Below are 72089 nucleotides of genomic sequence, written 5' to 3' on the forward strand. Positions count from 1 at the left end.
CTCGCGGATGAAGTTATTTAACAGTTTATTTATACCGACACATTCTTTTATCAAGATCATGGATTGAGAAAACTGAAACATAATAAGTGTATTAAAAAACCGAAAGTATTTCATAATAATATCAACGTTATTTTTGTTAGATATAGTCAATTTTAATTTACATTATTTTCCAACAACATTTTTGGTTGTTCATGTGAAATATATAAAATAATGGATATCCTATTATATGAACAAAATCTTAATAACAAGCTTATTTTTTAAGTAGAATCTTGGATAGGAGAGTAAAAAGCTTTAAATCAATGAATGTGCATTTTATATGACAGTCTCCTAGTTTATGTCAAAAAAAATAGATTTATGAAATCAGTTATGTTCTAAAAAATTATTAATAGTTATTATTAATAATTATTAATAATAATTAATTAAATAATAATAATATTAATAAGTAATTATTAATAATAATATTTATTAATAATAATTTTGACATCAAAAAAATTCAATTGATTATCGGTACTTTACTTTCGTATTTTTTTTCATTTTAAACAAACATATCATGAAGTCCGTTAATAAGTTTTTTATCTTCCTTTATTAATATATAAATATTACTAAACGTTAATTTTATTTTAATAACATTTTTATCAGTAGTAATATTTGTAATCTCTTCACAAAAATAGCTGTTTATAGTAGTTAATTAAGCACTTATCAAGAGGTCACGTATGGAGAAAAAAATTGAAAAATTTTTATTGATAATGTAAGATGACCTGCTTTTAATAGCTATTTGAATATTGATAAGAAGTTTATTGATGCTGTACTCATACATGATTTTAATAATTTCGTTGATATGGAACAGTTACTGAAAAGAAATTGAAAACATACTATTTCTTTTCTAATAAAATTAACTTTTCTAACAATTCTGCGTTTGGTTCTTATTAGTTTTTTATTATATTCGTTTTGTATTACGAAAAAATTATCACTCTCCCCCCCCCCTCCCTTCCAAGCTGCATGCAAGTTATTTTAAACTATCTACTGATAACAAATATAAAAATTAATAAAAAGTAACAGTGAAATAAGTGTAAAAAGAAAGTAAAAATAATTATACAAAAAACTAATTAATTTACAAAATGCATTGCTTTTTAGAAAAGATAACATTATATTTAGAAAAAATGTGCAAATTACATATATCATTGCAATTATTCATGATCAGTAAATGATGAAATATTGTGTTCTGCAGATTGTGTTTTGAAAAAAGCATACATCTGTTACATGATTGACATTCCAAAATGCATTATGAAAATGCTTGTGGAAATTTTAAAATTTAAAAGATGCTAAAAATGACTCCTTATTACAATTGATAAATATTTCTGCTATATAAAGGAAGAAAATATACACAAATAAAATAGTTAATAATCTAAAAAAAATGCAAGACAAATACTCCGAGTTATCCAAAGGCATTTTCAAAATACGAATGTAACATGCATTCATATATATGGAAGTCAAATATGATGATCTACACCACCTTTGTCGTTCTTCTTCTAACAGAGCAATTAGGGAATCCCTCTTTGCTACTATCTCCAACATTTCCGTCAAGATTTCTCCTTCCTTTTTAACATCATCACTAGTCTTCTTATCATCTATAAAATAATGTAACTTTTATCATACAATTATTTTATGATTTAATATTCTTTATATTTATTAGAGCAAAATTTGAAAGAAAGAAATTGAATTTTTCTTTACAGAAAGTACTTCTATGGAAAATAACAATTGGCTGTACTATTTAAAATTTTCAATGTATTAAATATTTTATATAACAAAAAATCTAAAATTAAAATTATTATTAATTAATATTTCATTTATTATTTTCTAATACATCGAACATTTATATTAATGAATGAAAAGCTGAGTTATTTGACAAAGATATAACCAATATTTTAGAAAAGAAATTATGCAAATAAAGAAGCAAATTTGCATATTACAACGCTATTTATGAAAATGACTACAAATGAATTTATGAAAGTGATTACATGTACTGTAAGTTACATTCTCTTGCTGCAAACGCTGAATTAACTTATTGTTAGTTGTGTATCTTGAACTATTATAAATATTGTTCAGATCTATATTATTAACAGAATATTTTCTCTTTCGTATATATTTAATTAATGTATATATAATTATCTTATATAAATTAACGAATTGCAAAGAAAAATATATTTACCGTCATTGGCCAAACGTTCACGCAATTCTTGTTGCAATCGTTCATGTCGATCTTCCAATTGAACTTCTTGTGCACGTACTAAAAGCTCTTTTTCATATCTACGCAACTCAGTGCTTTCCTTCATAAGGTCAAACCATTCCTTCAGTAAATCGTCTTCTTCATGATTGGGACAATCTAAATAAAATTATAAAGTATAATTTCTCAAACTGTATTTTTCTCTTCTATGTAATAATGCATAATATATTTATTTTATCATATGTTTATTTGAAAACAAATATATAATATTCCAACTAAAAAATTTTTATTAAATATCAGATTACATTGATAAATGAAAACATGTAAAAAAAACAATTCAAAAAAGATTAAATATTAACATATATCGAACAAAATAAAAATTTAGAAATTTTAGAATTATTACCTCCTTCACCACGCAGCGCTTTCTCGACACTTACACCACGACTTTCCAATTCCTTCTGTTTTACCTCGGTTTCCTACTAATTTTCTCTGTATTTCTTGAGCCATACGCAATCTTTAAAATATATCTAAATTAATCATGTTTTCGAATTCAAGCTGCTTACTTAAATATTTGTATATTAAACGCAAGAACAATGAAATAAAATTTATTAGGGAGAATATCTTCTACAAGCTTTCAAAAATTATAAAATTATGAAAACACACAATGGCCTATTTTAATATTTTTATTAACAATAAGAAAAAATTGTCTGTATATTCGTCAAGAAAAATATTTTGAAGCATTTCAGGTAAGTGACTATTATAGTGACTATTATTGTAAAGTGACTATTGTATTATAATTTGATTTATATATATATATATATAAACATATATATTATTTTTTTAATTCTTATATTTAAATTTTTCTAGTATTTTTCTAAAAAAAATTTAGTGTATTTAACTGACAAGAGCATATATTAATTTTCAAATTATTTCGGATATATTACTTGAGTACATTTCTTACCTCTTTAATTGAGCTTGTCTAGCTACTTTTTTAGCAGACTTTGATTTACGTGGAACGCTACCGCATGATTCTTCAGTTGCAGTAACTTTTTGGGCACACGATGTCGACAAAGCAGCTGTTTTCGTATCGTCATCCGATAAACTGTTATCTGCAATTTCTAAAATGTTTGTTTTGCTAAATTATATAATATTTTATTTTATTTTTGACGAACTGATAAAATGAAATAATTCATACATTTTTATTTACATTAAAAACAGAACAAGTATATGTGTTTATTATATACTTTGTTAAGTTAAACAATTTACATATACAATACAAATAAATATTTATGAATATTGAAACCAATATTTATTTATACAGGGTGGGCTATTTTTATCGATCCAGTCGAATATCTCGAAAACCAAGCCCGGAAGAGAAAAATGTTTCAGGCAAAAGTTGTTTGGTTTCGAGGGGGCCCTAAGATGGTACCATTAGTCTGACCTCAAAGAGTCATTTGAAGGTCACATAAACGTCATGTATAATTTTTTAAATGGAACACCCTATATATTATTACATATTCATGTAGCTTATCTCAAGAGCTTTCCAAAACACTATAATCAAATGTTTTTTCATGAAGTACTTTTCGAGATATAAGGCTTCAAGTTGCAATATTTTGCGAAAAATATTCATTTTTCGATTATCTTAACCTAACTTTTATGCACAGAATAATGAGACAAATCAATTAGCATAATTAAAACACATAATTATGTTAAAGTAAAAATGTGTAACTGTTGCAAATTCAGATTTTTTATGTCAAAATATTGCAACTTTGAAGCCTTATAACTCGAAAAGTATTTAATGAAAAAATATTTTATTATAGTGTATATTTTATTATAGTTTGGAAAGCTCTCGAGATAAGCTTCAAAAATATGCAATAATATATAGGGTGTCTCACTTAAAAAATTAAACATGACGTTCATGTGAGTTTCAAATAACTCTTCAAGGTCAAACCGATGGTACCCTCTTATGGCCTCTTCGAAACCATACAACTTTTGTCTAAAACATTTTTCTCTCCCGGGCTTGGTTTTCGAGATATTCGACTGGATCGATTAAAATGGCCCACTCTGTATAACATGTGTTAATTTCAACATTCATAATTTAGTTAAAAGAAAATATTTATATAATTCGTACCTGATACTTGAGTGGTAGATATTGAGTAATTAAGTGGTGGTGGTGGCACCGGTGGTGAATTTTCAGTGAGAAAATTTCGTACAAGTATATCTTCACACATACTTTTAGGTCTTGCATCGGATTTTGACGAGATTTTGTCAAGCTGTAAAAAATTTTAAGATATCAATTAGAAAATAATTATTTTGAATGTTACAATCATAAGATTTTAATAAACTAATGAAATTGTTACGAAAAAAAATTTAGCAAAAATCCAATAATATTATATGTACATAAATTTAATATTAAAATGTTATAAAATATAATATTATAAAAATTGACAATTATATTTTATAAATTTGTTTCGTTAAACAAAATAATATATGTGCAATATATATTATCAAAAATTTAAACAATTCTCGAGAATCTTAATAAAATAGAGTTTACAAAATACCCAGTGAAAAATGACCATCAAATCAACATCAAATTGATATCGAATCGATGCAATTTACATCAATTCGATGTCAATTCGATGCCAACTCGATAGGTCCTTTCTCACTGGGTAATACTAAAGCCTAAAAATAAACTTGTTGCAAATCACATAAAAAATAATAATGTAAAATACAATAATGACGTTTCTGTCCTAGGTTGAAATGTCTTCGGTAATATTAAAACATATAGTGGTCAAGATGTAAAAATTGTCCAAAAGAATTACTGTTATTTATAAATAAAGTTGACTATTTATAAATAACTCCAAAGATACATCAGCAAAAATCGGACTCACTTTTCCTTTTGATTTCGAAGTCAATCGAAAGACCGACAGCTTGTCTTTCTGGTTAGGCGATGTAGGACTGGTTTCTTTCTTGAAAAAAAAATCCGATACTGCTTGTATAATACTCTTCCTTCTCTCTGAATCTTTCGGTTTCTTTTTATCTCTCTTAATCGTTACACTATTGCTATCCGAACACGATAAACCTGCAGTATTCAACAATTCGTCCATTGATTTCGCGCTAGTCGCCGATAATTTCTGAAGATTTAACTTCTTTGCGATATTCTTCACATTGTCGGTACTCTTACTAGTTTGTAATTTCAACTCGGAATTGTCTTTTTTCTTGAAGTGGTACAATCTAGCTCTTTCAGTTTCTGATGTATCATCCTTTTTCGCATCATCCATCGAAAGTTGTCGGCGAGCTGTCACCTTTATTCTTAATTCCTTGATCCTATCCTCAGGGCTTAAACCTAAATCCTCGTCACTCTTCAGTCTGGCTCGTTCTCTGGCATCTTGCCTGGCCTTTTCGGCTGTTCTTCTTGCTTCTTCACTCTTATATCTTGGTGGCGCGATTGGTGTCTTGAAGATATCTTGTAGACTAGTCGGTTTTTTGTCTGTTACCTGGCTCAGCTGATCGGCTTTCTTTGGAATTTTCTCTTTGGCTTCCATTTGATCACTTTGAGAGCGTGAAAACAATGAAGAGTCCAGTAATTTGTTTGCCTCGCTGAAAGTTGTATCAACTGGACTGTTTGTTAGAGATGTTATGGAGGTAGGCACAAACTTGTTACCAATGGAAGAACCATTAGAACCATTAGATTCCTGTTTCATCGGTGATAGAATTGTGGTAAAGGACGAAGCTCTAGCGGCCCTTCGAGCCTTTTTCTCGGCTGACTTCTGCTTGTGAGCCTCAACCTTATCCATCAAAAGATCTTGAATAACATTCTTCTGCTTCGAGCGCTCTCTAGTGATCTCCTCAAGTTTTCTCGAGGTCGCCAGGTGAATTGATACTACTATTATTCGCAGTTGTCATTTCTTGACACTTGGTCTCTTCGGTAATTATTTCCGCTGTACACGTCTGCGATACGTTCTTCGAGTTCTTTCGCTTCTTTCTCACGTCGATAGAATCTTTTGCGTTGCTAAATTCCGCGATTCTAAACTGCAGCCTTTTTACGTATTCTAGATAATCCGGATTGTTGGAATCAGCTTTGACTGACTCGTCGGGCTTCTCTATCACTTCTAAAGGAACTATAGACACTTGAGGGGTAACCGGACTAGCAAGTACCGTGACAACTTCACTGGTTGTTGTATCTTCTGCCGGCTCCATTGTCAATAAACTATCTTCCTCCATCGATTGGAACAATTCCTTATTAATAGCTTCTACCAATGGCGCTGCCGGTGCGTTCTCCTTAATTTCTCCCCTAAACTTCTCTTCGCTCTGTTCTTCTCCAAAGGCTGTTTGAATTTCTGATTTATTTATGGCGGGTTCGTTTAGCTTGCTAATCACATCCTCCATAGTGATAGGATCAATCTCGATCACATTGGCATCCTTGAAGCCTTCTTCTTCTTCGCTGTAGGAATCGTTTTCAAAGTCTAGTCTCGCTATTGGCGCATCAGCGATTGATAAATTGCGCGACGAGTTATCAGGAACGATTGTCTTGACATTCACAAACTCAATGTAGCCTCGGTTTCTCAACATTGCAATATTGGAAGCGTCTTGAAGGCTATCATCTAGCAGTGACTCATTGTCGGTATCCATGTAATTAATGTCCTCGCCATTAACTAATAAATTCGATGTGCTATTGTTCGGATATTTCTGATCGATCAGTCGGTCAAAGCCTGGAATAGTCGAGTTCCGTGTCCTCTTCTTTGGCGATTCTGACAGGCGTGGAAGTTAATTTTGCGTTATTTCTTCGTACAGTAATAAAATTAGGATCAATGTCGAGCTCTACATCACGGAGATCGTCAGAGACCAAAGCTTCCCCGTCGCGGGCCCATTCGGAAAATTCTGTCTCGGTAAATGCCGCGGTGGTGATGTCATTCTCTTCGGAATCATCTTGCTTGTTGGACATCGCCGAGGCTTCGGAAGGACTGCTGCAGTCTCTCTTATTGTCGTCCCGCAAGTCCAATTGTTCCATATTATTATTCAGCGTTTCAATAATATGTACATTATCCACTGATGAATCAATATTCGATGAATCGATCAGTCGGCGATCCTGCAGATAGGAGACCTCGATAGAGTCCGGCTCGAAAGTCTGACCATCGTCAGGATCGTAATGTTGTTGATTGTAACGATCAACCCCCTCGTCCAACAGTAGATCGCCATCAGTACTGTGGATCTGTAATCTGGGCGGCGAAAGATTTATAGCGACAAATTGGTCGTTCTCAACTTCTCCCACTTCGTTGGAAGAGGAAGAAGATAACGAATCGCTCTCCATCTCGGAGTCACCTGAACTGGCATCTTTAGCCTCGTTCTTTTTGTTCCAATCTACTCGCGGAACGACAATGGACGTCTCGTGAAGCGGACTACGCGGGGTCGAAACCGTTAGTTTCTTCCGTGTTGCTTGAAAGAAATTTTTCCGTATTTTGTGAACTTTTCATATCCTCTATGGAATCTTTCGTTGATTTATTAGTTTGATGTAGAAACACTGGTTTGTCGATTAACTCTTTGTCCTTTATCGAAGATTCACCACAGATGTTAGGAGCTGTCTTTGACTTTAAAATGCTGGTTTCTTTTACCAAGTCAGGTAATTGTGGCGCTTTGGACGGATTTTCTATCGGAGTTGTCGGCTTATACGCAATATCGTTTGATAAATTTCGGCAGCGATCGGTTGAAAATTGTCGCGAAAATAAAATCGTAGGCGACAATGGAGAAAGTGGCGCATTGTTGGTTCGCAGCTTACTAGTACCTTGAAAAAAAATCACATATAATTACATTGAATTTTAACTGAAGTCATTTTGAAAGGTCATGAAAAGGTCAACTTAGAAATCAATTTATGTAAAGAAAACATAATTGTTTAAAAAAATAATTTGCAACAGCTACATTTTTTTAAGAAACAACTATGGGTTTTCTTTACATCTATTGACTGATGTTGAAATTTATAATTAACAAAAAATGATCTTAATTAAAATTCAAGATTATCAACTTTTTTCCTCTCCAAATCCTATGGATTGACTCCAGAAAACAATAATGAGTTTAGTAGACTAGGTCTATCAACCAACAGTCTCAGGTGTCTCTCTGATCCTCACAACTGTCAAGCGCATCCTACTAGACTATGGATGCTTGGCAGTTGTGGGAACTTTCAGAGAAGACCTGGACTTTTGATTGATTATATTCTTCTTGTTTGTACTAAACTTTTCACCATTATTTCTATCATATCAACGCAATACTCCTCAAATTTGGCCTCCATAATATTATATACGTATAAAAATAATGATGCAAAATCATAAACACAAAATATAAAGATACCTTGAAGAAATGCTTGCATAGTACAAGGAGTCTGGGTTCCGGTGCTGGGTTTAACAGCTTTTGGTGCTGAGAGATCGCGTCAGTGAAGTTCCTGAGTTTCGTGTCCACGTTCGACGTCGACCCTGATTTCACGACGGAGCCACTCAGAACTCATCCGCCCAGCAAGTAACGTTTTTTCAACTCTAATGAAGGACAGTCTCGAGGCCATACCTCCGTGTGGAGTGGGTGCGATTCAAAAGATAATCTCCCTTTCGCGGGGTTCAGCAATGGTGTTCGAGTATTGGTGTCGACAGTGGTAGTTGAGATATTGCAATTCACCTCCTTGCTCGGTTCGTATTTAATGTAATTGTCCTTCAAAAGCTGTTCGTTGTTGCTGTTACCTTGTTGCTTCGTGTCTTGCTCTCAGTTGCTGTTAATCGAAGAAATCACCTTGGCTCTTTTTACTGCACTTTCTTCGGCTCAACGTAGGTACCTCTTGTTTCTTCCGTATGTACCAATCATTGATGGTGATCTCAGGGATCTCGTGCCGCGTCGGAGTTGCCTCATCGTGCTCGAATTCTGAATCGGTCCAGATCTCTTGTCGCAGAATTTTCTGCACTTTCTTCAGTCGAGGCTTCCTCCGATGATGCAACCTGCAAAACAAAGTCATTATGCTGAATGAATATTATAGGCAATATATAGCTAGATATTAGCAGTTATGTTTTAGTAAATTAGTTGAAGAATGTGAAGCAAGAGCCACAAATATGGTAATATTCTGCCTATAATATGTATAATATATACATTGAATGTAGTTTTATTATTCTATGTAAATTTTATATATATATATATATATATATATATATATATATATATATATATATATATATATATTTTAAAATGTATGTGAATGAAATGTTACTTCTATAAGTGTTGCTAAAACAATGCTAAAATAATATCAGAATTCTTTTTTTCACAAAAATATGTTAGTTTAAACTTACTTTGTAGGTCAAAATAATTGAATATTGCAATAAATAATTTTAAAGATTTAAACATAAAAACACAAAAAAACAAATATTTAAAATAATTAATTAAAGAAAAAGTTAAAACTAAAGTTTATCACATTATATTATCATATGAGTTTATAAATGTTCAAAAAATATTTGTTTAAATATCAAGATAATATCAAAATTATTCTTTTTAATTCTTATACACATACAACAAGCACACACGCACGCAAAATACCAGAACAATTTTGGAATTACAGAGCAATATTGATTAGTGACTACAGAATGTTCTATGGGAGCTAAGTTGCTAAAATTAATTTGCTGTTATTTTTAAACGCATATGTTATAAAGAGCAAGAAAAGTAAAATATATTCTATTATTAAAGAATTTTGACAGTTTTATTTACATATAAATTGAATAATCGAAGATATTTTACTTTTTCTGCTCTTTATGTACGTTTAAAAATAATAGCTGATTTATTTCAGCAACTTTCCGTGGAACACCCTGTATGTAAGTTGATATTTCTTGCAAATTTAAATTTTTACATTTTTATTTAATATTTTTTTGCATGTAATTTATATAAATTTTTATAAAATTGTAAAATATCATACAGTATGTCAATCATATACTATCATGATAGTTATTAAAATCTTTAAAAGAAAAATCCAAAAACTTGTCAAAAAAACTTGTTATTCATTTTCTATGTAGAAAAAATGCATTCTACACTTATTTTGTATGTATGACGTATTATATAAAATCTCTAAGTTTTGTAATTGAAAATGAGAATGTGGTGAGATATTTAATAAAGTATCGGCTGGTGGAAATCTTTACACAAATTAGTCAAAATTGGTGAGTAAACTGTTTTTAACACGAGCACTAAATCAAACACAAACGATTATTAATGCTTTGAGTCACTGTTAATGATAAATTAGTTCAATAACACTCCACTCATACACAATAAAATGATTACCTTTTCTTTAGTGCTCCTTACTCAGTTGCGATTAAAAATTATCCTTTCGAGAATTAAAAAATCATTCACCAGCCAAGATTCATACATATTCTTTTTTTTTGTCTACTTTATTAACACATCTCACAGTTTTCTCAAGTTTAAAATCACAATTTAAAAGCAAAATTACAATATATATATTAGTGACATATAAATATCCATAGAATTATGAATCGTAAATACAATTATAGATTTTCAATTTTATAAGTGTGAAAAAAATCAAATCTATAGATTCATAAATCTGCAGAATTTTAGATCTGACAAGAAGAGTCAGACTATAACTTCATTGATAACTTCACTCATACAAGCAAAATATATAGAATCACCAATATTCAATAATCAATTATGTAATACATACACACATAGTATTATAGTATCGAGTTAGTGTACAAATAAATTCTTCGATCAATTTGAAGCCAACTTTTTATTAAAAATTTATTTATACGCTATATTTTTCATTGTTAATATTAAACTTTTTGGTAAATATACATAAAAAGTTACACTTATGATCACTCACTTTAAAAAGTTGAATATTTATGTTGAACCGTATAATTATAGATCTTATTTTTTTTCAATTTGTTTCTTGATAAGAACAACCATATTCAAGATAAGAGATAGTGTACAAATAAAATAAAAAATACCAACAAAGAACAGCGTGAATAACAAAAAAAAAAATCAAATACAATTAAGAATAAAAGTGAAGTATTGCAAAGTAATATATCATAAAAATCAGAAATATATCTGTTATGTAATTCAAAGTATAGGTGTGATTCAGGATTTTATTTTATTCTGTATACGTTTTTATGTATATTTATCAACTTTTTAATTGTTAATATTAAAGACTATTTTAGAATATTTTTATACAAAATTAAGCTTCCAATTAAATTTCTCATTTTACTTAAATTATGTAAAAATAAAATGTTTGTTATCTAATTATATTTTCTGAAACTTAATTGAAGCAAAAAATTTTCTATTTTCAGTCGTTTATAATTGAACAATTACCTAAGCATTTATATACTTTTTAAAAACCTACATACTTGTAAACTTTTATACTTTTTTCATAAGCTTTTTATATCAAAAAACAATAGAAAATTATACTATCAACTTCGATAATTATCGAATATTAATATCAAATATTTAAAATGTAATTCAAGTTAAGCTTTCTTTTGTAAAATATATCATTGTCATAAAATTTTTTAATGTGACATTATATCAATATATCACGAAATTACACATTTGTCTTTCTTCGACTGACTGTTATAAGAAACAGATTTTGTAAATTCCTCAGGATTATTTGGCAAACGCCGATTTGTAGAATGAGTTTTTTGAATCGACGATATACTCTTGCTTTGATTTTGTAATTTTACATCTGCAATGTTTCGATTTTCTGCTGCCGTTACATTTATGTTATCCTTTTTGCTAATTTCGTTATTGACGTTCGTTGAAAAATTCATTACGTCAGTTTGTAATTTTTCGACATTTGACCTTTGAATGATATCGTGACTTTGGATATTTGAAACATTCTGAATTTTCGGAATACTATTAATATTTTGACTTTGTAATGCGATATTTTTTATATCCTTAGCTTTAATTTCCAAAAGTTTTTCAGCATTCTGACTTTGAGTATTGGAAACATCATTGCCATTTTGACTAGATAATTTTAAAGTATTATCCACAGCTAGATTTTGTAGCTTCAATATATCTTCCACATCTTGATTTTGACTTAAAGATTTTAAATTTCTTTTTACCGACTTTTTTCTTACCGGGATTTCAGGCGTAGTTTGACTTTGTAGTTTCGATATATCTTCGACATCCTGCTGCGAAGGTTTTAAATTTCTTTTTGCAGACTTTTTTCTTATCGGGATTTCAGGCGGAGAAAGTTCCGCGGAAGAAATTGCGAATAAATTATTATTAGTTGCTGTTGCATCATTTTGAGAAAAATTAATATCATTGGGTAAATTTTCTTGCTCCAAGCTTTTAGGAACTTCTGGAATACAATTTTGTGTTGAATCATCACTCGCAATCTTTGTATCTATGACAGAGTCCACTATTTTGTCAACAACTGTAACTTTTGCCGCAGATAGATCTTCACATATTGTATTTCTTAATTCAGGCAATGATTTTGAATTAGCTCTAATGTTTTTACACAAAATCTGTGGTGTATATTCATTTAAATTCATATCACTTTTATATATCATGTTATGTTTGATGGCTTTATCTGTATCATTTTGAAATAATATATTTTTATTTAACTTCAAAATATTTATTTTATTGGCTATATTTTTATTACTATTATCCAGAACAGTTTCATCTAAAGACATTGAATTTACTTTCTTTTCTTCATTTTCTTCACTATTTAAAATACTATTCTCTGGATCAGTATTAATTACGTCTTCTTTTTGAATTATATCATTATCTATTATGTTGCTATTTAAATTTACGTTCTTAACTTCTTTTTCTTTATGTATGTCACTTATGTCATTCTTCAGATTCTCATCTATTGAATTAATTTTTTCTATTTCCTTTGTATTACTTGTAATATCAACCTGATCACTTTCTAAAATAGTTTCTAGACCTATATCTGAATATGAGACAGTTTCATTGTGATTTAATTTAGAAATATTATGATTCGATGTCAGAGAATCTACATAATCAATATCAATATCATTTAAATCAGGATGCAATTCGACTAGATCATCATACATTAAGTCCAAATTGTCATATGCTGTGTCTCTTTTGTCATTACATATTTCAAATACGTCCGACAAATGGGATTGAGAGCCCATCCCATTATCTTCCGCAACCTCATTCTGCGCTTCAATTTGATTAAATTCTCGATCAATCATGACTATTTCGTCGTTTATATTTTTGATATCAATTTCCAATTTCGGGGGTTCATCTTGTTTAATAGCGTTGGAAACTTTATATTTGTCACAACTATTCGAGGAACTGGTCTTATCAAAGTACTTAAACATTTCCTCTGTGTTTATCTTGCCGGATAATCTAGGTTTAATATCTAACTTTATCACTTTTATCTCAGATGTGTCTTCAGTCCCTTCATTTTGTGCCGGTTGACATTTCGAAATCATCTTTTTATTCTCGATGAAATATTTGCTCATTTTCAACCGAGCATTTTCGGTCGACAGTGGTCGAAGTCCATTCCCTACAGCTTTGTTCTTCGCCTTTCGTTGTTGTAAATCGCGTTTCAGCTTATCAAATGCGCTGTCGCAATGCGGAATATTATTATGCGATTCCAGGGGAACCAATAATTTCGAAGGTTCTAAGGGTAGTTCTTCGAGCTGTATCTCTTGTGTTGGAGATGGCGACGTTACTGTCACTGTTGGATATATTGACCTTTGTAATAAGTTTGCAGCAATCATTGGTGTTGCTGCGTCGATCTTTTTGTCAGCAACATCGCTCACGTGACTATTATTACTATCATCGATATTGACGACATTCTTACTTTTGTCAATAAAATTGTTATCTTCACATTGTTTAATTGCACAGACATTTTCGTGCTTATAAATTTCTATTTCTTCAGGTAAGTTAGATTTCGAGCATTCCACCAAGTCGTCTAAATGATTGCTGCTGACTGAATCGTTACACGATATCTCATTTGATCGATACGTCTCTGATGATGAAGAAGATGAACAGTCTCTACTTCTGTTCAAAGACGAAGCAATCACACCCGGTAAATTATTAACATTCAGAATAGTTTCGTTATCAGAAACCTTGGGATCCTTGCTTACTTCAGTGCAAGGTACATCCGAAAGTGTAATTTTAGCAACCTGTTCCAAACTACCTTCGTCATTTTGTGCAACAAAATTATTTATAGGAAAGTTTAACGAATTCTGAATTGAATCATTTAAATAAGATTCATTAATATTTAGATTTAAATCAATAGGGTTTAAATTAAAATTTTTCATATCAATATTAACTTGATTATTTTGCAAATTATTGTTATCGATTCTGTTATCTGAACTGTTTAAATCTAATTGAACATTTTCGTCCACAAAACTTTCGTATTCGGAGCTGCAGTTTTCTTTATCCAAATAATTGTTATCAGAAATATTAGTAAGAACAATTAAAGATTTGTTTGGATTCGAGATATCATCGTCAGCATCGGCTGATACTGGAAAAAGCGGTGGATGGGTCACGCAAATTACACCTTTCGGAAGTTTGTGGAGTAACATCGAGAGATGTACCATGTTTATCGGCGGAAGTCATAGTGTCCTGACTATATGTCCTTAAAGCTAATTCACTAGAAGTTAATGCAACCTCGTAGGAAGATTCTTCGAGATTGTTGTTTTCGGATAATGATTCACTACCATTCGTATTCATGTTGGATACTGTTGAGGGTACTGTTACTTTAGATTCGAAAGAAATGAGTGATTCCTGAGCTATTATAGTGGAATCTACAGAGTCTTGAAAATGTTTCACCTCTGTTTCCGAGCCGGTGTCAGTATCGGAGTTGCGTGGTGGTACCTTCAACCATACTTCTTGCTTGCGGAGTTCTCGAGCGCGTATGTCCTCCTCGTCTTCGGTCGCAGTCCCGCTTTCATCATCTAATAAAGAAAACAAGTTATATATGTAAGATATTATGTTATTAAAAAAAATTATATTAATTAAATAATTAATTTAATTATATAATTAAATATAATTTAATATAATTTACAAACACATAACTATAAACTTGACAATGAGAGCCATGCGCGGATGTTAATGCGTAAAATTTCTTTAGAAATTAATTCTTTCGCGAAATTTGAATCGTGCACAGGGCACATATTTTACTTGGTGTATTTTACCAAGAAATAGATTTTCATTTTACGATTCAAATTTCGGGAAAGAATTAATTTCTAAAGAAATTTTACACATTAACATCCGCGCATGGCTCTCATTGCCAAGTTTATAGTTACGTGTTTGTAAATATTGGAGCCTTATATCTTTCAAATTATTAATATAATTTAATTATAAGTTAAGAAATTAATAATTTAATTAAATAAGATATTTTTTAATTAATTATTAATTTCTTAACTTATAATTAAATTATATTTCTTAAATAAAATTTAAAATTAGATTTTTTCTTGTAATATGTATGAACATAAAACTGTACGAAATCATGAAATATGTATGATACCAAGAAACAATGAAAAACCTCAAGAAATTCAAAGATTATCTATCACTTCTAAATGAGTGAATACCTTCACTAGTATATTCATCACTAGAATCTTCATATTCGTTGCTGCCAGTGTCCGATTGACCGATTGTAGCGTGCGGATAAGAATAGCGCAGTGTCCAATTTTTAGCCAATTCGAGAGTTCCCTCGGTTGCTGAGCGGCTGGTCAATAGCTTCTTCAAATATCTCATCATCTTCATCGGAATCACTGTGTATCAAAATTAAACATTAACATTAATATTCATCTAGTTTGATTAATAGATGAAAAAGTTATTAAAATTTTCAAATTTAATAAGTTAATTATTTATTTTAAAAGTTGATAAAAAATATAAAATAAAATTGAACGGTTCACTAATGGAAATTATATAAAAAGAAATAATTTTTTGGATAGTAAAAAAATAAAAAGTGTCTTTTAATTCAAAAAATAGAAATTATTGTATTCATAAATGAAATAGAGGGGTCTTAAAGAAATATAAAAGTTTAAAATAAAAAAGTTATTAATTATTAATTATGTAGAACTGTATAAACACAAATAATTGTTTACAAAAATATATAAAACTTGCCTCATATCAGAAATATCATCACTGGACCCCATTTCTGCAGTAGAAACTACCAAAATTTCTATCTGTCCACTCGTCCTCGTCCATTTGGCTATGAGCTTCCTCAGGATCTGACATTTCTGCTAGATTTTCAAATTCAATTCTCTCCGGAGTTTGACCACGATCGAGGAGATCGAGTCCAACAATGCCTTCCAATGGTGTTTTAGCCTAATGTAAACATACATATATACATATTTGCTCATTAGAATATATCATTTTAGATTAAACATTTGTTTCAAATTCTTTAATCGTTTATTTATGATAGTTTTATTTAGGATTTTTTTTTGTGTTTAGTATTTGATGCATTTTTATTACATTATTATAAAAGATTATACCTTTTCTGGTGTTTTCAATGTAATCCCAGCATTGGGTACATTTTCTTTATTCACTAAATTAATTCTCTTCTTTTTCTGCTCTAGTCTTCATCGTTCCCGATAATCCAAAGTGTTGAGTACAGTAAAAACGCCCTCCATTTTTTTCTCGATCAAACGTGTGATTTCCTATAAAAAATAAAAAAAAACCATAGTATTAGCAATAATATTAAATTACTGAAACATAATAAAAGATATGTATTAATATGTAACATTATATCAAAATATGTAAATACATATTTTTATATACAAGGGATATACAAGTATTCAAAACTGATAAAAATTGAAATTTATTGTTAAAAGAAAAATTTAATTGTAAGAAGCTTCTATTTTTTTACATATGTCCATTTCTAGATTTAAAGGGTAAAACAAGTTTCCAAAAAGCTGATACTTATATTTGAATATAATTCTAAACAATTATCATCGAAACGATAAAATATATAAAAAATGTTTTATGAGTTCTTGAATACTTAAAAAAAAACTGTGTTTGGATTTTTCAAAAATTTAATTTTTTAAATACTCTGACTTATAATTATTTTTGCAAACTATAAACTCTTTTAAAAATAAAAATAAAAAAATTTTTCTGCCAAATAATAAAAGTTAAATTTCACAAAAAATAATATCTAACAGTTTATATTGACCTCGATATCGATATGTCAATAAAATAATTGCACAAGCTCTTTTTTTACATTTTTGTAATCAAGACATTATATGAAGAAAGAGAGATATTACCTATCCTTAACGAGGTGGAGCAATACTCGCATCGAAAACAACCGCAATGAAAGAATTTGCCTTCCGCACTAAGTCTTCCATTAAATAAACTCTTTTGTTGCAAAAATGGCACATCTCCGAACTTCCTTGCACCGGTAGCACGATGGTGGATTTAGTATTCTACACAAATAAAATTTGTATAATCTAGCATAATAATTATTAATACCATATTTTTCAATATAAAAAATTATTAAATTAGCAAGATTTTTTAACAAAGAGTTTTCATAGAAGTTTTTATATTATTAATATCATAATAATAAATTACGTATACATGCACATACAAACAGACTACATGCAATATATACATTTAAAACTAGTAAAATACATACAATTTAAGTTTTAACTAAAACAAATTTTTCTAGATAAAAGTTAAAAGATATTAAATGTTATATACAAAATCTTTTGCTATTATTATTATTATTATTTTTAATATAGGTACCTTTTTAAAGTTATTTCGATAAATTTTTATAAAATAAAAGTCTATATTTTTTATTATACAAACTTATTCTAAGCATTAATATTTATGATTTTTGTAAATGAAATTTTTTATCTAATATTTCAGAAATATTTTATAAATAATAGTTATTTATATATATGTATGTGTGTGTGTGTGTGTGTGTGTGTGTGTGTGTGTATCTGTAATCAACTACATATGCATACATATATAATTGTTTATAAAATATTTCTGAAATACTAAAGCAACTACTTTCGCTTTTACCTAAAATCAACAATGTTATCTCTTAAAATATCTTGGATAGAAAAATTTTTTCAAAAATCTTTTAAATATTGAACTATAATAAAATTGAAATAAAATTCCGCAAGAAAAAAAATATAAATTTCTATTTAAAAACAAAAAATTAACTATATAAATTAATAATAACTACATTAATACTAATTAATATAATTATATAATTATATTAATATAATAATAACTATAAAAAATAACTATATTAAGTAATCATCAAAATTAATCATCATTTATGAAAAAAATAATGTCAAAAATTATCTCTTTTAACATCCTCTAACTTTTTATCTAAAAGAATTTTTTATAAACTTCTATGTTTTAAATGTTTGATATATTTTAGTTTGTAGTTTATTTTGTATATAAGATTTATTAATCTGAGCAATTCTAATTATAATTTATAATCGGTTCAAATCTTAAATGTTATTTTGCAAGTAATTCATATTTATAAAAGAATATTTTTATACAATTGGAAAAAAAAATACATTCTAAAATTTCTTCAACAATATAAGTCCATCATTGATCTGTGTCTTTCTTAAAAAATTTCGTAGTTAAGTAAAATATTGTTTAGAAATTGATCAACATATACATACATATAAGATAAAATAGATATCTGTACATCAATAAACACAAATTAATTAATATTGCGTTGACCATCCTACGGAGATCGTAAAGATCGTATTTACCGATTTCTGCAGCTTGGGTTCCGTATCCTGACTTTTATTCGAAAATTGTTCAGCCATAGCTGAAACTTTATTGTGTCCGAGCGCGCTACCCTCTCGGATCTTCTTGCCTATATTCTTCAGGGTATTGTCTATGTCAGCGTACTTACTGTAGGTGTCCCTTTGATCGTTGCCCCGCTTTTCCATCTTGATCTGCCGAGCTAAAAACTGAATGAAACATATACACATCTAAAAAAGGTGCGAGAACGTCAGTGCTATTGCGCGTTTCTTTGCCAACCTGCTCGCGGCTCCACTTTGGCACTCTCTCGACGCGATCATGACGAATCCCACGGCCCATCTTGTTCTCTTCAATTTTTTTCTCGATCTCTTTCACGTTCCAGTCCGTCTTCTCGATCTTACCTACGTCCATACAAAGGTATTTTATTATATTTTTTATTATATTTATTTATATTCGACTTATTGTTAGTATGGCATTATTTGAATTGATACATAAATAAGTAAATTTTAGTAAAATATGTAAAAGTCAATCAAAATTATTTCAAAACTATATAAGTTTCTTTTTCTCTCTTTTTTTCTTATTAATTTTGTCACATATAATATCTTTCAAAAATCTGGTAACACTAAAACAATCAACTACAATGAAAAAATATGTAAGAAGCAAAGTTGTAGCTTTAAAAAAATCGTAAAATAAAATTAAAATTTAAAACTTAAAAATTAAAATTTTTTGACCAAAACGATTTTATATCACTTCGGAAACATTTCCATGTCAGCTATAGAGTATACAATAAAAATAAGTTCCCATTTTAAAAATTTGAATTGTTTTTTATGTATAAAAATCTATAAAATTGTAACTTTATACAACTTTGAAGACTTTATCTAAAATCAAACTGTTATCAGATTTTTTAAGCTCTGCAATTTTTCCTTACATATTTTTTTATTAATTATAAACTTTTGAAGGATTCTGTATAATTGTAGATGCTTGAAACTTTATTGGAATTCGATAAATAAGAGATTAAAAATGTGTACAAACCGATAGCACGTAAAAGATCTCTGGGTTTCTTTTCGGACGATGTTGTTCCTTTTAATTTATCTTCAAAATCTTTTATTCTTCCCGAAAATTCTTCGTCCACACTACCTCTTTCGAAACCGATGTGTATCTTAGGTTGTCTGTCCTAGGAATAATTGATAAATTAGTAATCTATCACAAGCAAATGAAAATCATAGGGAGTACCAAAAATAATGCAAGCAAGTATTTCACAAAGAGTAATTTTAATAGATTTTATAGATATATCAGAGTTTCTCGAAAAGTCCATATAATTATGAAGCCGTTTTCCAACGAGTTCAAAAATTAGATCTTTCTTATTCATTCATTTTTTTTTATTATCGAAATTTGTTTGGAAATTAAGGAACATCTAAAAAATTAAATAAAATAAATTTTGACAAGATTAAATAAATAATATTTAATTCAAATAAATGAAGTTAAATAATAATTAATATATTAATTTTAAGTTTAAGCAAGATATTTAATAAAATTTTTAAAAAATTATAAGCAAAATAGAAATTAATAATTTTCGTGAAAATATAAAATTTTTCTGATTAATTTATGTGCTCTTCATTTAGAGATATAAAATATGTTACTTAAAAAATAAATCTTTATTTGTGTGTGTGTATTTAAAATATCTGTCTAAAGAAAGACATTAACGATGTAAAAAAGAGCGTCAGTAATATCATTCTAATCAAAATAACTTTTTACAAAATCTCTCCGGCCAAAATAATTGTTTACCAAAATAAAGTTTAAAAAATATAATAAAATTAAATTAAAATATATATATTTATAAATTAATAGCATTAAAAATTACTGAAATCATAAAGAAAACTAAATATGTTTAAAAATTATTCCTTTTGCCAGCGGATAGCGTGTTTCGAAAAAAATTCGCATATGAAAAAATGTCTAACACAGACATACGTATGTTATTATTTATAATTTATATCATTATAAGTATATAGTATTTACATTTGTATCTACACTTAGTATGCTCGTTTCCTGGATAATGTAATTCATAGACAATCAAGTATATATTAATTTTCATACATTAATATTAAACCAAGAAAAAAATATGTTGGAATTGCACAATGATTATAATAATAACAATTTTTTTAATAGAAATTTTTAAAACAAGGAAAATTTGCATTATATTATCCCTGTTCACAAGACGCATAAAACAATAAAAATGACACTATTTGCAATTCCAAACTATTGATTAAAATCGATTATCAAGTATCGATCAATCTAGCTATTTTTGAGATTCGATAATTTTACGATAAAATACTTGCGTCACTGAACAATCCGTCTCGCTATTGTTGCAAGACACTACCATGTTTTTTGATTATCTTGTTAGTAATAAGATGAATTTAATAACAAATGTCACAATATTAGAGATCATCAGTTATTCAAACTTAAAAAAATGTAATAATGTTATTGACTTTTAAAGTTAATTTTCTCAGAAACAAAACCTTATATATAAAACTTTATTTTACATTTTCGACTTATTTTTCCATGTTTTATTATTATATTATCTTCTCGATTGTACCATCAGTTACAGAATATTTTGTACATAGAGTTTCTAGGACCATTTATTTATTTTAACAAAAAATCTAATAACTTAAAAAACTTAATAGCTTTATTCATATAAGTGTTATTAATGAAGTTGTAAGTTAAATATGTCTATTATTTTAAATTTTAAAATTAAATGCTTCTTGATCTCAAACTCTAATTTTTTAAACTCAAAAATAAAACTAACACAATTTAAATTAATTTCTATAAAATTAAAATTTTAAAAATTTTCTAAATATTAAATTATATATATATATATATATATATATATATATATATATATATATAAAATGCTATATTAGAGAATTTTTTTAAATTCTCGCTTTACATAAATTAATTTAAATTACGTTAGGTTAAAAAAATTACAAAATAAAATATATATACATATATATATATATATATACATATATATGTTTATATATTTTTAAATATATATATATATTTTTTTTTTATTTCATAGTATTTTTTATTTTGATATAGACATTGATCTTACAAGTGTGACAAAAAATACGACTGTAAATAGAATAATTTTTCGTAGAAAAATAAGTCGAAAAAAATCTATTAAAATTTCTATTATCACAAAAATCTTATTAAGCATCATATTAATCAAAAGTATTTAATAACATATATAATTTATATCTTGCAAACAAGTTTAATTAGTTAATAATAGCGTCACTATCATGCCGAGCAACTTTTAGAGACAATATATTCTGTTATCTTCAGCATTGATTTGTCATCAGAGTAGAAAAAAAAAACATTCATCTGCACTCATAATCAGTCTCTAGCTTACTGGGTAGAGTATTTTCTGTTCTAAATCTTTTACTCTGTCCTTGAAATAATCTGGCGCAGTTTGACGGTATAAAAAAATCGAATAATCCTCAAACGGCCCGTCTTTCTCGTGTTTCGCATTGGCTTGCAGCATTTGCATGCTTTTGTAGAATTGTTGCGTCGCCATCTTGCGCAAATATTGCCGCCTCTTCATGCGCTCAGTTCGATGCTTTTCAATCTCATCGAGTCTTTTCTGTCTTTCATCCTTTATTACACGAGTTTAGAATCGTCATTAGCCAATGTAAGTTGACCAATTGTAAATCGTAAATGCTAATATTTTTTTTTACAGCAAAAGCACACTATATTACATTTCGAATTATGCTACTGCATGAAACAGCGTCAAAATGATTCATTGACTTCTGAATTATTTAAGAGTCCAATCTATTTTAGAGGGTAAAAAATCGATTTTTTTTTACATCTTCTGAAAGTATGATGTCTTTCAAATTTTATGGAAAATTCGTAAAATTATAATAGTTATACTGACTTTGAATAGGATTTCAATAAAATTAAAATATCTAATTTTAAGATGGCAATATATATTTTCTTATTTCTTAATTTTCTCTAATAAAACTAAGTTCACTATCTCATAAATATTCTACAGCATAAAACTAGAGAAAGTATATTCATTTCAGATAATTGAGCAAAATAAGTTAAAATATCTAAAATTCAAAAACACTGGCGTACTGTATAAATATCAATAAAAACATGCATAAAATAGCAAAAAGATCAATTTTTAATATTCTTAAAAAAAAATTCCTAAAAATTATCGACTTTTTATACTACTAGAGTAGATTAGGCCCTTAAAGAATACAATTTTATGGAATGCAAGATTAAAGAAAAACAGAAAATTATTAAAAAATAAACATTAAAACAATTAAATCGAAATTGCTAGCTTAATTCTAAATTTGACATCTACAATAATCAATTATATTATTGCTGTATTTAACCGGTATTCAGTGAATATTTACATATTAATATCTACAGCAATAATTAATACATTGTAATCAATCTTTTGTGTGGTCTCTCTCCTCAGAGTTTAAAGGAATTGTGATAGCAATTGTATAACAACATATGCATAAGATTGTATAAAAAATATAACCAACAGTCTGTTCCTTCCTATGCTGGATTACGCGTATTCAGTACATGTCTAGTTTCTTCCAAAGTATGGTAAGGATAAGTCCAACAAATGCGATTAACAATGATATGAATATCCTGTGGCATGTAACAGCTTCGACTTTCTGCCATTGTGACTATATAAGATTCAAGCATTTCAGTTATTCTAGAAGTAAATTACTACACATGTGATTTTTACAGAATTTTCTTTTGTTCTATTATATTCTTGCCAATAAAATTAAAATTTTATTAAAAATTAAAATAAATTAGTTTTTTTTTTAGTAAATCAGATTTTTCAAAATAATTTTTTTTTATATTATTCTACATTCTTGTAAAAAAGTGTACAGGTGTCATTAAAGAAACAAATTGTGTTTTTGCAGAATAACATCCTTTACGAAATATTGAATTTTGTTTAAAAATTAAAATTTTATTTTAATATAAAGTATATATATATATTGCGTGTAATTACTTTAAATATTCATAACTTTCGATTTATTGCAATTTAAATTTAAAAAAAAAAAAATTCTGTAATCTGATTACGCGTACAAACACTACCACACATTTGTATATTTTATTCTTGTATTTGCAATATTTTTTTGTACATTTATCCAATTAAGTTAAAACAAGTGCATTAATGATATTATGCATTAAAAAAAATTTATTTCACTTACCATTGTTGCACTCATTTTCTCGGTACTGCGTCTCTTTCGAGAACGTCGACTAGTTGTATCTTTCTTATCCACGTAAGATTGTACATTTTCATTAGCGTACCGCGAGCGCGAGTGCCTTTTCGTAGCTTTTTCCTCAGGTGTCAACTGTTTCGGTTGTTTCGGATGTGCGCTGCATTCTTCTATTTCTGGTTCCTATTTACAATAAAAAACATAAATGTTTAAATTCTTGATTAAGGATATATCTTAGATATAAATAATTTTTGAAATTTTTTTAGGAAAATAAACAATATATACAATAAAATAAAATAATACAATAAAATAAACAATATATAATAATAACAATAGCAAGATATCAAAATTTAAGTGTATATTAATAAAAAAGAAATGATTTTAAATGAAGAAAGAGATTACAAATTTTTAAATAAAAACATTTAATAAATGATTGTTACAATCTCATAAACTATGATTTAGCAATAAGATGACTGAGCCTGAAAATATTGAAAAATATTAGCTTTTCCTGATATCATTGTTTTTTTATAGATAATATACTATATTTATTTATAGATTATTTATAGATTATTTATAAATAAAACTATAAATATACTGTAATTTGAAAGCAGACGATTGAGATTTGTAAAGAGTTCTAGAAAATGGGCAGAGATTCTCTATTTAAAGCTACTTACAAATTTAATTAAAGTTACTTACTAATTTTGGATGCTTGATATACGGGATATCGCCTTTGAAAGCTTCATATATTTGTGTTAAGTAAGAATACATTGTAAGTGCATCAGGAACATCACATTGAGCCATTTCTTCTCCCGTCATTATCTGTAAGTACAATTATTTTGGATTTTTTTTATATGTAAACAAAAAATATATATTATACGGATAATATTGTTAATATAATTCTAGTAATCCAATAATATGTAATTTAATAATTGTATTACTATCTGAAATAAAAATATTTGTCAGCAGCTCATTCATAAACAATATAGTTTATATCTTTTCTATATTTGTTATTCTATTTATTGTTTATTATTTAAAAATCATACAACATATTAAATAATTTATAATTAAGAATATATATACAATAAAAAAATTGGATAATAATAGCAACCAATTTTAAAGTCATATGTTTGTATTTTATTAAATGAAGAAAAAAATGTGTCCACATAATTGGTGATATTGAAGCAAACAGATAAATATGTAACATGCTTACCGGCGGTATATTTAATTCTTTTTCCAACATGTCAAAGGCGAGTTGATTGTTCTTCACTACATCTTCCGCGTTTAAACTATAAAAATTTATTAGATCTGGACGGTATCTATGAATTATTGCACAAATAGCTAAACCATTTTTGAAGGAGGCACCCATGTCTTCAATATGAACTTTATCGTACAGTGCGACTTGCTTTTGTAGCCAACGGAGTAACGTGTCTGAATGAATCTGAGTCTCTGCTCTCAGATCTATAAACAACATTTTATGTCTCTTCACGTTTACATTTTTAAAAAAATTAAAATAATTAAGATATATTATTTTTTATTGATATTATTGTATACATGTGATTAGTATATGAAAATCTTTAAATATCTTTAAAAATATTTAAGATTTTCAGAATATTAAATTTTTAAATACATAATATAATAAATGAGAAAAATCGATATCAAAATTATATTCATTTTTATAATATCTAACACAAATGGATAAATATGTTTATTTATTATTATTTTTTTTAATTTCTTGAAATCTACAACTTCAAGATTTTTTTGAACTTCTTTTACTTTTAATAAAACTCATAATTTTTTTTATAATTATTATTATCAAAACATATCTAACATTTTAAAACAATTACAATTAAAAATTAATAAAAAATCTTTAAAAAACTCGACATTATAAATCGCTAAACTTACCACGACGTCTTCGTTTCTTTGGAATATCGATCTCGGACTGTACTGTAGATTGTTTAAGGCTTTCAGGATCATCTGTGTCAAAAAGACTGCGCACTTGTATAGGGATCACAGAACGTACGTTAAGGTTTGGATACCTTCAAAAATAAAATTAATTAATTTCATTATTATTGCATATTATATTTGATATAAGGCAAATTATGAAAAACACTTAACAAAAATTTTCTAAAAAATTCATATGATTTCTGTCATGATAATTTTCTAAAACGCTCTCGCTTAATAACCACTTGATACCATTTTCTTTATCTCTATTTATAATAATATTTAATTGACTTATTATACTAATCCAACAGAATTGTACCTTACCTAGTATGAGGATCAAGGGTGTACGCGGCATAATCCCTGTTCAAATTCTCCGGTGTCGTCTGTCCCAACAATCTGTATATTGACTCGCGTTCGGCGATTACTTCCAATGGTGAAAGCAAAGCGCCCCAACCCTTGATTGCCCAACCAGCGTCCAGAGAGCTCAAAAATCCTCTTGCGCAACCAGAACCAGTAGGCCAAAATGGCTAGAATTCGTGAAGTAAATTTTAAGAATGATTTAAAATAAAAGATGTTAAGAATTTTGTTTAATTCCATAATTGTTATTGTCTTTATACTTAAAAAATTTTTTAAAATAACGAATTCATTAAACAAATAAACTTATAAAGTATTTTATTATTTATGTAAATATTGTTGTATTATTATTATATATATGTATAATATTATATACAGTACCAAAAAACTAATAGACTTAATTTAAATAACATATTTTTGGACTCAGAGATGAAAATTTTAATATCATATGTCAAGACAATATTAGTTTTTAAATAAACTAAAAATTGAAATCAAATGTCCCAAAGTTGATTTATTATTAATTAATTAATTATTATTTTTCTTTATTTCTTTATTATTATTTATCTTCTCTATATAAATATAAATATTTTATAATTTAATTAAATAAAATATAGGTTAAAAAAATTAATTTAAATACATAAAGACGAAATTTTCGTAAAAACAGAAATTATTTACCTCTAAAAGACTGTCGCCTACAAGGATCATAAGTAGTTTGTGTCCATAGCGTTTCAATACGCGACTCGCATTTTCTGCCGCGTACATTGAAGTAAAGTCGAACATGGCTACGTCCGGTTGGCCATAATGATTCACCGCAAATTCCATGTTCATCATTTGATATTCCGTCGAGAATTCCGCCGCTTCCCGCGCATACAACATTAATGCCTCGCGATCTACGTTCTCTTTCGCAAGTAGTTTTGCAGTGTCAGCATGATCCTAGAAATCAATAATTAAAACTAAATTATTTGAGAGACAAGTAGAGAAGTATAAAAAATTTTGCAATAGCTTATTTTCTATTGTTTGAATAAATACTAAAAGACTGCTATTTTTATATTATCTTTTGTTTTTAATTTATATCATAGTTATGCATGTTAGTAGTTTAGCATTCACTTGTAACTTCAGTATTACTTCATATCATTTTAATATTGTATTGATATTTTATAATTTGGTATTTTTACATGTATATATTTCTAATTCTAAATCTATAAAATATTATTTATGATCTATGTATGATAAAATATAAAAATAAAAATATATATATAAAACTTTGTTACCTGTAGAATAACTCCCTTGTCAATTAAACTATGTTTCTTAGCAGTCATAACGAAATAATGCGTGTCATCTTTGTAATATACAATGTTTTCCAAGTCAATTCCCGTTTCTTGATATAATTCCTTAAAAAATTTTTGATTAAAGATAAAGGCAACACCACTGATCTCTTCAACTCTAGCCTCTGCCTCGGTTCGTTTATTTATGAAATTCGCAGTAATTGCGATGGCTAATTTCCCTCGAAATTCTTTTCTTTTAAAACCTTCCAAAGTATTTCTCTTGCCATCAGCTCCGATTAGCACGTCAAACTCGTATTGAGAAACTGGGTGATCCACTGGTAATGTTTTTGCTCTCCAACCAATCTCTGAAAAAGACAATATTAAAGTTTATTAAAATTTTTATTAAATTTTAAGATCAAATTTATTAAAAATGAATCTAAAATACATATTTAAATTTCTTTTTATTAAGAGGATTCCATAAATTATATCAATTCTATTCTTCTTTTTATACATATTATTCATAAACATATTTTGCCATATTTTGTATATATTAAAATTAATTTAAAAAATATATAATTAATTCTATAATTAATCATTACTTACTGCCGTCCTCTTGATTGTCCGGAGGTGGAATCAAGGAATCAAAGCTCACACTTTCATAGAACTCAACGCCAAGAATCAGAGCAACCTTAAGTAAAATACATTGCAATTGCCGAATGCTAATGTGATCGATGGAACCTGCGCAAAATTTTCCAAAGAACTTTTTCGCTCCCAAACCTCGTAGATCCTGGATAACAAAGGGCCACAAGTGCAAAACATTGTTCCTAGACATCCGGTCCCTTTTCTCTATTACTACGACTTTTGCTCCCAACAGTTGTGCCTCTATGGCTGTGCGCAAACCACATGGGCCTCCACCAATGATCAAAATCTATGAAGATAAATAAAGAAGAAACTTATTTCTAAAACAAATTCTTTTTAATATAATATTATATTAACAGAAAGAAATTAATATATAAATCAATACAAAAATGAGGACTTTTATCCTAAATTTTTATTATATATAAATATTTATATTTATTACTTAAATGTTCCATTATTTGAATAAAAAAATGTTCTTGTAAAAAAGATAAGTCTATCAAATATGGTTTATAAGGGAGAACTTTTTAAAAATATATTTCACTTTTAAAAATTTCTTGTTTACAGGAGAGAAAACAATTGGAAAGTAAAAATTAATAAGTAAACTCACCCTTGTGTTCGGGCATGCTTTACCACGATTGTAACATTTGTGATTGGCCCGTTGATCAAATTTCTTCCAGAGCGCTTGTGCCTTCCATGATCGTAGCTTCGCCTTCAATTTTGGATAAAACTGAGTGATGATGTTCGGTCGAACTTTTAGCAATTCGCACAACTGTCTGTAATAACCAAGAATAGACTTCAATGTAGTGGCATTGCAAAACTGATCGAACACCTCGCTGGCCAAAGCCGCTTCCGGTGAGTTGACCGCCTGCTTTTTACTGACTGGATCCATCGTCTTTCACTTTCAGTTTCGTGATAATTCATCAGTTCTTCATTACCTGTAAAAAAAAGAAAGTGTTTTTCAGATTTTATTTAATTTTTCATAAGTATAGTATTTAATTTTTATAGTATATAATATTTGTATATGTGTTATAGTATATGTAGTATTTTTATAATAATTTTTCTTTATATACATACACTTTAGTGTATATATATATAAATACAAAATTATTATTAATTATAATAATAATACATTATAAATTATAATAAATATAAATATATTTATTATAAAAGAATTAAATGTATAGTTTGTGTTATATTATAGTTTATATTATCTTGCAATAGTAAAAATTCCTTAATTGAATAAACAATTATTAGGACAAAGTAAAAGAATAAATTTTTTTTACACTAGAGTTGTACAATCTCACAGTGCATTACTTACAATTAATTAAAAAAAATTGTATTATTAAATATAGATATAAGAATTTGGGTGTTAATAATATGTATACTTATGGATAAGTACATAATCTTTTTTAATTGCAAAATAAATCATAAATTGTTTTGCATTTCTGTAAAGTTAACATTCTCTATTTTCTCCATTCTCAGGATTTCAATGCAATTAATAACATTCTGGCAATAAAATGCGAAAAAAAGAATTTTACTTTGCAAAAATATTTGCTTCATTTTTTATACATTTTTATTCGTATTTAATATTGCATTTGTCATAAGAAAAATTTTGTTGTCAACAAAAAAAGAGCGAAATAAAGAAAGACTCAGCTTACATTTGTCCATCGTGTTCGAACAAAATGAATGTGTGCGTCAGTACTTAAACTAATTAATCCGCCCATTATCAATTTTATTATGATAACTTTCACTTATTCACGGTCTTTACAACAAGCAACTGTAATATGTACTTTGCATTGAAGGTGCCATTGATAGCTCGCGCGTTCTTCTTCAGTTCGTTGAACTTACGGTCTGATAACTTTGTAGCCCGTCTCATGCATTTGCTCTCACGTTTCGCCGAGGAAAAGCGGAAATGCAAAAACTTCTGCAGTGGATTTCCGGAAGAATTATTTCTCAATATCTCCTAAAATTTTGAGCTTTTTATTTCCACGTGATGAGAGATGGACAAAATGTGAGAGTAAAAAAAAAAAAGAAAAGGAATTACATAATAATATATCCAGAAAATTAGATTTTGGAATTTATTTTTTTATTACATCTATAAAAGTATAATTGGAGAACTATATAATTGTATACTTACATTTATAATATGTAACAAGCATAAATTATTATAAAAATTTAGTATTATCAATAAATAATTTAATTTCGCAAGTACATTAATTAAATTAATACAAAGTTAAAAGAAAACATTTTGAGAAATTATTACATTTTATAATTTAGTTAAATTAATATATTTGATAAAATAACAGAATATTCAACAAAACCATACGATTCGCATTTTTATTTAAAAGAATAATAATAATAAATAAATGTTAATAATAAATAATAAATAAATATTTCATTTAATAATAATTATATTAATTTAATAATAATAATAAATATTTGATATTCTTTCATAGATCAAATTTCTAAAAAAAGCAAAGTGTACATTTTATTAATTTTTTATTAATATATTCAATTAATATTTTTTACTGCTTATATTTTATTAAAGTATTTGATTGTTTTTATCAGTCTTGTTTTTAAAGACATAAAATGCGTAATAAATAAAGAACTTCTTAACACAATGCACTTAAAAAAAGAAGAGATGATTAATATAGTTAATTAACTGTTGACAATAAAAATACTTTGTCATGTGTCAGAAAGAGAAAATAACACATGACAAAATATTTTTATAGTTCATCATGAGAGTGAATCAACTAATTTATGACTATAGTATCAAATATATGTTATTATTGCTCAATGTTATATGAAAAACTATCATTTGGAATGTTTGTTAGAAATTTCCAGTACTTTATCTATTATGTCATTTCTTTGGTAATGTCAAAATTACTAAAAAAAATTGTCATAGAATATAATAAAATAATATCAAAAATTTTTATCCTAAGATCAAACTTTACTTTAAAACTTAGAAAAAAAATAAAATAGAAAAAAATTAATAAAAAAATAAAAAAGAAAAAAAATATTTAAATTTATAATCTATTAATTAAAAAGAATATATTCATTCAGCCATTAGTGTTACATCAACAGTAAAAAATTGAAAGAACTAGGAAAATTTGAATACTAATAAGTAACGAACATAATAATAGGTTCGTCAAAATCCTGTGACAGAGAAAAAAAGAGAAATATATGTACACTTATTTTCTCTTGTTGTCTTCTCTTGTTGCATTCTCTAATTTAATGTACTATGATGATTTAATGTACTATGCTCACTAATAAAAGTCATTGTAAAAATAATTGAATTAGCAGCTCCATTTTTACAAATAATAGTTTAGATTGCCATGGATTGTCGTAAATTATGGGTAAAAATTATAAAAAGATATATAATATTTAAATTAAGGATTTTTAATATAAAAAAAAATATATATATATATATATTTATAACATATATAAAAAATATATGATAGAAAATCAATATATATATATATATATATAATTTATTTAAATTTTAGAAAGATATAAATAATATTCTTACAACTTTTACTTATTTATTTTTCTTTTCTTAAATTTTGTTTAATTTATTTGTATGTAAATTGAGAAAAATATTAAGTAACATAGAATTTTTAAATGTTATTTAATATTTAAAACAAAGAAAATATTTTAGTTTTTAAACATTAATTATAAAAAAAAGAGATATTTTTAATATCTTTACAATATTTCTCTTTTAACTATGTGTTCAAATTTAAAGATGATTCAAATATAAGTGGGAGTTGACGAAAAATGGTGGACCAATCAAAAATGGCTATCTTATATCATGACTCTTATAAGGCTATGTTCCACTTGGCGATTGCATGCTCGTAGAATCATTCCACCCTCATTGTTCACTGACAGTTAAACAAAGATAGATAATGTTTTGCTTGGGTCTTTAGTTTATACCAACATAAAATAAAGTACTCCGGAAGAAAGTAATTTTACTTTTTGCAATAGTCTTATTTCATCATTTTTATGGAATAAAAAAAGATTAATCAATTTTAATAATCCATGTTTTGCATAGATATCTCAATGTGCAGTTGAATTTTTTTTACAATATTATATATATATGTTCCTTTTACATTAATAATAATCAATTCATCTCATTATTGTGTACATAAGTATGAAAATAAAATCATGAAGAAAAGGAAATTCTTTTATATTATCAGAACATGTCAAAACATGCATACAAAATATAAAAGTAACAACAATATACATATTAAATTTGCATATTAAATAAATAAGAAAATAAATCCTTGCAAAAAAGTAATTAAATTGACAATATTAATATTTATACCTTCTAAATAAAAATAAAAGGATGTATGTATAAATAAAATATTTAAAGAACATATATTTGACCTAATAAAATATTTTTATAGTTTATTTTACTTATAGTTATATTACAGTTGCTGTCACTTCTAATTTACTTATATTATACTTAGTATTTTACTTATATTATATAATATTATATATAGTTGCTGTTACTTCTGATTTTTATTATTATAATATTCTTAGAAGGTAGAATTTTAACAATTTTGGCTTTTTCGGAAAATTATGGATATAAATACGCCTTGTAACTTGAAAAAAATATAAATATTTTCACAGCAAAAATATAAACTTCAAATTCCAGTAGATTTTAATAATTTATAAAAAAATTAATTTGCAATAGTAAAACTTTGTATAAATCAATTTAATCTTTTAAAGTATTTTCACAAAAAATTTAAAATTTATGTAATTGTTTTTTACAGTAACAATGTTATTTTCCTATAAGAGCACATGTAAAAACTTTTATTTCTTTCTAAAAACTTTTAATCTATATTGTAAGGCACTGTCGAGTTTTTTGTATTACTTTTATTTAAATGCAATATAGATCTATAATTTTTTCATAATTTTTTTATTAGAAATGACACAATCTTAAAAAAATAGAAATTATTCATATCTTGTAAACAATTCCAACTAGATCAAAGAAACATTAATCAGAATAAGTCCCTCTTGAAAAACAAAATTTTGTACATTATTTTGAATCATCATTATATTTTCGAAAATAATCACTTTAACACCAAAATAATGGGAAAGATTAACAAAGAACACATTTTTTATATATTTTTATATAACAAAACTGTAGAGATTATTATTTATCACAACATTCCAATTTTTATCTTTGTGTAGTTAAATCTTGAATTAAAATTTTATCTGAGGTTAGTATTAGATATTTCTAATATTAAATAATCTAATGTTAGATGTTTCTATCTGATATTAATAATAATGTGATATCCGATTACATTTATCTAGTATTAGTTAAACGATGCAATTTTGTCATCCACTTGATATTTCAAAACTTAATTCGCGAAGAACTGTTTTATCATTCATTTATATCTAGGAAATAATACCTTAATATTTTCGCGAAAAGTCGACATCTAAAAGTCTATTATTAAAAAGATATTCCGACATACAAACGTTTGCGAGGGGTACCTTATATAATTTTATATACATGTTATATATATAATCGAATATATTTATATAAACGTATACACATACATAAGCTCATTTAGGGCACATAAAAATTGACGTAATTAATGCCAATACATATAACATTTAATACAATGAATATATGTGTAATCGAATCTGTGTATTTATATGCACTTACGAACGTCACAAATTTATAGGTATGCATGATAGGTGTGCGTGAGATGCATACGTACGTGTGTGAAAGGCTGCGTCATACGCTGCGTATAATTGTATGACTGACGATATTACAAGACTATGATCTCTCTCTCGCAGAGCGATTTTGCGGAGCGGGACCTCTTCCTTTTTATGGCTCGAACTCGCATCGCACAAAACACATACGACGAGAGGGAGAAGAACGAGGGGATAGACGAGTGTTACGTTCACGCACCATGGGAATACCGATGGGACCTCATCGTTCACATGATGAGCTATCTCGACTTAATCATCGCATGCAACTCACCGCATAAATAAGCACTACACACCCACCATCGTCCATTTCCTTTTACAATCTCGACTCGACTCACTCACAACGTTATATGACACATACTGAAGGAATGACAGTCACAGGAATGACGAGTGACTGGCAGACTCCAAGTCGATCTTGGAGACCTCACGTGGTGGCAATGCAAAACTCTGCTGTATTATTTGAATTAGAGACTATGGTCGGTATTCATAGTCCGATATTATATTTAAGATCGTTTTAAGATCCTGTTCAACCAATCAAATAACCGCATAGCATCATTTTATTGGTTGAACGAGATCTTAAGACGACCTTAAATATAAGATCGGACTATGACATATATTGCACATTGTTAAACATATGTTTATATTATATAAAAATAGATAACTAAATTCATTTGAAACAAAAAAATAGATAAATTCATTTAAAACTAAAAAATACATAAACAAAACCCAAGTAGCACTGTTCGTTTTATAAACGTTTTCCAAACGTATCTAATACGAAAAGATACGTTTAGAAAACGTTTATTAAACGAACATGTGCTACTTGGGAACTCATTTAAAACTAAAAAAAAAGATAAACTAAACTCATTTAAACGAATAATGCATCGCCATAGATTTACTGTCATAATATATTCAATTACTTAATACAATTTTACGCTTATTTTTAAATTTTAAACGTACAGTCGCAAATTTTGAAAATAACTTAGAACGCAATTTATGACAGTCTGAAATGTGTTGTGTGGAAACCACAGACTTCTATATATAACTAGACCGCTAACTTTCTTATATACTAGACCTAAAAAGTGACCCCGAAAAATATGTACATTAGTAGGATAGAGAAAAGGAGGGGATAGATATATAATATGGCTACTACAGAAAACTCGTGTGTGAGTGACATTGCTTTAAATTCAACCAATCAGCGTGACTGTCATCCTACTAATGATGACGCATGCGCATAAGTTTTGTACATACTTTTCGGGGTTATGTATTTTGCCGTAGTTATCAGTCTAGTTATATATAAAAGTCTGTGATTCTTATATCTCTATGGATTATAGGCTCTCTAACATAGACTTACTAGAATAGACTGCTCATGAAGGTAGTGGGGGTATCATTGAATTCATTGAATTTATACTTGTGGCTTGTAGCTATGCTTATGTATTTTTGTGTAGATTGGAAATTCAGATACCGTACGCATGCGCATGGTATCTGCTTTCTGCTTACGGCTTCTGCAATTTTATGTGTTTCCACCTTAATTTGAACCGCTAATCTGAACAAAAAGGAAAGAACATTCTTTGGATCTGAATACAGTCGGACCTCTTATCCTACGAAACCTTTTATCCACAGACTTCTATATACAACTAGATTGCTAACTCCGGCAAAGTACATAACACCGAAAAGTATGTACAAAACTTATGCGCATGCGTCATCATTAGTAGGATGACAGTCACGCTGATTGGTTGAATTTAAAGCAATGTCACTCACACACGAGTTTTCTGTAGTAGCCATATTATATATCTATCCCCTCCTTTTCTCTATCCTACTAATGTACATATTTTTCGGGGTCACTTTTTAGGTCTAATATATAAGGAAGTTAGCGGTCTAGTTATAGTATAGAAGTCTGTGCTCTTATCCTACGACAAAAAATCCTCTCATGCTACGACCGCGAAAGGGGAATTATACCCCCACTCTAAAATTTTTGTCGTAGGATCAGAGGTTTAAGGGGAAGATTCCGGACCGAAAATGTCGTAAGAGGTCCGACTATATATAGATACATGTTGCTGTTTTTTAGGGAACGCTTTTTCCCCGTCGTACAGTGGCGCTAACTGGATCCATTTTACGGCCGGCGGAACTACGTGGTTGGATCCACTTTCCAGTGTCACAGATTAATAGATCTGTGCTAGTGCCACATGCCACGGTAGAACGACCGATGGTTCGAGTCAAAAATGTCAAAAATGTGTCAATTTTTTTTCATTTTATGTATGTGTTAATTTTTTTTTCATTCTTTGGTATAATTATTATATGTTTAAATGTTTTTTTTTTATATAAGAACTTTATTTTAAAATACTTTATTATGATTTGTACTTTATATATTTTTGATTATAATCTTATTATAATATACAGGCAATATAAACTACTATATATGAACATATTGTATACATATATTTATTTTATAAAAGAAAAAAACAGTTTTTATGCGTGAAAAAGATTTGTTTTCTTATGAAATAATAATAAAATAATGCGTTCACACCCACACACACACATACACACACACGCACACACACATATAAACACATTATTTATATATATATATATATATATATATTTTAATAAAATTGAACTAAATTTAATATATATATATATAATAAATATGATTGTTTATTCACAGATTCAATAAAATAATGCATATATATATATATAATAAATATGATTGTTTATTCACAGATTCAATAAAATAATGCATATATATATATATATATATATATATATGCATTATTTTATTGAATCTGTGAATAAACAAATTTTTCACAAATAAAGGAAAGAAAACGGTATTTTGACCGTTTCTTAAACGTTTTTTTTTGTTAGAAAATAACGTTTCCCTTAACGTTTCTTAAGTGGACATTTATACCAATCAAAAACGTTTTCGAAAGCCGGTTTTAAAACGTTTCGCAGAAACATTTGTGAAACGTTTTTAAAAACGTTTTTTAAAACGAATACGTGCTACTTGGGAAGTGTACCAATAAACTGACACACATATATACATGTATATTGTGAGGACATTTTCATTGAACAACTGTATATTATATAGACCAAACGTCATTATGAGGACGGTCCACATAATAATTTATACGCAACGTATATTATGTAGACCGGACCTCATAATTTTTTAACTGAGTTCCGTATATTATAAGTACCATCTCTGTAATTTTACGAAACGTACATTATGAGTACCATTAGTAAATATATGAAATGTACATTATGAGAACTTTTATGTGTATTTCATATACAGTCGGACCTCTTATTCTACGACATTTTCGGTTCGGAATCTTCCCCTTAAATCTCTAATCCTACGACAAAAATTTTAGAGTGGGGGTATAATCCCAGTGAGCATTTTTGAGAGGATGAGCTCTTGAAGAGGACTTTTTGAAGAACTCTTTAATTTTTTTTTAAAAGATATCAATGAGTTATCTTTCTGTAAGATGTCTTTCAAAAGAGCTTTTTATGATTCTGTTTAAAGATGTCTCTAGAGTCTTGAAAGGAAGAGCTCTCTAAGAGGATTTTTTGAAGACTTCATTAATTTTTCTTGAAAATGATATTATTAAATTGTCTTTTCGCAAGATGTTCAAAAAACGTGTGTGCGTATAAATAAAATATAACCTCTAATTTACATAGGGATAGCCTAAGAAAAAGAAGAATATATACTTTTAGCGGCGTTACGCATATTATTTTAGAGAAAAGATCGAAATTGTGGGAGTCAAAGTATATAGTTGGCAAAAATAGAAGAGAAAAAAGGAGTACGCTATATAAAAGTTAAGTATTGAAAGTCTAAAAATAAAATACACATTAAGGCTCTTGAGTTCTCGCCGCAGAACTTCGATGTCGACAGTGGCGACATATAGTTCTGTCTCTTTCTCTCTTTTGAGAAATATGTCAGAAGCGAGAAATGACAACCCAATTTATGTTGCGATCTACGTCGTAATTATTTGCTTTTTGCTAGTGTTGTGATGTGCAACGTATTTATGAAACTTGTGAAAATGGACGGCTGCCAAGCTGTATAAGGAATAAACTGTGTAAAGTAACATTTTTTTTTCCTCTCCTTTCGACAGCTGTCAAATCGCGTGTTTTTCCGCATTTCAAGAGTTCATTTCGGACTCAATTTACAGTTATTTATCAATTGTCAGGAGAAAGGATTACCAGCCGTCCATTTTTACAAGTGTGCTGAAGAGATTGGTAGTATTATTTTGTTGAAATATGTTTTTATTTACATGTCAGTCGCAACATAAATTAGGGTGTCATTTTTCGCTATTTCTCGCTTGTGACGTCACAATTTCAATATGGCCGCGATGACTACTCAGGAGCCTTAAAAATAAATCATAAACGAGAGGTATATATATATATATATATGTATAACCTCTCATATATTTTATTAGCATTTTCTTTTTATTGAGATTTATATTTTTAAAATTAATTTTTAATTAATTTTTGTAGTTTTTAAATATTAATATTTTTTAATATTTTCAAATAATAAAAAATGTCATTACGCAAAAATTTAAAAAATTTATCTACGAGTCAAAAAAATAGAAGGCTTCTTAAAGCTTGCAATAAGTGTTTACAAAGTGATATTGTAGAAGATGAAGCAGGTGACAATAAAGTAATGTGTTCAAGTGAAATAGTGCATTTATTTTCAGATAATGAAATTTTTGATGAAAATGTTAATTTCAGTACTGACACTAATAGTAGTAATGATGAAGAAAACTATTACATTGAAAATATTAATGATGATGATGAGTTAAATGATATAATAGATGACGATAGAATAAGTGTAAATAAAAATGATTTTAACGTTAAAGAACAATTAAACCAATGGATATGTGATTACAATATTACTCATCGAGCTATTGGAGTATTATTAAAAATATTGAAAAATATTAAAAATGTGAAGGAGTTAGAAGATCTTCCACTTGATTCCAGAACATTGCTCAATACGCCTAAACACACTGTTACTCGTGAAGTTCCTCGTGGGAAATATTTTCATTATGGATTAGAAAATGCTTTAATAGATATTTTAAAAACTGTACGCTTGAATATAGTACCTAAGAATTTAGAAATAAACATAAATATTGATGGTTTACTTTTAACGAAAAGTTCGAAAAGCCAATTTTATCCAATATTAGGAGAAATATATCTTAGAATTTGTGAACCATTTGTTATTGGAACGTACCATGGCTACAGTAAACCTGATTGTCCCAATGATTTTCTAAAAGATTTCATTAAAGAGTACATTTCTTTACAAGAAAAAGGACTTAAATTTAATGGAAAATATTTTACAGTTAAAATTCGATGTGTAATTTGTGATTCTCCAGCTCGTTCATTTGTGAAGTGTACTAAAGCATTTAATGGATATTTTGGTTGTTCAAAGTGCATGCAAGAAGGTGATCTACATAATCATCGAATGATTTTTCTTGAAATGAGTGCAAATTTGAGGACAGATGAAAATTTTGTTAATCAAGAAAATGAAGAACATCATACTGGAAGATCAATTTTTGAAAGAGCAAATTTGGGAATGGTAAGTCAATTTCCATTAGATTATATGCATTTAATTTGTCTTGGAGTTGTTAAAAGAATGCTTCAAACTTTTATGTATGGAAAAAACAAAGCAATTAAATTTAATTTTAAAATTATTCATGAAATTTCAGAATCCTTATGTAATATTTCTCCATGGGTACCAAGTGATTTTGCATGGAAGACACGTAGCAGAATTGGAACGTTGGAAAGCAACGGAATTAAGATTATTTCTGTTATATGTAAGACCAGTTATTTTGCAAAATTATTTACCACAAAATTATTTATTACATTTTAATTTTCTACATTGTGCAATTAGAATATTATGCCATGAAAATGATTGTATTAACAACAATGAATATGCTAAAAATTTGTTAATTTATTTTGTTGAAACTTCTAAAGTATTATATGGAAAAGATTTTATTGTTTCAAATGTTCACAATTTAATACACTTACCTAATGATGTTGTAAAATTCGGACATTTAGATTCATTTAGTAGTTTTCCTTTTGAAAGTTTTTTATATCAAATTAAAAGACAATTGAAGAAAGCAGAAAAGCCTCTAGAACAATTACATAATAGATCAATTACATAATAGAATAGTGGAACGTGCTAAATATAAAAAAACATATTATGAACATAACTTTTCAAAACCTCAACTGATACAATATAATTCTATAAAGTCAAATAATACAAAAAGTATATGATTCTATTTTATATAAAACATTCAAACTTTCAGTAAAAAAAGAGTCCGATAGTTTTTGTTGTTTAAAAAATACTGATATTTTTCATATTGAAAATATTTATAAATATAATAAAAAATCCATTATGCAAGGACGAATATAAATCCAAATAGTCTTCCTAATTATCCAGTAGATTCTAAATTATTTAACATTACCGTTGGAAATAAATGGTCTGAATTAAAAACTTGTCCAATTGATGAAATAAATAATAAAGTATTTTGTACTCCTTATCGAGAATCTTTTTATTTTTTTTCTATAATTCATTCATGCACATAAAATTATATAAAATTCTCTCTTTCCCTCTCTCCCTCCCTCCCGCCGTTAAATACATATATAATATGCATAATAAAAATTACTTATATATTAATTTTGTTTTGTTACTCATATAAATTTATTTATTTATTTTGTTTTAATAAAAAAACGACACTATTTTATTACTATTTTTAATTTCTATTATTTATTTAAAAGGAAAATTGATTAATAACAAAATTTTATATTAAATATGCGCGCTACTTTCTTCTTAATTAATGTTTTCATTTCAGCCATTCACAATCACGGTATATATGATGTATGGGAGTATGTGTTCAGTCCGTTCAGTTTTCATAGTCCTTATCTCAAGGGTGGAGGAAACCTTAATGAAGAATTCTTTGAATCTCCAAGGCTGTCTTATTTCATAGATGAATCTCGAGTCTTCCTTCCAAAAGGAAAGAATATTTTAGGGATTTTTAGGGATTTACTAGAGACAACATTGTTTTACGCGCCTGCAACTAATTTCACATATAAACTTTCAAGTGATTGAGTTACAAATAAGTTAAGTTAAAAGTATATTTATTTATTATTTTTTGTGCAAGTTGTGATCGCATTGCAAATATAATAATGAAAATGTTCATTATACGGAACGGGAGAGAATGCTGTTGGCGCAGCTTGTTTCAGAAAAAAAAGCTATCGAAAATAAAAAGACAGGTGCTTCAGATCTAAAAGATAAGGTGGATGCATGGGAAAGAATCACAAAAAAATTTGCTAGCGAAGGATGTACGCCTCGCTCTAGCAAACAGTTGAAAAAATGCTGGGATAATATGAAACAAAGGTAAAAATAATGATTTTACTAATAATTTTATTAATGATGAGGTTATATAATTATTTTAAGTGCACACATATTCTTCTTCCTATATACACTTTTATATACTTGGCTTGTTATATAATATTTTAATAATAATTATATTATTAATTAATTATTTTAGAAAACGAAAATTAAATACGACAATGCGGCACGAACGGCTTATGACAGGTGGAGGTCCTGCATCAGTACAACCGAATGATCCAGTGATGGCATTCATGGATGCAACAAATGCAAATTTAGATGTCGAAATTGATTGCCCATTCGACAGCACAGCAGTATTTGAGAAAGAATGTATAAGCACTACATATAATTCTTATTTTTTTATTATTCTATTATTATACATATATGGTAATAATAATTTATTCTTTATTTTTTGCTTTTCAGATAATGTAAAGATGGATTGTGCGTCTGAAAGAATAGTCATCGAAGATGAAAATGAGAAAGAAAATGAGAACATTGATGATATCTGTCATGAAGATTATATCCATCAAAATATTTTATCTACATCATTTAGCACACCAAAAGAAAAAATAGCTGCTTCAAGGAATAGCACATCAGTAGAAAAAAGGACCACATCAAGCATAAACAATGCATCAGAAAAAAAGTCACGCATTAAATATTAACGCATTAAAAGGAAAAAAAGCTACTTTAAATATTAAAAACATAGAGGTAAATTTTATGAATTAGGTTATATTAATTTTTTAACAGATTATATAAATGTGAGAGAGAGTGTGTGTGTGTGAGAGAAAGAGAAGATGCATTTGTTTTATGTACGCGTGATTGGTGTGTACGTATGATTGATGCATGATTGGCAGCGAAATGCGCGACGCACGTATGCATACATGAGAGCGCGACATAAGTCCGCGACAATTGAATAGCAAAAAAAAAAATATTATGACACATCAGGAGAAGACATTAAGACATTAGTGTGTGTGCAGTTTTATCGCGAGGTTTCTTTTTGAGGTGATTTAATTTTCCGTTTGATTAGTGTCCCTTTTCTTTCGGGATAGTTTAACTATTTAATAGATAGCAAGAAAATATTATCCCACATTTGGGGGCTCACCTGGGATCGCGAGTCAAACGGGCCTCGTGCATTGTGACAAAAGACGACGAAGACATTATGCTTTTCGACAAAAACGACGGTGTTGGACAACGCTTAGACGGGGCATTGTGCAATATATAAAACGAGAAGTACGTTAACCATCGACGTGAAAATAACGACGAATTATAGAGAGTCGAGACGATCAAAATTTCAACATGCCGGAGGTGACCGATTTTACATTGAGCGAGCTACGAAGTAAAGCCAAAGCACATGGATTAGCCATCGGCGGCACGAAGGCCGATCTTATTAATCGATTGATGGTAAACGATCCGACAGGCAGGTGGATAGAGAGCCACGACGAAAATGAAGAGTGAGAAGCCGGCAGCGGTGGAGAAGAGTTTTACGACAGCGTGAGAGATGCCGAAGACGTTAGATGTGAGCAAGACGTTCAACCCAGTGCGCGTGAGAAAGAGCTAGCCGACCGCGAAAGAGAGCTCGAACTTCTTAGACGGGAACGCGAAGTCGAGTTCGGTAGACGCGAAAGAGAGTTGATGCAACGCGAACTCGAAATCGCTCGACGCGAGATCGCAATACTGCGACAAAATGAATGTGCAGTGATGACAGAGAGGGGGTCGCGAGTGCGGGAAACACGCGAAGAGCAAAGAGGCGAGGCGGCGATGATGTCGCGTCCATTATCAAGTATGAACATAAAAACAATCGCCGAATTGGTAAGCGAATTCGACGGTACGCCCGACAATTTCGACGTGTGGCAAAAACAAGTGAGTTTTATGAAGACCACATACGAACTAGCAGACGATGCCGCGAAGACGTTGATCGGAATGAAGCTCAAGAAAAAAGCATTTGAGTGGCTGCATTCAAGAGCAGAACACTTATCGATGACTTTCGATGAACTCATGGACGAGTTAAGACGAATGTACCGCCCAAAACAGAACAAGATTGATTTACGAAAAAGATTCGAGACCCGAGTATGGAAGAGGGGCGAAACATTTCGAGAGTATGCGCACGATAAAGTTATAATGGGTAATCGCGTACCGATTGACAAAGACGATATGTTAGATTATCTAATCGAGGGAATTCCCGACCGAGCGTTATGCAATCAGGCGCGTATACAGTGCTTCACGACTAAAGAATCACTAATTGATGCGTTCGACAAGATAACATTACGGGAGCAACCGACGGCGAGTTCAACACAGCAAGAAAAACGAAGTGTCATGTCAACGAAGTCTATGCGTGGTGGAAAGCGCGCGGAGGCCGAAAAGGATGAGTCTGTCAACGATGGAAAGAAGACAAATCGTAAAAGCTGCTTCAACTGCGGATTGTCAGGTCACGTGAGCGCGGAATGTCCCTCGAAGGGATTGGGACCGAAATGTTTCAATTGTGGCGAATATGGACACATCGCGCCGAAATGCCCAAAGAAAAACGAGACAATAAAGGAAGTCTGCGCAGCAGCGTACATCCCGCACAAGAAGTATTCGAAAACAGTGACGATTTTGGACAAGAACATCGAAGCGCTTATTGACACCGGAAGCGATCTGACCCTAATGTGCAAAGATGAATACACAAAAATAGGTTCCCCTCCCCTTCAGCCGACCGAAGTGCGATTCACAGGAATGGGCTCACCCGCCCACACAGCCATGGGAGAATTTCAGACGAAGATTACAATAGACGGACATTATTTCTCAATTCTTATACGTGTTGTTGCAGATGCTGTATCTCGCCAAAGATTATTAATTGGAGCCGATTTTCTAGGGTCGAGGAACTTTCACGCAAGGAAGGGTATGATTTACATTGACTCCGACGACGAGGACTTACCCGAGATTCTACAGATTAATGTGCTTGATGAAAATGATGTCGAAAAGGTTGATCTTTCTCACATCGAAGACAAAGATATGAAGGAGCGAATTGCGGCGTGGATCGAAAATTACAAACCTAATAAGACGACAGAGACGACCATAACCATGAGACTCGTATTAAAAGATGATACAGCGGTGTATCAAAAAGCAAGGCGTCTTGCGCCTGCCGAGAGAGACATCGTGAACACTTAGATCGCGGAGTGGCAAAATCAAGGCATCGTCCGACCCTCAACATCTGAATACGCCAGCCCTGTAGTGCTCGTTAAAAAGAAGGATGGAACGCATCGATTATGTGTGGATTACCGACTCCTCAACAAGAAGATTGCCCAAGATCGATACCCGTTGCCACTAATTGAAGACCAGCTGGACCGGCTGCAGGGCGCGAAGATCTTCAGTACCCTTGATCTAAAAAATGGTTTCTTCCACGTACCAGTTGAACCCGCAAGTATAAAGTATACAGCATTTATTATCCCCGACGGACAGTTCGAATTTTTGCGCGTTCCTTTTGGTCTGTGCAACTCACCGTCAGTTTTCCAACGGTACGTGAACGCAATTTTTCGAAACGCCATTCGAGACGGAATAGTTTTAACCTATATGGATGATCTCATTGTCCTCTCTAACAACCATGAAGATGGATTGAAAAGGCTAAGCATAATATTTGAGATAGCAAGCAAGGCTGGTCTGAACATCAACTGGAAGAAGTGCTGTTTTCTGAAGAGACGCGTTGAGTTCCTGGGTCACATCATTGAAAATGGTACTGTTCAGCCGTCAGAACGAAAAATTGAGGCAGTCAAACGTTTTGCTGAACCAATGAATATTCGACAAGTGCAAGCTTTCCTGGGACGGGCTATTTCAGAAAATTTATTGCCAACTATTCGAGAATCGCACGACCTTTTTCAAACCTTTTACGAGCCGACGCCAAATTCAGTTTTGATACTGATGAAAGAGAGGCGTTTGAGTCTCTGAAGACACATCTTAGTTGCCGACCTGTGCTTAATCTATACCGAATGGAAGCTGAGACGGAACTCCACACTGACGCATCAAAGTACGGCTACGGAGCCATTCTTTTGCAACGCGACGAAGACGATGGATTTCTACATCCGGTATATTTCGCGAGTGGTAAAACCACACCGGCGGAGGAGAAATATTCAAGCTACGAGCTCGAGGTATTGGCTATCATCAGAGCTCTTCGGCGATTTCGAGTATACCTATTGGGTATACGTTTCAAGATTGTGACTGACTGTAAGGCTTTTACTATGACGATGGGCAAAAAGGACCTTTGCGTTCGAGTAGCGCGGTGGGCGCTGTTATTAGAGGAATTCCAATATTCCATAGAGCACCGATCAGGACAAAGCATGAGACACGTCGATGCTTTAAGTCGAAATCCGCTTCCTGTCTGTTTGACGATCAACGAGAGTTCAGAAAGTCTAACGACGCGGCTCAGGAATGCACAAAAAGACGACGACGACCTAAAAGAAAAGATCGAGAAAGCGAGAGAAGGACGACTCAAGGGTTACACTATGCAACGCGGTTTACTATATAAAGATGTCGGCGACGAGGTACGTGTTGTGATTCCTAGGTCAATGCAATTGCAGCTAATACGAAAGATGCATGAACGAGGCCATTTCGCAACGAACAAAACGGAGACACTCATCCAAAACGACTACTGGATACCTGGTTTAAGATCAAAAGTGGAAAAGGTGATTCAGAACTGCATTCCGTGTATCCTGGCCGAGCGACGACAAGGAAAACAAGAAGGTTTTCTTAATCCTCTCGAGAAAGGCAGCGTACCCTTTGATACTTTCCACATTGATCACCTGAGTCCGTTGCCATCTACCAAAAAGTCTTACGCGCATATTCTTGTTTTAATAGATGCTTTCAGCAAATTTGTTTGGCTGTATGGAACAAAATCGACGACGTCAGCGGAAGTTATTGACCGGCTACGAAAGCAGTCCTATATCTTTACCAATCCTCGAAGAATCATCTCCGACAGAGGTACGGCGTTTACTTCCAAGGAGTTCGAGACTTACTGCCGCGAGAAGGGCATCGAACACACTTTAACGACTACGGGGATACCCAGAGCCAATGGTCAGGTAGAAAGGGTAAATCGTACTCTAATACCGCTATTGACAAAGCTTTCAGCGCCCAACCCGAACGAATGGTACCGACATTTGGATGTTGCACAAAGATGTCTCGACACTTCACCGCATCGAAGCACTGGAGCAACACCTTTTTGGTTGATATTTGGAGTAGACGCACGATTATCAGATGACCCACAAATCAAAGAGCTCTTGAACGACGAGCTAATCACCACGTTTGACAATGAGCGAGAAGAACTGCGTCGTCAAGCAAAAGAGAACATCCAACGAACCCAATTAGAAAACAAGCGTAATTTCAATAAAGGCAGAAAGAAAGCCTTCCAATATCGTGAAAACGATATCGTTGCCATTCGTCGTACGCAACTAGGACCTGGTTCTAAGTTCACTCATAAATTTTATGGACCATATGAGATTATCAAAGTCCTGCGCAATGATCGCTACGTGGTGCGCCGGATAGGAGAAGGCGAAGGACCCAAGCAGACCTCATCTGCCGCTGATTCCATGAAGCCTTGGACAAGCGATGACGGCGAAGACCTATACCAGAGTGAAGAAGAAGATAAAGGCAGCAGACATTCGGGGCGAGTGTCCGGTCAGAATGGCCGAGTGTGAGAGAGAGTGTGTGTGTGTGAGAGAAAGAGAAGATGCATTTGTTTTATGTACGCGTGATTGGTGTGTACGTATGATTGATGCATGATTGGCAGCGAAATGCGCGACGCGCGTATGCATACATGAGAGCGCGACATAAGTCCGCGACAATTGAATAGCAAAAAAAAAAAATATTATGACACATCAGGAGAAGACATTAAGACATTAGTGTGTGTGCAGTTTTATCGCGAGGTTTCTTTTTGAGGTGATTTAATTTTCCGTTTGATTAGTGTCCCTTTTCTTTCGGGATAGTTTAACTATTTAATAGATAGCAAGAAAATATTATCCCACATAAATAATTATTATTATTATTAATATGAATAAGATTTTATTGTCATTTTTTAAAATTAAAGTAGAAAAAAGTAATAATCTTTATTGCAATAAATTAATGATAATGAAATACTAATAATAAAATAATTTCGATTTTCAGAATATCCGTGACGAAAGAGTTACGATTAATAAAAATACGCGAAGCAATTGAGCAACAGCGCGAGCTTCATCGTAAAAAAATAAAGATTGCTGAAACAGAGGAGCAGATTGTTCTTGTAAAACTTTTGAAGGAGGAAGAAGCGCTCAAGAGTAATACATGTAAATAATATATCTATAAATATGATAAAATGACTTTTGTTAATAATATGCTATAGATACAAGTTATGTTTTTATTATATATTTCTATATGTTTATATGTATTTCAGTTTATACAAAGTTATGTAAAATATTTAATTATTTTTATAAGTGACTAAATAACTATCAGTGTTCTTATAAATAAATGTTATTCTTGATAATTAATATAAAATTCTATGTTTGTTATCAATTTAATGGAAATATATCCTCTACATTTTCATCTTCAAATCCTTCGTCAGAATCATTAAAAAATTCGTTGTCCATCATGCACTTTTAATGTGAATGCGTAACATCACAAATAATAACAAATTGAAATGTGACAGCTAACTTGAAAAGGTTATGTTTGCGCATCATCCGCTAAAAAAGGTTAAAATCTCCTCCTTAAGGAAGCTCGTGACTTTCCTTGAAATAAGGGAGCTAATAAAGTTCCTTGTTTGGTCAAGGAAGGTTTATGAAACGTCGAATGAGAAATAACCCAAGTAGCACATATTCGTTTCAAAAACGTTTCACAAATGTTTCTGCGAAACGTTTTAAAACCGGCTTTTAAAAACGTTTCTGATTGGTTAAAATGTCCACTTAAAAAACGTTAAGGGAAACGTCATTTTCTAACAAAAAAAAACGTTTAAGAAACTGTCAAAATACGATTTTTTTCCTTTATTTGTAAAAAATTTGTTTATCCACAGATTCAATAAAATAATGCAAATATGGATATAATCCATCTATTTTCATGTTCTGAATCTCTTCTCGAGGTTACATCAGAAGTCAAACTGACAAAAAAGACATAATTTAAATTATACTTTTAGTACCCCTTTTTTTAGGTTTTATATACATGTTATGAAAACTTGAATACGAGTTAAGTCTGAACACGCCACGTAGCGGCAAACAAAAGAACACTATATTATAAAATATTATAAAATATTAAAAATTATATTATATTAGTATATTATAAAATAGATCTTTTTTGTCTTGTCGAAAAGATGATCAAAAAGTCATCTTTTCATCGACTTAACGTAATTATGACTTTTAGAAGACATCTTTTAGACATCTTTTAGTTTTCTGTGCTATCTGGGGATCGTCTTAATAAGTACAGTCTTAATAATGTGTATATATATAATTTTGAATTAAAACATTAATTTTTGTTCTATTTATAGAAACGTAAAATATACGTTTCTTAAACCATGATTTTAAAAATGTTTCTGTTGAAACGTTTCTTATTGGTGCTTGACGGTTAAAAAATATTGGATACGTTTAGAAAACGTTTATAAAACGAACATGTGCTACATGGGAAGGAATCCTTATTCCTCAAGGAAGGATTATGAATACAGGTATTAGTCACTTGCATTTAAGTGTCCACGTGGTCCAAGTCCACATTGCTAAAATCAGTTTTTGCCTTGTGTTATTTAAGCAAAAATAATAAAAGGTAAACATTCATATAGTCACAAAATCTGTATTATTTAATAATCACTATATTTATATATTGGCGAACAACATCATGTATGTATACATACACTGCTTGTTGTCAGAATGAATATCTAACACAGTGAATTTATGCATGTAACAGAATAACATATAGAAGCATTTTTCATATATGCAAAATATATAAATGTGCCGATATATATATACCCACTCGGCATGTAACATTGCCGAAATACTGAAACAATGACAGCAATATTTCAGAAATATTACATGCCGAGTGGGTACTATATACGTAAATTCGTGTGAAAGCATTCCTGTCGCCAAATGTCCATCTTATGTGTAATTTTCTAGGTTATATGTTCCACATATATTTTGCATAATATATAAAATTCTAAGTTGCAGATAAAATTTATAAAAAATTGTCTAATATGTGATATTTGTGTGTAAACGATATAAAATATTTTTATAATGCTTCTGTAGTTTTAAATCAAACTAAACATTATATATTCAATTTTTAATTGAGTTTAACATAACGTAAGATTTTTGCATGTTTTCATTTAACAATTAAAATATTGTAAAAAAATATATATGTTTATAAGACAGCTTATTTACAAATTATTTCTATCTAGGGTTTGATACAACATAAAGCTGTTGACTATTTCTAAAATATATTCTGAATATTCTGGATATAAATATTATATATATATTTTGTAAAGAATAGAGTGTGTTTAAATGTATTAAATTTATAGAAATGTATTTCGTCGTACTATGGGAGGAATGGTCTGCAACAATACCAGCTTCATGGTTAGGTTAGAGGTCTTAATGTTAGACTCTTCAGAATTCAAGTGGCCACCAAAAGAGAAGAATCCTAGCATCGAATAAAAAAAAAACACTGCCTAAGAAAGATTGGGACGTTATTCACTATAAAAAATATTTAGGACCTTTTGGTAAATATTATGATATATACTATCTATAATATATGTATTGCATATACATATATAAAGTATATTAATTGCATATACATATATATTTTATTCATCTCATTTCTCATTTTTCTAGGTACGTATAAACAAGCCAGAGATGTTGAAATTCAAGCAACAAATATATCTATTAATGATGAAGAAACGTTATCTAACGTAATAGATAAAATACATAATGCATCCTCATAAAAAAAGATAATAAAACCATCTCGATTCTGTTCTTCTGGTTCATCCGAAGATGAAAATACAGATTCAGGTAAACATAAAATTTTTTTATTATAAAAATATATTATTATATATTGTTATATATATTTTGCAAAAAAATATAACAAAATACATAAATATTTAAAAAATATTTGTTATTTATTTTTTTATTATATATATTTTGGTTGTGTTCCAAAACGTACTCTCATTGTCAGAGAAAAATTTTATTCAAAATATTACACGTAACATACTACATATTATATGTATATTGAGTAAAATTTATATGTATTTTTTTTAAATAGGTAATATCGTTAAGAAAAAAACAGATAAAAATTTATCAGATAAGAAAATATCCTATAAAAAGAACACATCAGTATCGTCTAAAGTGCAAGTAACAGATATATGTAGGTATCTATGTATATGCATATATATTTTTTTTTAAAATGTTCTAAAATATTAATATTAATTTTAATTAATATGAAACATAAAATAGGTATTCCAAATCCTCCTATGAATTGTAAAATTCTGTCACCAACAATAAATAAAAATAAGGAAGGCTCTGTAAATAATGTGACACGTTTGGAAACCAGCATTGTATCAGAAGAAAATCGTGATGAAATCATTAAAGAAGGTATTAACAAAATATAATGTTGTAATTTTCACTAACTGTGTAATATTTTATTATCTTTTATAAAATAATAAATTTTTTTAATTTGCATAAAAATCTAAATTATGTTTACTACATTTATTAAAAATAACTAAACTTAATTAATTTTATTTTGTAATAAATAAATAGCAAAAAACATTTATTTTTAATTGTTACAAATGATGACAGTTTAATCACAAGACCAATGAACATTTTGGCTAATAAATTAGATTTTGATGAAGCAATGGAATTAAATTTAAATGTTATGGAAATGACAGACCTAATAAGTGAGTTATGAAACAGTATTATTATTTTATATGGATATAACAGGCTTTGTCATAATATTTTAATAATTTTATTATGTAATTTAAAAAACATTTTTTTCTATTTTATTTTCTAAAAATTTTTCTTTTTTTTAATTTCATATATATAAAAGGTTTTTTACAATATTTATATATTGTTTTATTATAATTCTATTTTTTCTTTTAACAGATCCATCATTACCTGCATGAGAAATAAAAACCAATCAACAAGAAATTCACAACAGAGTTGTGAAAAACATGAAAGAAAAAAAAAAAAAGGAGTCTCATGAGTCATGTTGCGGTAAGTGTATCAGGCTAAATTTTTAATAATTCATATTTCAATTAATTTTTAATTAAATATATTTATATGATTAATATATATGCATTACAATAATTAATAAATTAATATACATATGTACCCAAGTAGCACATATTCGTTTCAAAAACGTTTCACAAATGTTTCTGCGAAACGTTTTAAAACCGGCTTTTAAAAACGTTTCTAATTGGTTAAAATGTCCACTTAAAAAACGTTAAGGGAAACGTCATTTTCTAACAAAAAAAAAACGTTTAAGAAACTGTCAAAATACGATTTTTTTCCTTTATTTGTAAAAAATTTGTTTATCCACAGATTCAATAAAATAATGCAAATATGGATATAATCCATCTATTTTCATGTTCTGAATCTCTTCTCGAGATTACATCAGAAGTCAAACTGACAAAAAAAAAATAATTTAAATTATACTTTTAGTACCTGTTTTTTTAGGTTTTATATGCATGTTATGAAAACTTGAATACGAGTTAAGTCTGAACACGCCACGTAGCGGCAAACAAAAGAACACTATATTATAAAATATTATAAAATATTATAAAATTATATTATATTAGTATATTATAAAATAGATCTTTTTTGTCTTGTCGAAAAGATGATCAAAAAGTCATCTTTTCGTCGACTTAACGTAACTATGACTTTTAGAAGACATCTTTTAGACATCTTTTAGTTTTCTGTGCTATCTGGGGATCGTCTTAATAAGTACAGTCTTAATAATGTGTATATATATAATTTTGAATTAAAACATTAATTTTTGTTCTATTTATAGAAACGTAAAATATACGTTTCTTAAACCATGATTTTAAAAATGTTTCTGTTGAAACGTTTCTTATTGGTGCTTGACGGTTAAAAAATATTGGATACGTTTAGAAAACGTTTATAAAACGAACATGTGCTACATGGGTACATATATATTATTTTTCTTAATAGAAGATTGTCGGAATGACATTAAAAAAATAATATGATTGTTGGTTACAATCCAACAAATGTTGTTAGATCTAAACCCAAATTTATTACAAGAAAATAATACATTAAATTTAAATTTACCAATTGAAACACCAGAAGCATTAGAGGAATTTAATACATTAATAATGCAAGATTCTAGCTTTATTACAATATGTAAGTACTCTTTATCAATTCAAATTAATTAAAGTAAACAAATATATATAACAGTTAAATTTAATACTTTTATAGAAAAAATTAATTAAAGCTGTAGGCGGAAAAGATGCGGAACATCACGTGAGAAATGCATTGAAACTCACCTTAACAGATCATTTAGCCTACAAACTCTCCTGGACGGGACAAAAAAATACAATAGAAATCAGATGCATGAAATTAGTTAACGTAATTATCGGTATGTTCTTATTTTCTCAAACTTTTAAATATGTCAGAATTAGGCCTATCGCACAATGCTAGGCAATAGGAACAAAAACAGAAATTAACGGTAGAAAAGAGAGAAAAAGAGAAAAGATCTCTCTCTTTCTTTCTTACGTTATTTCTTGTTCCAATTCCTATTAGGTTTATTCGCGTTGCTTGTACTTTTTGAACTTTTGCACTAAGTGTATGAGGAAGAGTAAAACGTGCAATAATGGCCGAAGACTAAAAAGGAGGTAAATATAAAATAATACATAACCTCTTAATGTTTAATTGAGATTAGAATATACAAGTAAATAGTTTTTTTAAATACTTTTTAGAGAAAAACTATACAAAATGACAAATTTCGGACGTGGTTTCTTAATATTGGATGCCTTGGGAAATATTAAATTTGATATAGATGGATATGCGATATGCATGCTTAAAGGTATAAAAAAATAAGTAAATTTTTTTAAGAATTTTTTTTATCTTTGATAAGATTTAATTTTTGACATTTTTATATTAAAGGTGTTATTGCTCATTTAATATAATATAATTATATAATAAATTCAAATTATCTTTTAATCTCTTTTATTCACAGATGGAAGACAGTTTAAAATTCCCAAAAATGACATTGATTTTTGTTCTGGTACTCTAAATTTAATTGTTGATGATGAAACGCAAGTTTGTATAAATCTTCCACAATCAAGGATGAGAGAAATATTTGAGAGCAGACCACAAAATGATCAAAATAATCAAAATAATGAAAATGATCAAAATGATGAAAATGGAACTGTATTACAAACAAGTTCACAATTTTTGTGGAAGGATACATCAACAAAATTATTGTTAGATATATATAAATCGAAGAAAGATCTAGTCAGTACAAGGAAAATAAAAACTACTGTATAAACAAATTGCAGAGACTATGGGACATAGTGGTTACTCCGTAACTCTATTACAAGTTGAAAATAAAATAAAATCATTAGAACGTTCGTTCAAAAAACATGATTAGCAATAATAAAATGACAGGCAGAGCAAAAACTTGTAAATATGAAGCGTAAGTATTTTTAAATACAATTTTTTAATGTGATATATGTATTTAAGATTTGACTAAAATTTGAATAAAATAATAATTTTCTTTAATTATAGCGAATTAACAGACTTACTAGGAGAAAAACATAGCATACAACCACTTGCTTTATCAGGAAGGAACGGGTTGGTACTTAGAGAACAACTAAATTCTAATTCTAATAAAGAAAATAATGCTATGTAAGTATGTATAAGTATGTAAGTATAATATGTATAAACAATGAACAAATAAAATTTATTTATGACAATTTATTTTATATAGAGTTAACAATGTAATTGATGCCTCTGAAGAATTTTAAAATGATCCTGATACATCAAACATTGGAATTTCCATTGAAAATGTACAAAATTTAAAAAAAGATGAACTACAAAGTTATACAAATAAGACACGACGAAATTCAACTACTGCATATCTAAGTAAATGTCATGCTGCTCTAGATACATATATTTCTGAAAGAAGAGACAATGAAAGGCAACACAATGAAAGCATACAAATGCAGATTTTTGAAGAATTTAAAAATATTAGAAAAGTTCAAGAAGATTTTGTAAACTCCTCAAAGAAACAATGGGCTATAATAAACGCTAAAAGAGATGAAAAAAATAAAATTCTTAGAGAAATTGCAAAAAATGTTGCTACATTTTCTTACAGTGATGATTAAAACATTTTGAGTACATATGTATATTGAGTTTGAAGATTTATGTTTAATTGTTTATTTTTTTTTTAAACAAGCTCTCTGCAAATTCTTTTTATGTAATATTTAAAAGTTTTTTAAGTTTCCTATGTAATGTTTATAATTGTACGCTTTCATTGCTATTTAAATTCAATTTTTAATATAACTTTTTATTTTTAATCGTAATAAGTTGTTCTTCATAGTACAATTTTGTTATTTCTAATCGTAATAAGTTCTTTATAGTACAAATATTTTGATAAGAATAGTAAAAGTATTTAATGTTGTTTTGTTTTAAATGTTTAAGTTTATTTTTACGTTAAATACATATGTATTTAAAAATTGCTCTTAATGTTAAAAGTAAACAAAATAATGATTTCTGTAACGTTAAGTAGTTTTTTTAAGGATGCAGAAGTTGAGCTTTAATTAATCTTCATTGAACACTGTAATTACATCTACTTACGCCCTATCATAATTCCATCGAGCGAGATTATAGCGCATTATATGCAGGAATAATTCTCTGAAATGTTCCTATCTTCGATAATAGTTTATACTAAAAAAATAGTAGTACTGCAAATTAATTAGTGTTTTAGATATTAATGTATTATTAATTAGTTATAAATTATTCTAAAAATTATAATAATAATAAATTATTCTATTATTAAATTAAATACGAGTTACGTGTCCTGTTTTATATTGTTTTGTAATAATATGTTTAATATTGTGTTTAACAATAAATATACATATTATTCAATCTTATTATTAATTCAACTATTTTATAAAATTGCAAGATAAAAATTTACAATGACATATCTTACGTGGATATTAATTAATGCATCTATTATCACGAAGGACTGACAATGAGAAGAATAGTGTTTAATTCATAATTTATAATTATAAAGTTAATAATTTATAATAATAAAGTTTTCTTATAAACAATTTTTATTTATGTATTTCTTTTGCACGTGCAAATGGTAGTATGAAAACGCGTTCGTGTCATATAATAATTGAAAACGTATATATTATATATTTCATGACTTTTTTTATATTATTGAGTAATTAATTGGCGACACAACTCGTCTCGTAAAAGGCGACCACGTTCATTTCCAGGAATAACTTCATCATTATTAATATTTATTATATTAGCTTCTGGATCTGGATATTCATCGTCACATGGAGGTTCCAACAATTCTAAATCGTGTATGTTCGCCAAATTGTGTAAAACGCAACAAGCATGTATCATTTGCACCATACGTACAATATTTCGAAGTTTGAAATGATACAGTTGTCTAAATCTTTGTTTTAAACAACCAAATGCGTTTTCAATTACTACACGACACGAACTTAATTTACTATTAAAATGCCTTTGAGCTCGTGATAGATGTCCGTTGTCTCTATATGGAACTATTAAATATTCCAAACAAGAATATGCACTATCTCCAAGTATATAAGAACTTCCTAAAATAATTTTTTTCGTTTATTAATATGAAATAAATAAATTATTAATATAAACATATTTAATATGAAATAATAAATAAATTAATAATGTAAACATATATAATACTAACTTGGACATATTTCCTGAAGACATTCGTACAAATTAGATTCTCGAAAAACCCTTGCATCATGTACCGATCCGGGATATCCAATAAACACATCTTAAAATTTAAATTTGTGATCTACTACACCTTGTATGTGTATAGAAAAATATTGTTTCCTATTTATATAGGAATCGTGATCTTGTGTTGGTTTATCAATTCGGACGTGCGTGCCATCCACAGCACCTATAAATTTTGAATTTTATGTATATAAATAAATTCTAAATAACATGATTTACATATATAAGAAAAATAGATTATAAATGTAATACCAATAACTCCAGGAAACTCTTTTTTTGTAGAAAATATGTCATTGTTTGTTCTTTTTCGGAAATCTTATTATATTTGGAGCAAGTTGCATTAAAAAGTTTGTAACTCTTGTTAAAATTACATACAATGTACTAATTGTAACTCCAAACCGATCAGCGACGTCACGATATCCTGCACTTTCATGACCAAGAAACCATAAACATGTTAAAATATGTTTTTCTGCTGAAATTGGCGCATATCCTGCATGTTCTGTAATGTTGAAGATTGGATAAATAAAAATACATGTAAAATTTTATAATAAAAGAATAAAATCTAATTACATTTAATAATTAAAATATCTATTTTTATAATTTACAATTTTTTAAATAAGTATGTAATCAATTTCTTATATTAAAAATTATGTACAGTTATCAAAAATAAATAATAAATAATGTGTGTGTATGAAATATACCTTGCAAAGATGTAAAAATTACTGCAAAACGCTCAATAAGATTATATGCAACTGAACGTGATAAACGAAAGTACATTATGAAGTCCTTATTAATATAATTTCGAACAACACTTTCTATGTAATTATTTACTTTGATATGGTGAATACGTTGTATACCTCTTAATCCTAATTGGATTAATTGTAACATTTCATTATCTAAAATATAACAGAATAGAAATTATTCTTTATCAAATAATTATTATAATATTAGTATACATATTAATAATAAATATTTAATTTGTTTATTGAGCAAAATATTATTGTATATAACATATATATATATATATATTATATACCAGCATCATGTATAGCATCCAAATATGCTGGAATTGGAGGTAAAAATTCTTCATCATCTGATATATCCGCTATTTCTTCAATATTTTGTAATATTTCATTAATAATTTCACGTACCATGATCGACAATTATGCACTTTGCCGTTTGAGCTACTTTGTACAAATAACTAAATAAATTTCTACAGTTATTACATTCCTAGAGAACTCACTAGAATTAAAGTGCAAAAAGTGCGAGCAACGCGAACAAATCTATTGCCTGGCATTGTGCGATTAACGTAATACACACTCACGCACACATACCCACACGCGCGCGCGCACATACATCTCCTTGATTAAAAGTGTTATATTTATAGAAAAAAAGTTAATTTTTAAATTTAGATTCTAACGTCCGACATCATTATACATGTACACACCTTTATGTCACTTTTTGGGTACTTTGTGTAATCTAATAAAATGTTTATCTGTAATTTTACAAAATATAAGAAAAAAGTTATAACATTTTTGTTACAATTTTTTCAAAATATTTTAATCTATAATAATTACTATGTTATATTATGGAGATATATAATTTTTTCAGTTAAATTGTTTTCATTAATTGTTCACTCTATACTTTTAATGTTCAAAAATTTAGTTTTAATTTCCTTTCAATCAAGTTTTAGTTTCCTTTGGGAACATTTATATTTTTACATTTCTTAATTAATAATTTTTAAAAGTAAAATTTTTAAGTATAATATATAATCGGAATATTATTTTAGAAAATAATAAATATTTGTTAAAGAATTTATAATTTTAATAATTTTATAAATATTTTAAAATTTAATTTTTTTTATTACAAAATTAATTATAAATATTTTTTTTTTCAGAAGTAATCATGAGTATTAGTGGAACAAATATTTCTTGTCATTCAATCCAAGCTGTAAAAACTGGCTACAGCATGCTGGAGATCGAATTAATCAAAATATAAAACGCCATGAAAAGAAGAAATGAAATGTTTAGAAATATATTAATAACTGTTAATTTTTTCTTTATTTTTCGGTTTAGTTTTTAAAAAATTTTGTTTTACATATGTGCAATATGGCAATATTTCAGTTCGGTTTGGCATAGATTTTTATTTTCTACATGTGTGCAATATAGCAATATTTCAGTTCGGTTTATCGCACAATTTTATTTTCTACTTATATGTAATATATAATTATAATAGCCTGAAATATATGTATAATAAGATATATAAGAATTTAATATATAAGAAAGATATTAAAACTAAAATTTTAATATATATTACTGTTAATTTTATTATGTTTGTAAACATAAGCAAACATTATTTTTGTATTACAACAATTTCTAAAATGGTGTAAATTTTATACATTTGTAATAAAAAAAATTACATATATATATATATATATATATATATATATATATATATTATTATTATTATTGAGTATATTGTTTTTCAAATAATAAAATATGTAATAAAATAATAGTATAAATAAGAAATTCTTAACATTAACATTTTCTAGACATTTATAAGAAGTCAAGTTGTAGTATTCTTTTAGATGTCACATAAATCTTTTTTTTCTCTAAAAGCGACGCATTAGAGGACTTTCTAATATCATTATATTATCATAAAGATAGTGCTGTCTGATGTCCAACTCTTAAACTTGAATACTTTAAGAGCTCTTTTTGATAGCTTATTGCTCACTGGGAACAAATAGGTATCTTTCAATATAACTATATGTAATATTACACTAAAATAACAAGTTATGTTACATTTGACTGTGTGCGTTAAAGACTCACACTGCGAAAGGCACTCTATTCTAAGGACAAACAAAATCATTTTCTTGTATTTTTGAGAATATAAAAATATGAAAGTTTTTATATATATTATTATTAGTACCTCAAAGTAACACATTTGTTTGTTTGATCAACAAGTGAGTGTATAGAATTTTTCATTGAGCCCAACATCAAAGCCTAATATCGTTTAAATAATAATAATACTCAGAAATCTCAATAAGTTTGGACGTATATTAGAAACGAGTCTTTGCGCGGTCGAAGATGTTAATGCATGACACGTGCCTCTTGCTCATGTAATATTTTTCGAAGTCATTACTGCAAAGTATTTGAAGGTTATTAATTATATTTTCCTTCTCTTAATTTCTATAATTTTATCCTCGATGAAAACGGCTTCTGGATGGATGCCGCGTGCTGAGATAGCGTAATGCCGACATTTCGCAAACGATATTCTATCGAGGCTCCTAGCCCTAAAGATGCAAACTGTAACGTTTGTGAAACGTCGGCATAACGTCCCAGAACACGGCATCCATCCGGAAGCTCTTTTTTACTTTCCACTGAAGATACTAGTGGTTGCAAAAGGCTTAAAATTAGAATTATTATGTTTTTCTTTATTTTCAGATCTCGCTTTCGCAACTTTAAAATTAAATGAAGTAAAAAAAAAAATATGGTAAATTTAATAAGTTAATGAATTTTCTCTGTGGAAAATATTTATTTTGTAATACATTTTTTATAATTATTTTGATTAAGAGGACAATAACAACAACATAATTGGCAAAACAGCGACTGTTCTCTCCCCCCTGTCGCCCTTGAATTATGTGCCAAGAGACCCAAGGAACACGCGTTACCTTCAAATACGCGACGAAATCCTATATTTGAATTACGGGAATTCCACCCCCGAACACTGGGGTTCCGCAGAACGGCCGATAATATTGGACTAATTTTACGCGGAATAAATGTAACGAATATTCTGAAATAAAACCACTTAAAACACGAAAACCTGGAAATGCGCAGATTTTATTTTGTCGTCGAGGTTCACTTTTACGACCGATTTTTTTTTTCCTTTCCTGGGTTTCATTCTGATCAGTTCACTCTTAACCAAATCTTTCAAAATAATATTTCCCTTCTCGTTGCCGAATTCATTTTTACGACCGACCCTTTTTTTATTACTTCCTGGGTTTTACTTTGACCAGTTTCACTCTCAACCAGATCTTTTCGAAGGAATATTTGCCTTCGAAATAATATTCTCCGCAAATAATATGCAACGCGCGCTTTATTTTATCTGACAAATTATAAACAATCGAGCTTAAATCTAAATAAATACAAGAAACCCTCCTACCGTTATTCGATTATTTGTAGACTTAGTTACCCTTACTCTCCCGGCAGCAAATAGCAATAACATTTCGTATGAATAATAATAAATAATTATAAACAATTAAGAACACATCTACATGTGCTACGGACGTCTGCACCCTGTTCAGGAGGGCCACCCCTCCTCTCCAGTCGTTGAAGCGCGCCACCGACTAGAGAACGTTCGTTGCGCTTATATCTTTGAGTTCGCTCATAGATCGAAACTGATTCCGTATTGCGCCTTTTGTTTCCTGAACTCGGATAATATCGATAAGAACTTTTACGCGTACTTCAACGCTCACCTTGTCATCGACAGCGCGTGTTATAGCGGTATACATTGCATTGCATGTTCTCGTAATTTTGCGGAGTTTTTCCCGTTTGACTGTGAAGGGTGTATCGGTTCCTACGCCGACTTCCTCCGAGATCTAAAAGATAGAAATATTTTCTACTATTCGTTAGCGGATCCAATCAAGGTATTCGTTAGTAGAACCACAAGGGATTTATACTACGAGACTTCTCTTAATCAGTAATTGCCGTCTTCGCCGTTGCCATATCATTACACACACTACAGCAGGTAACACCATCGCAGATAATAAAAACGCGTCATGCCATCACATCACCTAATACATCGCCTTCGAGGGAGAATATTCATCGTCCGGATAGCCCTAGTCGCGGGAAATCCCCAGAAGCTCAGCTTCTGAAATAAGCGACCGGTCAGGTGGAAGGTCCGAGTACTCTCAGGAGCCGCGACCCGCTTAGACGTAACAATATACATTAACAATTATCATTATAAATTCTCGATTTTTCATTAAAATATTACGCCTATTACCAAAAACTTTTTTTGGAAAAATTGGTGGACCTTCAGCTCATGAAAATATTAAGCGAGTATTGTCTTCAATATTTGATGACAGTTTAGCAAAACAATGTTCTCTGAAGGGAAGGAAAAATAATTACGGCATCGATAAATTGACTCTACTAAAAATGATTAGAGGTAGGATGATATTGTTGGCTTAAAAGTAAAACAAATTATTAAATAAAAAAATCATGATTTTAATTTAAAGTATTCTTTTTTCACTATTATTACTCTTACAATAAACTTATTAATTTATTGAAGTACCACAATTTTAATGAAAATAGAGACTTAGATTGCACCAGCTAAAGAATCTGACATTCTGGTCAAATAGATCTCAAAAAAACTCGAAAAATTTAGACTTTTAATCTGTGTTTTACTTGAAAGCCGACGATATATATGAACAGATATTTCAATATATTTAATGCTAAGTAAATTATTAAACTAAAAATAATTAATGTTGACTTTGATTTTATTATAGGTTCTCTTTTGGATGCTCATTCTACATTAAAAGATATTGAATTTTACGATACTTGTGCAGAGTGGTTCAGATTTGGAAATCAACGTTATGGGAGAAGAGAAAAGAGCAACGCAAGACTTCAGACAGAAGATAATGTATTGGATCCATAATTCATAAACATTACAGTATGTAATATTTCTTTCGTATTCTTGCGTTCTGTTACAACATTACAAATTGAAATTTTAAATTCAATTCAGTTTTCTTTTTTTTATTATTACATTTACTTTTAATTTTTGTGAATTATCGCTTTAATATTTATAGTTTAGTTTCTACAGTTTAGTTCATAAAATATTTTATGAGTAAAGTGTAAAGATGCCAAAAGAGATTAGATTTTTATCAAAATGTAGAAAAAGTCAATTAATTAGACAGCAGTTATTACTTCAATCGAAAGATGTAAATAATGAAAATTTAAGTAAAAATATTAATTTTAATATATGTACAATAATTCATTATTTCAAAATAACAGTACATCGGCAAACAATACAGATTCTACAATAGATGATTCAGCTTTACAATCGCAATATCAAGAAATAAATAATGTGAATGTACTATTCAATGAAACATTCTTAAATCTAAATTATGAAAATGAAAAATGTTTACTAACTAAAATAAGAAATAACAATATTTACGATTTCGTCAGGTTCGAATAAAGAATTAGGGTCACATTCCATGTATTTCGTCAAATAAGAAATAACGATAGTTTGACTGACATAAAAGATAATAATAAATTGAGATATCTGTATGAAAATAATCAACTGTCTATAATCTCTGTAGGTTCCACAAAGCTAACTGGTGCTTTACGATTATGGATTTTAAAATATCGAATATCACACAGTTCAATCAATACATTATTACATATTTTACGTAATTGTAATGATAATCTTGAAATACGAGATTTACCTAAAGATGTAAGAACACTGATGAATACACCAAGGGAAACTAAATGTAAAATTAAATATGGAATGGTAGAAGTACATTTTGGTATAGAAAACATTTTAGAAATTAAAATTAGCTTTTATTATGCTTTAACGAGAAGAAATATAGAAAATTACGTAAAAATAAAAACTAGTAATAAATCCATATATGTTTTAGAATAATTTAATTTTATATATTTTTAAGAATAAAATAATTATCTGACTCTTGATAATATATTAAATAAAAAAATAAAAAATGCTTATCTAACAATAAGTGACAGGCGGAAGATCTAATATGTGTAAATTTCCTGTATTAGAATAATAATGAAATTATAAAATTCAAATCGACTCATTTCAGTGAATGATTAACATTATTTTTTTCTGTCACTAAAAAGAATTGAAACCGAAAAGTTTACATTTTATAATTTCGTTAGTATTATAATACAGAAAAACTAAGTATTAGATCCTGCGTCTGACTTTTAGGTCTAATTTTTATTATTTTTTCAAGTGTTAAGGATATTATGTCGGTATAAATATATATAAAGTATTATTGCATGTATATTATATTGCCATGTTGCTGTAATGTTTTGTAATATTTCTACAAACGGACATTTTATTGTTGCTGCAATATCATAGGAACGTTACAGCAACAGCAGGGCTTCCGGCGAAATAAATCGACAATGGACGGGATTTTCATCCTACGATGATTAATCCAAAAATCCATCGAGTTCGACAAACCACTGTATCTGTGCTTCGTCAATTTGAAACAGGCTTTCGACAGGGTTCGTCTTAAAGACGTGATAACCGTTCTACATTATATTACTTATTAATATTTCTGAAAATTATATTAAAGCAATAGAAATAAAAAATAGTACTAAAAAATAAGCGTAAATAAGAAAGCAGATAACAATATTCAAATATACCTATATAAAATATACCTCTTTTAATGATATAAAATTATTTACATACGTATATGTATGTATTTGTTTAAGTATGTATACATAATATATTATATTAATTCAAATTAAATAATATAAACATTAATATATGAACTTAATATTCCAACGTTTTAAATCGAAACATATTTACAAAATGCTAATTGACGATATATTTTGAGATCTCGCAACTATAAAGAATAAATATTTTAATAAAATTAAAAAAAAATAGTGAATAGTGTATAGTATATAGAAAATATGTTGACAAGTACATAAGAGGCAGTGACATAAATCATAAAATTTTTAAATTTATTAATAATCCATATATATAAAGTTTATTTTATAAAAACATCGGTGCGGACTCTGTCACTCAAAGATGATAATTACAACACCCACCTATTTGTTTTATAAAAACATCGGTGGTACGGACTTTGTCACTCAAGGGTGATAATCTCAACACCTATCTGCTTGTTTCATAAAAACATCGCCGGTGCGGACTCTGCTATCCAAAGGTGACAATTCCAGCACCCACCAGCTTGTTTCATAAAAACATCGCCAGTGCGGACTTTGTCATCTAAGGGAGACAGTCCCAGCACTCACCGACATGTTTCATAAAAATTTCGCCGATACGGACTCTGTCACTTAAAGATGACAGTTCCAGCACCCACCAGCTTGTTTCATAAAAACATCGCCGGTGCGGACTCTGTCACTTAAAGATGACAGTCCCAGCACCCACCAGCTTGTTTCATAAAAACATCGCCGGTGCGGACTCTGCTATCTAAAAGTGACAATCCCAGCACCCACCAGTTTGTTTTATAAAAACATCGCCAGTGCGGACTTTGTCATCTAAGGGAGACAGTCCCAGCACCCACCGACATGTTTCATAAAAATTTCGCCGATACGGACTCTGTCATTTAAAGATGACAGTCCCAGCACCCATCAGCTTGTTTTATAAAAACATCGGTGGTACGGACTTTGTCACTCAAGGGTGATAATCTCAACACCCATCTGCTTGTTTCATAAAAACATCGCCGGTGCGGACTCTGCTATCCAAAAGTGACAATTCCAGCACCCACCAGCTTGTTTCATAAAAACATCGCCGATGCGGACTCTGTCACTTAAAGATGACAGTCCCAGCACCCACCAGCTTGTTTCATAAAAACATCGCCGGTGCGGACTCTGCTATCTAAAAGTGACAATCCCAGCACCCACCAGTTTGTTTTATAAAAACATCGCCAGTGCGGACTTTGTCATCTAAGGGAGACTCCCAGCACTCACCGACATGTTTCATAAAAATTTCGCCGATACGGACTCTGTCACTTAAAGATGACAGTCCCAGCACCTACCAGCTTGTTTCATAAAAATTTTGCCGATACGGACTCTGTTACTTAAAGATGACAGTCTCAGCACCCACCAGCTTGTTTCATAAAAACATCGTCGGTGCGGACTTTGTCATCTAAGAAAAACAGTCCCAGCACCTACCGACTTGTTTCATAAAAACATCGCTGGTGCGGATTCTGCAACTCAAGGTTTTGACAGATCCGCTCAGCGAGTAGTTACTTATGATCAACATAGCTTTTAAAATTTCGATAAATATAAGTGCATATACAACGAATAGTTGTTCATTGAGCGCTCAATGAGCGATTATGCTTTTGAATGCATTATACATATGTATACAAACAAGCGCGTAAGATGTAAGTTAGGGCTATTGTACTATGCCAGGCAATAAGAACAGGGAATAACACAGGCAAGAAAGAGAGAGATCTTTCTTTCCATATTTAATTAACATAATATTTCTTAAGTATATAATATTAATATATTACCTAATGGTAATTCATTATTCTGCCTTTCAAGTTCTAAGTTATTCTTGATTGTAAAAGCCACACATGTGTAATATTTGTTAAATCCGTGTACATACAATTTTAAAGGCTTATATATGATATGCGGATTTGAAAAAGCTCATAGTCATTTTTATATACTTATATGGCGTCGAATATTTTACATTTGCTATACGGTTTTTGTAACTAAATAATCTAGAACTTGTAGGCAGAATAATGATGAATTATATAATATACTTAGAAAATTAAAGAATTAATACGTGAATTAAATAAGCAAATATTTTGCGTATCAAAAGACGTTACACTGTTGCATACTAAACTTTAGATTCCAAATATATTTCAAGCAATTATATATATGTAAAACTGACTTTATTTTACAAGATTGTTCTATCAGTTGTTCTGATAGTTATTTAACTGAAATTTTGATTAAAAGTTACATTGTTAAAGGATCCAAGTAAAAATATATATGTATTAAAAAAATATTTAGTATACATACATGTATATATACTTATATGTATAATAATTTCATTAAAAAAGGTATATTTATTATATGTCTTATTTAATTTGTTCACACTTATTTTTTACCACTTAATCACTTTAATATATAGAATTTCCAGAAATATTTCTTGAATTAATTTTAAATAAAACTAAACGAAATGTTTTCTCAGTACAATTTCATTCAGTTTTATTTAAAATTAATTTAAGGACTTAATACTCCTGGAATTATATGTGCTAAAATATATAATTATATAACTATATACTATTTTTCACTATTGATGCTAGATGTTTGCGAGAAAAAATCAAAGTCAGTCTGCTTTAGAATCGTGACCAAAACATAGTCGTTTTTAAAAGTTAAATTTATAAATTAAAATGTATAAAATAATTTTAAAATTTTTACAATTTTTTACAGAAATGCAGCAAACAAATAAGGAAAAGAGAAATTGAAAAAAGTACATCAAAGGAAAATACTTCAAATGATAATAAAAATACCAAATGGGAAAGAACAAAATATTAAAGAAAAACAAAATAAGGGAAAAGAAAATTTAGGGGAGACTTATAATGAGAAGGCTAAAGAGAAAAAGCAAATTTATTGTTTATTATAAAAGCTAATTTATTGCTCAAACAATATATAGTATAGAATTAATTGCGTCACGTTTGATTTAAATAAAAAAATTGGAAAACTGTGCCGGTAAGATTTTTAATTTTTTCAAAATTAAGAATTAAATTTCTTTAGCTAAAAAAAAAACAAAATCGCCAAGTGAACCTTCAAAATAAAACAGTATAAAAACGACTTTTCTAGTCGCTGATCTTTCTTGGGTTCGTCGGTTCGCTTGACGCAAGGCATGTGTCTTTAAGGTTTTTGTTCTCAGAAAATATAATTGTTACGTCCTTTTCTTGGCCTATCCTTTTCCAGGTCTGGACGTAATATCTACTTAATTTTTTTATATTCAGTTTTAATGTTATTAATGGACGATTTATCAATATAAAATCTCCGAAATTTATTTATTATGTGCCACGTACAGTTGCAGATTTAATGTATTGGAAGCATGGAGGTATGAAATAACAGGAGGGAGTGTAAAGCCTTTTAAGTAGGGGAGGTAACAACACCAAATGTGATTGGTTGCCCGGGGAAAAAAAATTGGCCATATATGGATTTTGTCAATATCTGATCATGTCTTACCAAGTATAGTCATATATGATATTATATGATAATTAAATAAAATCATATGATATCACATATGATTTTATTTAATAAGATTATCGAAAGAGCTCCGAATTAATAAATATAAATAAGTAAGTGAGTAAATTAAATAAATAAATTATAAATAGGTAAAAACGAAATTAATTCATTTATTTAATTTATATATTATGCTGAAGAAGATTCAAAACATGAATCGAAACGTTCAAAATTTTTATTATAATTTCCATCATTCTATAGAATGTTACTAATGTACTTAATGTCAATATACTTGCGATACATCACCTATATAAAAAACTTATAATTTTGTATTCACATCTCCTCGCTCCTATTGCCTCTTTCTCACTTACTTATGATTTTATTTAATTATCATATTATCATATATAACCATATTTAGCAAGATATGCTCAAATATTGACAAAATCCATATATGGCCAATTTTATATGGATTTTTTTTCCGGGTGGCCACAGTAATATGACGTTTTGTTTATTTTTTTTTCATCTTGTCTAACCAAAAGTAAGAATGGGTGAATAAATCGAATTTCAGTTTGTTTTAAAAAGATAAAAAATATTATAAAACAAAATGCCCATGCGTTGCAGTGCATTAGGTTGCAAAAGCACCACAAATATTAATAAAGAAAAAACTGCAGACATAAAATTAGGAGCAATGAAAAATATATCATTTTACGGTAAGTACAGTTTTATCATAAATTATATAAAATGTTAAATCTTTATCTCGCTCCTTTATCGTATTATAATACTAAATAGACAAAAAATAAAAAATAAATATATCGTTTGTTATAGATTTCCTAGCAATCCAGAAAGAAGAGCAAAAAGGATAGAAATACTGAATTTGGAAGAAAAGATTCTTGGTCCGAGTAGTCGGCTTTGTTCCTTACATTTTGAAGAAAAATTCATTGATCGCACATCTGCAGCCTACGTAAGATTGAGAAAAAATATAATGAATAAATGTTTATAGATATCTAAAGATACTGAACATGAAGCAAATATTATTAATACAACAAATACAACGAATAAATTACCTTTGCAATCGCTTGAAAATATACAGGTTGATAAACAGCACACACCGTTTACACATAAGTAATAGATAAAAAGTATAATAAATAAATAACTTTTATTGAAAACAATAATAATATAATGTGATATATTTTTATAATAGATTTTATGAGTGCCAAAAAAGCATCTTCCTTGTTAATGCAAGAAACAAGATCAACTGACGAAGAGAACATAAATATTTTGCTAGAAATTATTTATAATTCACCGAAAAGTTCAAGAAATAAAACCTTGTATAGTGAAATTGATATGTTGTGCAAACATGTAAAAGTTTTACAGAGAAAAGTAAAACAAAAAAATGAACGAATTGCTGCTTTAAGCAATATTTCGAATAGGTTAAAAGAAACAAATGCTAAAAGTAAATATAACTTAAATACTTTTATAAATTATATATTTTTAAATACAGATTTTGTTTTGTGTGCATTATGTAAACTGTAATTTTTATAAGTAAATAATAAAGAGGCAATAGAAGCGAGGAGATGTGAATATAAAATTGTAAGTTTGTTATATATAGATGATATGTCGCAATTGTATTGACATTAAGTACATTAGCAACATTCTATAGAATGACGGAAATTACAATAAAAATTTGACGTTTTGATTCATGTTTTGAATCCTCTTCAGCATAATATATGAATTAAATAAATGAATTATAAATAAAAAACTAAATTAATGATAAAACATCGTGTAATAAAGACGTAAGACATGTGTGAACATAAAATCCGTGATCGTATTCGCATGATTAAAAGGGTCACTGCCTCAGAACCGCTGTACATATTTATCGCATGTTAGTTGTATAAAATTACATATATACAAAACGATCCAATTTATTTCGGCTCTTTTTTTTTTTTTTAGAAATTATAGAAATTTCCAACAAAACGTTTAATTAGAGAAGAATAGAAAAAAATAGAAACTTTACGGAAAGAAATATATAAGTTACGTAAGAAACTTGTGGAAAAAGATAAGAAAGCAGAAACAGTTAATAGCATATTAAATAAATTAAAACAAGAAAGAAAATTGATCGATAACAAACAGTATGAAACGTTATATAAATTTGGTAAAGTAAATTTGGAATTATCACGCAGATAGTTTTGCAAGCACGCTAGTATTCCTACACCTAAACAATACTCTGCAGAATTGCGTTCTTTTGCACTAACCCTGCATTATTATTCTTCTCGTGCATATAATTATGTAAGGAATATATTTCATAAATGTCTTCTTCATCCGAAAAGCTTGAGTGCATGATACATTCTATCTATTAATCTATTAATCATTCGATCTATTAATGGTTCTCTGGGCATTAATATTGAAGCTTTAAATTGCATAAAAGAAAAGGCTGCTTTAGTCGATTTTCCATTATATGTGTTATGTTCTATCGGCTCCACGTTTCTTCCTCTCACGCTATTAATTGATAAGCGATAAACGAGGAGTCACTCGACAAACGGACTGTTGCCACACTTTAAACATTTCAACACGATTTCCCAACAAATACAGAAGGGCTCGATGATGAAATACATTACGGTTCGTCACTACGTAGGATTAAATGATAATCGCCCAATCAATAATAAGGAAAAGTCACTCGATAAATAGACCGTTCTTGCCACACCATACTTTAACTATTTAGACACGATTTCCAAACGAGTACAGAAGGACCTAACGACAAATTATCAATCTCTTCTGTAACCGAATAATAAACACAGCTGAGTAAATTCTAAAATTTCCTAATTTTCACGAGCTCAGCAACAATCAAAACAAGGCGGAGAAAAGATACGCTTCGGACCAATCGCAATACGTGGTCCCGCCCAACACGCCTCAGGAAAATTATATAAAAAGGGAGAGTTGCGAGAACGCTTATGAACATTATTCTTAACACTCCTTAAGCTTTTAGAACTTTTAAAGTCAATCATCTCAGACATTCGGGGTCGATAGTGTCAGTCAGTAGTGTCGTACCAGTAATTTTCCTCGGAAATTTGATTTTCGTTTGGGCTCTTCGTTAACGCAAATTCAGTGCGTGATCCACGAGCACAACTCTCAGCTGCAGAACAACACCAACACGAAGGGAACCCCACGAGACTACCGAACGTAAGATTTCACCAAAATAGTAAGGCGAATTTAATTAGACAAAATCAGAAATGAACCCGTAATACACACACACACACAGCCTTTTTTTTACAACAATAAAAATAAAAAATGTAAACTTTCCACCCAGAACATAAAAGTTTAGACTCTCACTCTCCCCCTCATTATTCTGGGTGATGATCTCCGTTCTAATGCAACATTCGTGACAACACACACGCACACACACTTACTTAAATCTAAGGCCGCTATTAGAAAAATTATATAAAAAAATCATATGTATAACGTTAGGATTTAATTGAATTAATGTAAATCGAAATATTAAATGATCGGCAAATTTTTTTAACTCTCTCTTTCACTCTCCGCGAAAGATCACACTTGGTCCCGTCCCGTGTAAAAGAGATTCGATTCTCTGACCAAAAAGGGACCACCGAGCGAGCGTTCGCATAAACAGTGTAATAACGACATCCCGTCGTTTACCTGTTTTGCTAACCTTCAGCTCGCTCGACCGAGTCACTTGTCGGTAAGACATTTGACATCGGAACAGTTCCTCTTATGCCCTTCCTTTGACCCATTCTTTTCACGAGCCTGGACGTAACATACTGAAAAATTGTACGACGCTACTTATTCTTGTACGACACTATAAGTTGGTAACAATCTTCTTTTCTCTACAAATAAAGAAGCAGATTATTTTTACCTGAATGTTATATGAAATATTATAATTGCAATATTGCAATTGTTAACATGACAAATAGGTGCCTTTCAATATAACTATATGTAATATTACACTGAAATAACAAGTTATGTTACATTTGACTGTGTGCGTTAAAGACCCACACTGCGAAAGGCACTCTATTCTAAGGACAAACAAAATCATTTTCTTGTATTTTTGAGAATATAAAAATATGAAAGTTTTTATATATATTATTATTAGTACCTCAAAGCAACACATTTGTTTGTTTGATCAACAAGTGAGTGTATAGAATTTTTCATTGAGCCCAACATCAAAGCCTAATATCGTTTAAATAATAATAATACTCAGAAATCTCAATAAGTTCGGACGTATATTAGAAACGAGTCTTTGCGCGGTCGAAGATGTTAATGCGTGACACGTGCCTGTTGTTCATGTAATATTTTTCGAAATCATTACTGCAAAATATTTGTATTTATTAAATAAATATTAGTAATTATGAACTATATGTTCCTTCTCTTAATTTCTATAATTTTATCCTCGATGAAAACGGCTTCTGGATGGATGCCGCGTGCTGAGATAGCGTAATGCCGACATTTATTGTTATGCCCGAGTTGCTACGGCCCTAATGTTCGTTCGTCTTGTTCTGAATCGAGCCGCGGTTAACGGTTACTTAGAAATCGTCGTGAAAGGAGATTGTTTATTAACAGCTGAGAGGAGGTTGTCCGGCGCCATATTTGGGATTCGGTTGACAGCTGTCGTAACGTTCGGACGTTTGGCTGACGGATACCGATTTATTTACATTATCATTGTTATTTTGTTCCTTGTTACTTCTAATTAAAGTTCTTAATTAATTCTTCCCAAACTTGTGTTATATTTATTACGCGGCGTGAAACGAACCGGAAGTGCAAAAGACGACGTGCGGACGTAACAATATATATACTATACAGTTGTCACGTGACC

The 72089-nt window shown here is 29.1% G+C and overlaps 2 protein-coding genes, 1 long non-coding RNA gene and 1 pseudogene across 4 annotated transcripts; 3 read left to right on the forward strand and 1 right to left on the reverse strand.

Moving 5' to 3' along the window:
* Positions 1-565: 565 nt before the first annotated feature.
* On the reverse strand, positions 566-34440 carry LOC140665671 (uncharacterized). Its single transcript, XM_072892030.1, is given in 41 exon segments — positions 566-1628; positions 2210-2383; positions 2628-2700; positions 2702-2738; positions 3186-3342; positions 4356-4497; positions 5116-6093; positions 6095-6931; positions 6933-7634; positions 7636-8006; positions 8567-8597; positions 8600-8755; positions 8757-8780; positions 8782-8823; positions 8825-9001; positions 9004-9045; positions 9048-9143; positions 9145-9198; positions 14996-15120; positions 15757-15883; positions 15885-15939; positions 16295-16338; positions 16340-16498; positions 16666-16725; positions 16727-16830; positions 17434-17511; positions 17514-17592; positions 18901-19104; positions 19175-19296; positions 19928-20069; positions 22302-22544; positions 24124-24315; positions 24829-24951; positions 25343-25590; positions 26035-26168; positions 26398-26600; positions 27103-27360; positions 27699-28057; positions 28296-28620; positions 28939-29266; positions 34058-34440. Coding segments are annotated over 40 exon segments (8082 nt in total). The 5' UTR covers positions 29221-29266; positions 34058-34440; the 3' UTR covers positions 566-1305.
* Positions 34441-38574: 4134 nt separating this feature from the next.
* LOC140665849 (uncharacterized) lies at positions 38575-41191 on the forward strand. The gene is made up of 3 exons (XM_072892427.1): positions 38575-39609; positions 39740-39847; positions 40889-41191. Exons 1-3 carry the CDS (start codon positions 38575-38577, stop codon positions 41021-41023), a joined length of 1278 nt encoding a protein of 425 aa, XP_072748528.1. The 3' UTR covers positions 41024-41191.
* Positions 41192-49917: 8726 nt separating this feature from the next.
* On the forward strand, positions 49918-55421 carry LOC140665850 (uncharacterized; annotated as a pseudogene).
* On the forward strand, positions 50363-51593 carry LOC140666074 (uncharacterized). 2 transcript variants are annotated; one of them, XR_012046700.1, is made up of 5 exons: positions 50363-50402; positions 50653-50754; positions 50844-50981; positions 51147-51283; positions 51489-51593. It is a non-coding gene; the product is annotated as an uncharacterized lncRNA (long non-coding RNA). The 2 variants fall into 2 exon arrangements; XR_012046699.1 differs by having other exon boundaries at positions 51186-51283.
* Positions 55422-72089: the final 16668 nt, after the last annotated feature.

Source organism: Anoplolepis gracilipes, chromosome 5, assembly GCF_047496725.1.
Source record: "Anoplolepis gracilipes chromosome 5, ASM4749672v1, whole genome shotgun sequence".
NCBI classification, from domain to species: Eukaryota; Metazoa; Arthropoda; class Insecta; order Hymenoptera; family Formicidae; genus Anoplolepis; species Anoplolepis gracilipes.

Excerpts from the sequence above, each read along its gene's own strand:
- LOC140665849 (XM_072892427.1), top strand. The coding sequence starts at position 38,575 with ATGTCATTACGCAAAAATTTAAAAAATTTATCTACGAGTCAAAAAAAT. Across the intron at positions 39,610-39,739 it reads AAAGAGCAAATTTGGGAATG|AATCCTTATGTAATATTTCT; the intron begins GTAAGTCAATTT and ends ATGAAATTTCAG. Across the intron at positions 39,848-40,888 it reads TAAGATTATTTCTGTTATAT|CCATTCACAATCACGGTATA; the intron begins GTAAGACCAGTT and ends TTTTCATTTCAG.